General features: G+C 50.2%; 1 protein-coding gene and 5 pseudogenes across 1 annotated transcript; 3 read left to right on the top strand and 3 right to left on the bottom strand.

The window, feature by feature from the left end:
- Nucleotides 1-4349: 4349 nt before the first annotated feature.
- Nucleotides 4350-5016, top strand: LOC126993798 (uncharacterized; annotated as a pseudogene).
- A 27911-nt stretch (nt 5017-32927) lies between these two features.
- On the bottom strand, nt 32928-34868 carry LOC126993801 (proline-rich protein 36-like). Its single transcript, XM_050852957.1, has one exon. It carries the CDS (start codon nt 34866-34868, stop codon nt 32928-32930), a length of 1941 nt encoding a protein of 646 aa, XP_050708914.1.
- A 4963-nt stretch (nt 34869-39831) lies between these two features.
- LOC126993808 (large subunit ribosomal RNA) lies at nt 39832-44196 on the bottom strand (annotated as a pseudogene).
- A 563-nt stretch (nt 44197-44759) lies between these two features.
- Nucleotides 44760-44918, bottom strand: LOC126993809 (5.8S ribosomal RNA; annotated as a pseudogene).
- Nucleotides 44919-50805: 5887 nt separating this feature from the next.
- Nucleotides 50806-50964, top strand: LOC126993806 (5.8S ribosomal RNA; annotated as a pseudogene).
- A 563-nt stretch (nt 50965-51527) lies between these two features.
- LOC126993807 (large subunit ribosomal RNA) lies at nt 51528-55894 on the top strand (annotated as a pseudogene).
- Nucleotides 55895-72089: the final 16195 nt, after the last annotated feature.

Raw genomic sequence — 72089 nt, 5'->3', positions numbered from 1 at the left:
GTTGCATGAAAAATCAGTACTCAACACAATAGGAGTCGGCGAATCTACATCGCGTGTTATCAATAACTCTTGGAAACTTCTTTTTCCTTCCATATTAACTTGTCTTTTATCGTCATTTTCAATATGGTATCTTTGCACAGAGACAATATTCACGGGTTTCGCTTCACATTCATTTACTGCGAGCTCTAATTCTTTAATAAATTCATCCGTTAAAAACTCACACACGCTCCTGTTTCTAGGAGTGCTGCCACTTTTGCATATGTATTATCATGAGTAGTGCGATCTCGCCTACCAAAGTTACTTTTGAGTTATGTTGATTATAGCCTTCTTTTCCTTATTTTTAAGGTCACTCCCTTGTTCGTAAATAGCCTTCTTTTCCTTATATTTAAGTGAGGCGGTTACTCCCTTGTTCGTTATAGCCTTCATTTATTATATTAAAGGTTACTCCCTTGTTCGTTATAGCCTTCATTTATTATATTAAAGGTTACTCCCTTGTTCGTTATAGCCTTCATCTTATTATATTAAAGGTTTCTCCCTTGCTCGTTATAGCCTTCATCTTATTATATTAAAGGTTACTCCCTGTTTTGTTCTTCGCTTATTTTCCGTTTTTTCCACCGCGAGTGTGCATATTTATTTATTTATTATTCATTTACTTATTTACTGTTATTTATAGTAGTTAACTGAGGGGGGCACTACCCTGGCCTCCTCTTCCTCTGATGCTCTTACTTCACACATTCATCTTAATACTTCACACTTGTCCATATGCTTCTTTTTTTTTTCTTGACTTTTTATCCATACCTCACACTTTTCTTAGTATTTCACCTTTTTTTTAGATCATACTCTACACTTCCTACCTGGGGGACGCGGGTTAGGCCTTTATAAAGTCACTCTGTGGCTGCATGCCCGCCGCGGCACACCACCACCCTGTGAGGCGTAGAGCCCCGTGTTCCCCTCCATCCCGGGGTAACAATCCTAAAACAAACAAACCTGAGAGGCGGGACGCTGCCGCTGCCTGTCACCTGACACCCTCTCACTGATGAGTGGATCGCGGCGCGGGTGGAGAGAGACTGCCCATCCCTCTCCACTCCGCCCGGGGAAGGAACTCATGAATTCTACACTTCAGAACACCAATTGCTGGCCAGAGTTTCAACCACCATATCGTCAAAGTTCATGTCCTCCGGAAGAACCAATAATTATATAATTAAATCGTCACTATTATTTCTGCCACTTAAAACGAGCAAAGCTTAATGAAAATAAGAGGCGCTTTCTCGTCAGAGTAAATTAAACAAAAGCACTGTAAGCACAAGTCCCTGTTTATCCTATACCGCTGCCGCCAGTTTTGGATCCTTCACCTCTTGTATTTTGATTTTTAATTTTTTATTTCATTTGCATTAGCTTGTATTAAAACAACTCTTTTATCATTCATTAATTACTCCATAAATGATCTCACCGTCTCGTATCCCTGGTAGCGTGATCCGGCTTAAGTTGTTATTGGAGACTGGTGTTCGGGGATAAACAAGGGAAAAAGAAAATATACATTTAATTAAAATTAAATGAAAGTAATTGCCTTACGCAATATTCTATGCTCAGACGATCATAACGCTGGCATATTCAGCAATGGATACAACATATGACAAACGACATGTTTTTAAACATAATACTACAATTTGTGCTCACTTGTTGGCAATAATAATAACACTCGTCATTCCACAAGCAGTGGTTTGTTTCTCTCTACTTACATCACAATATTTAAATACTCTCCTCACATCGTGATAACACATTCCTATAGTATAATCTACTACAATTTCACGGAAGCACCAAATTATACCACACCCAGTGGTTTCTACCTTTGCTTTACATTGCAAACAAATAATCACAATCCTGTCCCACTCACAATCCTACAACACATCTCCTACATTATAATCTCCAGGACAATACAGTCGGTTTCCCTTAGATTCTCGAATTTCTACTCACGATTAAGATCACAACAGCCATTCTCAGCTGAGTGAGTTGCAAGTCTGCTTGAAGCGAGTGCAAGGCTCGGTCTGCCCATATCACTGTTGTCTAGGTCACATTTTTCCTTGCTTGAGGCGGAACTACATCTTTGACACGCCTTCATTTTCTATATAACCAGTAGCCAATACTTCCTGTCAACAACCATTGGCTCGCTCATTATGTTATATTGCTTACTTCTCCTACTATTTGTGATTTCACTCTTAAGACACTCCCACAATGACTTCTCTTTTCAGTTATTCGCTTATAGCATTCCGTCACACCGCACGTGACATTGTGGGAGACGAAGGTAGGGAAGTGTGGGCCGATGTGTCGGAAAGTTCTATTGTTAGTCAGGTGGAGCAGTTGGCGGCCTTTTACACTGCTCGTTCTGTAACCTAGAAACGGGTGATTAGCATTGAGGTCCGCGATCTTGTACACTGGGATGTGTCTTCTGAAGAGGGAGACAAAGTCAGGGACGGGTATGTAGTCCCGCGCTGGTGGCTGGTAGAGGGTAGCTATTAATTTTTTTCCCGTTGAGGTTTCTATTTCCGTCGCCAGTATGTCAGCGAAAAAATCATCAATGATTATGTATTTCAGTTCTTGTTTGATTGCAATTGATGTGCCATCTGTATGTGAGTTGGAAGAGTTCTTCTTGTGTGTGATATAACCATGTATTTTGAAAGGCTCAGAGTTCTTCAATCCGTGACTATTTATTAGTATGATATCAGGGTCTAGGTGTTTGTAGGTATTGGTCAGGTCAAATTTTCGCGTTCTTCAATGTAGGACGTTATGTTGTAGAATCTTGATCGTCTCTGCCATCGTGCATTAGTTTTTGTATTTCTTCGTGTCCTTCTTCTTCTTTTGTCCGGATGGGGGAGAGGGCGAACGCCGTGTGGTGTCGCGAGATGGTGGAGGGAGAGTTGAGGTGGGGTGCTTGGGTTTGGCGCTTGTCTCGTGGGCGGACGAGCGGGTGATTGGGTGAGATGCTTCTGGGTGGGGTTCGTTGCTGGTAGCCTTTGTGTTGGTGTTGCGGGAGAGGGGGCCTTCTGGTGTCTGTTCTGGGTCAGTGTCACTATCGGTCTGGCCTTCTGCCTCGTCTTCCGAAGAGGATGGGTCGTCATTGCTGGGGGGAGTTTGCTGGCTTTCCATTTCTGGGTGGGCTGGAGTGGCAATAGGGGCTACAGTTTTTTGGAGTATTTTGCTTGAGTCAGGCGGGTTTGGGATGACGATTGGCGGGAGTCCATTTGCCGTGAAGAGGTCATGTAGTTCTTTTTCGTATGTTCCTGGAGCACCGAGATCTGCCACTAATGATTGCAGGATACATGCCATGATTTTAGTTGTTTTGTCAGAATCAAAATTAAGTGCAGGTTGGGCTTGGTTGATGAGGTTTGTAGATGCGGCAGAGACATATGTTTGCGACTTCTTGGCATCCAATGTCTACTTAATTTTCTGTGAGGCCGCCTTTCGGATAGGGCATTTGTGGGCGAGGTTTTTGTGTTCGCCCCCGCAGTTGAGGCATTTTTTGGTGTTTGACTGACACGTTTGCCAGACATGGCCCTCCGTGCCACACTCCGAACATGCTTTGAAGTCTGTGTCCTTTGGGCAGTCGGAGGTGTTGTGTTCTTCTACCTAGTTGCAACGCATACAGGTTTGGATGGGGATGTATTCCTCCTGCTTTATACTGTGGCTTGGTATCCGGAGATTAAACATTTTGAGTCCAATATCCAGGCACTTTCTGGTGGGTGGTGTCTCCAGGAACGTGATCTGACTGGAGCATTGTTTGGGAATTTGAAGATGCAGTCGATGTTCTTTTCTGTGTACTCATTGAGGCGTTCAATTTCTTCTTGTCTTTCGGCTGGAGAGTGCTGCAGAATGTGCGAGTCTACGCCGAAAAGAATGACTGTCCGCTTGGCTTTGATGTCAGGAGGGAGGATGGGGATGAATAGTTCGTCAGCCAGGTCCTTGGTTGTGGTTTGCTTGAATAAGTTGTCGGTGTCGTTGGCCTCGCTTAGTATGGTGAGGAAGCCGTCGCAGATCGAGATGGCACGATTGCAGTACACATCGTGTCTTGCTAGGAGACGGAGCAGGGCTGCCTTCGTCTCTGTTGCGTGCGGATTGGGATGTTTGATTTTGACTCTCGTCATTTTGCTGGCATATTCAACTTGGATAGAGATAGATGTGCGGGCCCCTACCTATTCGCCAATGTTTCACTGATGGACGGACTCCTAAAAGCCCTCGTATCCATCCACTGGCAAAGCCTAACCCTACAGCTTTGTGCCCTATCTCCAGGTACGGTAAGGCAGCCAATTAGGCCCCCTTGAGCAAGCCGCGGGGTTCAACTGAGGCACCTGGAGATGTCTGGGGCGTGGTTGGCCGGAAAAGGAATAATGTTGAGTGTGAGGGAAATGTGCTTTCGCCCTGAGCGGAAGCTCAACCAAGTGGGAGCTCCCCGGTATACAGGGCAATGCTGTTGGCTGGATGATGATGTTGTTGCTGGTAATATAATGCTAGGGACTATAAGCCTTGAGTGTCATGCGCGAGTTGGTGGCGATGGCTGGTGGCGCGCGGGAAGTCAGGCTGGAGCGGAGATGTTGACTGGGCGGGAGCTAGCGAGCGAGTGAGTGGTGAGTGTTTGGGTGCTCGCAGGTCGGCCCCGGCCACCGGAAGAGTCAAGAAGCCTCACCGCTACAGGCCCGGGACCGTGGCCCTCCGTGAGATCCGCCGCTACCAGAAGAGCACCGAGCTCCTCATCAGGAAGCTGCCCTTCTAGCGTCTGGTGCGCGAGATCGCCCAGGATTTCAAGACTGATCTCCGCTTCCAGTCCTCTTCCGTCATGGCTCTGCAGGAAGCCTCCGAGGCCTACCTCGTCGGTCTCTTCGAGGACACCAACTTCTGCGCCATCCACGCCAAGCGTGTCACCATCATGCCAAAGGACATCCAGCTGGCCCGTCGCATTCACGGCGAGCGTGCCTGAGCGGGCGTTGCCCGTCTGAGTACTACAATCTGCTCACACTATATCTAGGCCCTTTTCAGGGCCAAAGTCACTTTCCGGGAAAGAATTTGGAGAGACACTGGGGTGGGCAGGGGGAGGGGGAGGATCACTGGCTTGTTGCTTTCTCTCATATCCTTTTGTTTCATAATCTCATATCAATTAATTTGGGGGGCGGTGGTTGGCTTGCTTTGATTTCTCTCCTAACTTATTTCAACTGGCGGGTGCACGAGTAGGGAATCTGTGGGGACTACCTGCAGGCAGGAGGACAGGAATTAGCAGAAAAAGTAAATAAATGAATAAAATTATAAACGGAGGGCGGAATCACTAACTACTGATGACGGCTGTTATGTAGGCATATATCGCTCATCATGATCCCCTGCAGCTGGCAACAAACGACCGAGAGCAGCACTGGCGATTTCAAGCCTTGGTCGCTGTTTGGCGAGCACTGGCGGGACTCGGTCCGCTTATTGATGCCATGCATCCCTTGGTGGGTCAGCTCAATGAGTGAGTGAGCGAGCGAGAGAGCGAGAGAGAGAGAGAGAGAGAGAGAGAGAGAGAGAGAGAGAGAGAGAGAGAGAGCGCAGGAGGGACTAACCGTCTTCGTTCTCTTTCGGGAAATAGTTTGTGGCTCCGATGGAGCGGGTTCTTTTCCAGTGCAAGCAAGTTGGTCCGTTGCTTACTTGAAGGAGGTGTACTTGGTGACGGCCTTGGTGCTTTCGGACACGGCGTGCTTGGCCAGCTCACCGAGCAAGAGGAGACGGACGGCCGTCTGGATCTCCCGACTGGTGATGGTGGAGCGCTTGTTGTAATGGGCCAGGCGAGAGGCCTCGGCGGCAAAGCGCTCGAAGATGTCGTTCACGAAGGAGTTCATGATGGACATGGCCTTGGAGGAGACGCCGGTGTCGGGGTGGACCTGCTTGAGTACCTTGTAGATGTAGATGGAGTAGCTCTCCTTCCTCCTGCGCTTCTTCTTCTTGTCACCCTTGGCGATGGCCTTCTGGGCCTTGCCAGCCTTCTTGGCAGCCTTTCCTGATGCTTTGGGGGGCATGTGTGCTTTTTCGTTCCCAGACGGCGAGCGAATGTTTTGCGCCCATCGTCAACATCATCAACAAGATTTACCCCCTAATGGGGGAACGGGCCCTTGTCTTGTGAGGCGGCCTGTCGCAGTGTTGGCTGTGGCTATACATGTGCGTACACGGCACGCCGCGCGCACGTGAGCATGTACCTAAATACATACACACGCACACACATACGCCGATGTACGCACATGCATATATAGGAAACGCCCCTTCCCACTAGGTGGGTTGGGGGACAGGCGCACCAGGCGTTCTGTAGCTGTACGTTAACAGAAAAAACACATTCACGCACATACTCACACACAAACACATACACATACATACACACACTAACACGCCCACATATACAGAACACAAAGCCTACCTGGGCGGCTCATAAGCCCGCACTAGGGCAGGAAGCGCCCCCACCAAGGCTGGCGCCGATAGCCCCTCCCGGTTCTGAAGCAGCCGGCGCGTCGCACAGCACTCGAGGAGGTAGTGGAGGAGCGGTTGGAGGACCTCCTCCTCGCAGTGAGGGCACACGACAGCGGCAGGATCGTCAGGGTTGAGGACTGATGCACACTTGTAACCGAGATGGACGCGGCGGATGTTCGATGCCACGCGTCTCGGCAGGTGCGGCGGGGTCTGGCGGGCGCCGGTGTTGGTGGCCGCCGCGTACCAAAAAGCGGACGGCGAGCCCGCAGCCAGGGCCTCCTCCAGCTCCCTCACTACACCAGCAGCTGTCTGTGCGGCCATGCTCCTTTTGACTTGTGACACGCTTGCCATAACGGGCCGCGTGACAGAGGGCAGGAGCGTTGCCTCGCGCGCAGCGCCATCCGCCGCCTCGTTGCCCGCCACACCCGAGTGGCTGGGCAGCCAGTTGTCGTGGACTGGACGCACCGACTCCCCCATCTCCGCCAGCCTCACGAGGATGGAGGTGAGGAGTGACACGTTGTCGCTAGAGGGGTCCTGCAGCAGAGAGCGGATGGCAGGGACTGCATCGCAGTGGATCACAACAGGACCCCGACCCCCTTCCACTGCATGATCCAGAGCCCTGCCAATGGCTGCCAGCTCAGCCTGGGTGGATGAGCACCCGTTTGGCAGACGGAGCACTGCGGTAAGCCCATCGCAGACAAAAGCTGCGCCGACAGCCCCCGTCTGGTGGTTGATGGAGCCGTCCGTGTAGTACACGGAGGTCCCAGGGTGCGCTGCTTCCCGCTCCCTGCTGGCGGTCTCCCTGGCCAGCCTCTGAGGGCTGAGGAGGGCCTTCCTCGTGGCGAGCGGCCGTATGGTGACTGATAGTAAAGGTGGCTCCCACGGGGGGCGGGCAACGTAGGTGGGGTGGGGGGCGTCCACAGCCGTCACAAGGGCGTGGGGCTGTCCGCCAGACCGAAACGCGGCCGCCGCAACAGTCGCCCACGTCCTCTTGCGGAACAGAAGGGGGGCCTGCAGGAGGGCCTGCCCGACGGAGTCGCGGAGCTGCTCCGCCCCCTTGCGTCTCAGCAGCGCCACCAGGTGCCCCACCGAGAGTTGGGTGACTCTCGCGGCAACGCTGCATACGCGTGCCTCTGCCCGCAGGCATGTCAGGACCCAGAAAACGAGGAAACAGAGGAGTGAGATATACAACTGTGTAAACACCTGACAGGACAAACACTAACAAAAAGGGTGACATATATATAAGTGTAAACATCTCAAGTACAAAAGAGGGGAAACAACGAGGGTAAAGGAAAACAGATACCCAGAGAGGAAAGTGAGATATACAACTGTGTAAACATCTGACAGGACAAACACTAACAAAAAGGGTGACATATATATAAGTGTAAACATCTCAAGTACAAAAGAGGGAAACAACGAGGGTAAGGAAAACAGATACCCAGAGAGGAAAGGCAGGTATACAACTGTGTAGACATCTGACAGGACAAACACTAACAAAAAAAGTGACATATATAACAGTGTAAGCATCTCAAGTACCAAAGAGAGGAAACAACGAGGGTAAAGGAAAACAGATACCCAGACTCAAATACAGAAAACAGATGCCCAGTGGGCGTGGTCAGAAAGTGTGAACAACCATTGAAAAAGACTCTGACCTGTGACGTCAGTTGTGGCGACATGTTATGAGCCAATAATTTAACAGAAAAATCACTGTGGGAGTGTCTTAAGACTGACTCACGAATAGCAGGAGAAGTAAAACAATACAACATAATGAGCGAGCAGATGAGTGTGACAGGAAGTATTGGCCATTGGTTATGTAGAAAATTAAGGGCGTGTCAAGGATGTAAGTCCGCCTAAAGCAAAGAAAAATGTGGCCTAGAAATCAGTGATATAGGTAGACCGAGCTTGGTTCTCGCCTCAAGCAGACCTGCTACTCACTCAGCCGAGAATGGCTGTTGTGATCTTAATCGTGAGTAGAAATTCGAGAATCTAAGGGAAACCGACTGTATTGTCCTGGAGATTATATTGTGAGGAAATGTGTAGTAGGAATGTGAGTGGTACAGGATAGTGATTATTTGTTTGCGATGTTAAGCAGAAATGGAAACCACAGCGTGTGGTATAATTGGGTGTTTCCATGAATTGTAGTAGATTATACTATAGGAATATGTTATTAGAATTTTGTGAAGAGAGTACATAATGATTGTGACGTAAGCAGAGAGATACAAACCACTGCTTGTGGAACGACGAGTGTTATTATTATTGGCAACAACTGAACACATATTGTAGTATTATGTTTAAGACATGTCGTTTGTCATATGTTGTATCCATTGCTGAATATGCCAGAGTGTTATGATCGTCTGAGCATAGAATATTGCGTAAGGCAATTATTTTCATTTAATCTTAAATAAATGTAAATTATATTTTCCCTTGTCTATCCCCGAACACTAGTCTCCAATAACAACTTAAGCCGGATCACGCTACCAAGGATACGAGACGGTGAGATCATTTATTGAGTAATTAATGAGTGATAAAAAGAATTGATTTAACACAAGAAAAGAAGGGTCTAAAACTGGCGGCAGCGGTATAGGGATAGACAGGAGGGTGTGTTTATCAGTGTCTTTCCTTAAATTAACTACGTTTGATGAGAAAAGGGCTCCTACTTTCACCAAGTTTATTCCGTTTTAGAAGCGGTAGTGATAGCGATGATATAAGTATTTGTTCTTCCGGAGAGTTAGACTCAGAATCAGACAACATGCCGGACGAAATTCAGGTCGGAAACGGTGTACCGGATCCTGAGCAGAGCACTAGTGAAGTCAGTGGCCAAGACAAGTCTACTACAGTAGATAAAACAGATCTAGCCTCTATCATTTCCCTTAATTCGAGGAACAACTATGGCAAAGTCAAAGGATTAAAATATTATATGGGAGGTCGGAGCAAGGACCCAGACAACCCTACATTTTCCTGTACTACTAGTGTAAGGCAGTGGATTAAAAATATAGATTCACGGACTGCTGATAACTGGACAGATCAAGGAAGGATACAGTTAGCAAAGCATCACTCATTAGGCCCTGTCTTTCAAATGATTTCCACTACAGTTGAGACGGACGGTTATGACTGGAACAAGGTTAAGCAGCAACTGTTAGAAGTATTTCCTGATGATAAAACTTATTATGAGAGGAAAGAAGACCTGAATTTTGGGTAAGGCTACATGAGGCAACCTGTTCACTTCAAAAAATGAGGCCAGAAAATAAAATGTCATTACAGGAAGACAAAATAACTGCTTTTTTGACGGCCCTTCCAAAACCCTTTAGATCATATTTAACTGATGATGACATGAAAGATCCTTCAGCAGTGTACAAAAAGGCCCTTATAAACTTCGTGAAAAATCATCCACAGCTGAAACTAACATGCAGTGATCTCATGAAAGAGACTCGTCAGCCCGTAGCGATGGTGACTGGCCACAAATCTCAGCACTCTAGGCAAGCTAGGAAGGAGGAGCAAAGACGCCCCCAAAATAATTCTGTTGTATGCTTTCGTTGTGAAAAGGTAGGACATGTAGCTAAGTCTTGCTGGGTAGAAATTTGCAGAAAATGTGGCATGACTGGGCATTCTACTGCCCATTGCTGGCATTTTTCGAGAGGAAGAGTTTTAACGGGCAAGTACCCACCTCGGGGTAACTCCTACAAACAAAAAAAAAACGCCAACTTTCGGTAGAAATAACAGAAAATGAACGGAGAACGAACAAGGGAGTAACCACATCACTAACAAGCAATGAAAAGAAGGCTATAATCAACATAACTCAGAGTAATCTTGATAGCCAGATCGCACTAAACTTGCAGGTACAAAAACATGATAAAACATATGCAAAGGTGGCCGCTCTCCTAGATACGGGAGCGTGTGTGAGTCTTATAACTGATGAATTTATTCAAGAGTTAGGGCTCGCAGTAAATGAAAGTGAAGCGAAACCCGAAAATATTGTCTCGGTGCAAGGACACCATATTGAAAATGAAGGTAGGAGACAGGTTAACCTTAAATTTGGAAGGAGAAATAGCGCACAAGATCTAATAATAACACGCAATGTAGATTTACCGACTCCTATTTTGTTGGGTACTGATTTCATGTTGCAACACGAAATTACTCTAAAAACGTGGCAACCACATGAAGAACAAGGGAAACGAGGTTGGAAACTGATGATAGAAGGGGAAACTATACCTATACAACCCATTGAGCCCGGAGAAATATCTCTGATATCTAGAGGTGAGGGACCTCATTTGAATGAAGATGAAAATGAAGAAAGCTTCACTGAAAGTAAGGCCGAGCGTTGCCAAGCAGCTGAACCTTTGCAACTGCATGCATCTGTTGCAGGTTACATAACGCTAGTGACGCAACTACAGGCAACTGAAGCTTTATTTGAGCCTTGTGTTAGTACTCCTCAGGCTAGAGTCTTGTGCTCAGGGATAGTTAAGTTGACCCCTTCACCTGACAATCAAAGATCTTATGTCACTGTGCCATATTTAAATGTTGAAAGTGAGAGCATAGAGATAGATGATAGTACAACGTTAGGATTTGTGAAGCCTGTCACTCATGAGCAATACGCTGATCTGCCACAAGTATCTAGTGTACAGACCGCTGACACAATTAAGACAGACTTGAAGCCCGCAGAGCTTGAAGCAAGGAAGAAAAGCCTCTATCAAATTGTTGACGCTAAATTCCCAGACGAAGAGAGAGCAAATCAGGTCTTAAAGTCCTTAATAAATAAATATATAACAGTGTTTGCCACAGAACAAGAACCATTAACAGTAACGCCCTATTTTCTAAGCACCATCAAGCAAAACACTGATGAAGTAGTGTACAGGCGTCCCTATAACATTCCCATCAGTTATCATGACAGAGTAAATGAACAACTTATATCGCTCCAGCAACAGGGTGTGATTCGCCCTTCGCGATCACCCTATAATGCCCCACTTATCCCAGTGCCAAAAAAAGATGGAGGACTACGACTTTGTCTGGACTTCCGGGCACTCAATAAAACACTACGGGACGACCGGTACCCACTCCCTAATATAACCACCATACTCAATCAATTGGGAGATAGTAAGCTTTTTTCATGCCTAGACTTGAAACAGGGTTACCATCAAATTCCCCTAGATGAATTCAGCAGAGAAAAGACGGCATTTTCTTCTCCAGCAGGACATTGGGAATTTACTTTCCTACTCTTTGGCCTTAAAACAGCCCTATCGTGCCTCCAGAAAATAATAAACACTTTCCTTACTGGACTATTAGGTAACGAGGCTCAGGTGTACCTTGATGACATAATTATCCTGGGCGATACATTTTCTAATCATGTAGATAACTTAGAACAAATTCTGGATCACTTAAAGGAAGCCAAACTGACTCTTAAGATGGAGAAGTGTAACTTTTTTAAGGACAAAGTAGATTACCTGGGCCATGTCATCAGCTCAGAGGGAATAAGACCTCAATCTAGCAAGCTGGAGGCCATACAAAACATCCCGGCCCCCCAAACTGTTCATGATTTACAGTCATTTCTTGGATTGACTAATTATTATCGCAAATTTATTGCAAATTATTCACAAATCATTGCTCCTCTTCTAAAGATTAACAAAGGAAAGAAAGGTACACTCAAGAAAAAAGATAAAACTCCACTCATATGGACAGATGAAGCAAAAATTGCGTTCTCAACCCTTAAGGATAGAATGCTTGACACAGTCACTCTAAAATTCCCTGACTTTAACAAACCTTTCGTGCTCACTACTGACGCGTCCAGCTACAGTATTGGTGGAGTATTGCAACAACAGGATAATGATAATAAACTAAGACCTATATCCTTTTTTAGTAGGAAATTGAACACAGCAGAACAGCGGTACAGTACAGTTGAAAGAGAGGCTTTAGCAGTAATATATGGGTTGCAAGTGAACCGCCCATTAATACTGGGCTACCCTATTGAGATCCACACGGATCACAGACCTTTAGTATGGTTGTTACAGGTAGCTAGTCCCAACGGCAGGATAGCTAGATGGCAGACTCTCATGATTGAGTATGATTTCACAATCAATCATTTGCCTGGCAAGGAAAATATAGTAGCAGATTTTTTTTATCAAGGATGAAGGCTCAACAGGACACTGAGATTGAATTAGAAGATCCGCGCGATAATATTTGTGGATGGGGAACAACCAAAACCGTGGAACACGTGGATAAAGAGGGGCAAGGTATTGCACTAGTGCAGAAAAAGAAAAAGGCGCCAAATGATATGGAATCAAAATGTATGAAATGTATGGACATGAATTGTGAGTGTATTGGCCACACACTTGACTGGAGTATTGAAGAGATTATTGAGCTGCAAGATGAGCAGCCAGCATATAGAATGATAAAAAAATATGATAAAAGAAGGGTGCCCCGTGAATGAGATTGAGCAGAGACTCAGAGATAAAAGGTATAATGTGAAGATGCCCCTGTCAGAATTGCAGGTGGAACACGATGTGTTATATCGTGTTATAGTGAATCCATACGGAGAAGCCACTAAGGTGGTGGTTTTACCCCCGAAGTATTTCCAGAAAGCGATAGCTCTGGCTCATTCGTTGCCAACTGCAGGGCACGGAGGAACCAAAGTTACGTTATCTCGGTGTAGAAAGTTCGCTTTCTGGCCTGGAATGAAACGGGATGTAGAAGAGTATGTAAGGAAGTGCGTCACGTGTAGTCGTTTCAAGCGAGTTGGGAACTTCCACCCTGCTCCTTTGCGGCATTATCCGGACGTCACCGCTCCTTTTGAGAGAATACACATGGACCTTGTGGGTCCCATGGGTGTATCGGACAATGGGTTTCGATACGTAATGACCATAATTGATGTTTTTACAAGGTATTTGATTACATTATCCTTATGGAGTAAGGAAGCCCGCAGACACTTGTTACAGATCAAGGTTCAGAGTTTGTTAATTCCGTGATGCAGGAGATAACTTCTGAACTCCTCATGCGACACGCGAAAATAACGGCTTACCATCCAAGTGCAAATGGAATAGTAGAGCGCGCAAATTATACCATTGTTAACATTTTGAGGACAATGGTTCTAGGAAATGTGTCCATTTGGGATATAATGTTACCTGTAGCCACCCTGGCATATAATACTGCGTATCATAGCACCATAAAGGAGTCCCCTTTTTATCTCATGTACTTACGGGATCCTCGTATGCCCTACACTATGTTAGAAAAAACTCAGCAGCCCTGGTATGATATTGACTCCTATAAGGAAGAAATGGCTGCAGTTGCAAAGAAAGTTTATGATAGATGCCAGGTTTACATCGAAGAAGGTAGAGAAGAAATGGAAAAGTACTACAAACCTACGAAACTCAAAACTATCAGCGTTGGCGACAGAGTGTTCCTCAAACATATACCAAAAAGAAAAGAAAATAAGAAGTTGCAACCTATTTTTGATGGACCCTACAGGGTAATAGACAAGATCAGTGATGTAGTGGTAAAAATTAGGAACCTCAGGACTAGTAAGGTTTCAACAGTCCACACAGATAGAGTGAAAGTCCTTCATGAAGACTGCATCGATGTGCAGCAATGTCCAACGGTTAGGCGAGCATACCCTTTAAATCCAGAGACAGACACTGATCTATTCTTTGCATTGCTCAACCCTGAAATTCCTGAAAAAAATTCTACCAAAGAATTGATAACTCGTAAAGGAGAATTAACTACTACTTTTGAAACTGAAACTGATGTTCGTTCTCCAGCAGCCCAAACAGCTGAGGCACAGGCTACAATGCCCAATACGACCACCTCCCAGGTTACTCCCAAATTTTCAGAGCCACCCCAGCATAGGTATAACCTTCGCTCTTCCTCAACGGTACAGGACTTGCCTAATGTTATGTCAAAGCCAATAGAATATGGGAAAGAATAGTGGCTCACGAAAAAAGATACGCTATTTAACCGCTAATATAACGTAATTATCCGCAGATTTGTTTGGCTTCATCGGTGCACTGCTCAATCCCAACACAAGAATCACCGATACGTGCTGGCTTGAGTTTCACACCGACATACCGTCTAGTCCTCACAGGCAGAGACTATGTAGTACCTTTTATCCTCAAAGAAGAAGATGTTTTAGCTCCATTATATAAGGCACGGAATTTGACTGCTTCTTTAGCTTGGAATGTTGTTCAAATATCACCTGATTATCCAATTATAAAATCATTAAAGCACACACTTTTTAATTTTGAAAATGAATTCAGTTCATTGTTATTTAATCTTAAAAGATTCCTCCGCTATGTAATGACTACTGATCCGAACAAACTACATGTTTCAATGAATTATAGACCGAAGCGGGGAATGATTAATTTTCTAGGATCCTTGTCTAATATCTTTTTTGGTACCGCGACCCAGGCTCAAGTTGATGCTATTCATGGAAAAATTGGAGAACTAGAGTCAATGACTGAACAAGAACGTATCATGTTGAACGTTCATTCGACTGCATTAAATGTAACATTACGAAATATGCATACCATGCAGTCTGCTCTGAATAGACTATCTTCTGCTGTAAACATATCGAACCAGGTTGTCCGTCACATGTCTATGCAGACCTTGGCATTAGAGAGTGAGGAAAAACTCCTCCGAGCATTGCTAGATTTAGAGTTAGCATTAGGACACCTAAGTACGGGTATTTTAGATTTAAAGTTGGGTCTGCAGGCTCTCCTGCAAACATATATAACTCCAACCATTATGTCAGACGAACAACTGTTAAGTACATTAAAGGAAGCCTCAGTTCGGCCTCCAGGTCTTTTGTTCCCTGCAGTTCCTGATTTTTTAGCTTTATATAGGGATATGATAACTGTGTTCTCCAGGACAACGGCTTTGCACGATTCTCGTAATTTCTATTTCACCATACCTTTACGTGGAGATCCGCCTGACACCTTTGATGTCTTTCGAATCGACTCCCTTCCATTTTCTGTACAGAATAACACTTACTTTCTTATGTATAGTGTTAAATCAAGATATATTGCCTTCAGTGAGAATAGGAAAATATATTTTCTACTTTCTAGTATAGAACACTGTAACAAAAATCACCATATGTTAGTTTGTCCTCCCAAAGGCCCCGTGTATGAGGCAAGTCACGCAGCCTCTTGTGAATCGGCTGCCTTCTTGAATCATAAGTCAGTGATCAACCTCTGCCACAAAATAGTCTTACAAACATTTCCCCCGATGTTTATAAAAGGTCCTGGATACTGGACCTATTCACTTGCCTCCCCCATCACTCTGACACTCACATGCCCTACCAATCCTGTAAACAAACATACTGTCAGCCTCAAAGGTAGTGGGATATTGACGCTTCGGCAAGGTTGCAGCGCCCACAGCCCATCCCTGACACTTCCTGGACAAGAAGCAGTTGTGGAGGAACCCCCCATCAAGGTCTCTCTCGCCCCTCTCCCTCTCCACCTCCCTCCTCTCCCAAAAGTTCTTACAGGCCATCTTAACTGGTCCGTTTTGCCTGACCTTCCATCTCTTCGCAGTGCTGAGTCCATCCCCCTACAGGAGCTAACAGCTGACTTGCAGCCCCTACATCCTGTGGTCAAGCCGAATCAGCCCTTTCAACACGAAATCCATTGGTGGATTGTCTTCGCCATTGTCGTGATCCTGGTTCTTCTGGTGGTAACGTCTGCCGTGGGGTATTCCTATGTCCTACGCTACGCACGACGCCGCCTAATTCCAGACTCGAACCTGCAGACATTGCAAGGCGTATCTTCTCCACCAACACCTGTGAGATCTCAGGGGCGAGATCTTCCGGAAGGGGAAGTATGTCAGGACCCAGAAAACGAGGAAACAGAGGAGTGAGATATACAACTGTGTAAACACCTGACAGGACAAACACTAACAAAAAGGGTGACATATATATAAGTGTAAACATCTCAAGTACAAAAGAGGGGAAACAACGAGGGTAAAGGAAAACAGATACCCAGAGAGGAAAGTGAGATATACAACTGTGTAAACATCTGACAGGACAAACACTAACAAAAAGGGTGACATATATATAAGTGTAAACATCTCAAGTACAAAAGAGGGGAAACAACGAGGGTAAAGGAAAACAGATACCCAGAGAGGAAAGGCAGGTATACAACTGTGTAGACATCTGACAGGATAAACACTAACAAAAATAGTGACATATATAACAGTGTAAGCATCTCAAGTACCAAAGAGAGGAAACAACGAGGGTAAAGGAAAACAGATACCCAGACTCAAATACAGAAAACAGATGCCCAGTGGGCGTGGTCAGAAAGTGTGAACAACCATTGAAAAAGACTCTGACCTGTGACGTCAGTTGTGGCGACATGTTATGAGCCAATAATTTAACAGAAAAATCACTGTGGGAGTGTCTTAAGACTGACTCACGAATAGCAGGAGAAGTAAAACAATACAACATAATGAGCGAGCAGATGAGTGTGACAGGAAGTATTGGCCATTGGTTATGTAGAAAATTAAGGGCGTGTCAAGGATGTAAGTCCGCCTAAAGCAAAGAAAAATGTGGCCTAGAAATCAGTGATATAGGTAGACCGAGCTTGGTTCTCGCCTCAAGCAGACCTGCTACTCACTCAGCCGAGAATGGCTGTTGTGATCTTAATCGTGAGTAGAAATTCGAGAATCTAAGGGAAACCGACTGTATTGTCCTGGAGATTATATTGTGAGGAAATGTGTAGTAGGAATGTGAGTGGTACAGGATAGTGATTATTTGTTTGCGATGTTAAGCAGAAATGGAAACCACAGCGTGTGGTATAATTGGGTGTTTCCATGAATTGTAGTAGATTATACTATAGGAATATGTTATTAGAATTTTGTGAAGAGAGTACATAATGATTGTGACGTAAGCAGAGAGATACAAACCACTGCTTGTGGAACGAGGAGTGTTATTATTAGTGGCAACAACTGAGCACATATTGTAGTATTATGTTTAAGACATGTCGTTTGTCATATGTTGTATCCATTGCTGAATATGCCAGAGTGTTATGATCGTCTGAGCATAGAATATTGCGTAAGGCAATTATTTTCACTTAATCTTAAATAAATGTAAATTATATTTTCCCTTGTCTATCCCCGAACACTAGTCTCCAATAACAACTTAAGCCGGATCACGCTACCAAGGATACGAGACGGTGAGATCATTTATTGAGTAATTAATGAGTGATAAAAAGAATTGATTTAATACAAGAAAAGAAGGGTCTAAAAGGCACACGCATTTAGTCCACATGGGGGCGCCGACGATGACGCGGAGAGCGGCGTTTTGAGCAGTTTCCAGCGGCGTAAACGCCGCCGGACCCACCGTCAGCAGGCACGGAGTCCCGTAGTCTATACAGGATCTCACGCCCTGGACGTAGAACGTCCGCAGACAGAAAAATTGTCAAGCATGCCACAGAGCAGATTCACACGCGTCCTCTCTTACGCGGACAACGTGGCCATAGTGGTTTCCGGGCCGAACCACGTGGCCAGCGTTCGTCTCCTCCGCCGCCTCTCACAGACCTGCGCGTCGCTAGGCCTTGTGATCAACAAGCTAAAAACGAAGGCCATGGCCATCAATCACCGTCTCCTCCCTGAGGCCTTCGAGCTTGACGGCACACCGATTCCATGGGTGCACGCCTACAAATATCTCGGCGTCACCCTGGATTCCCGGCTCACCTTCGCCGCACCGTTGTGACCCGCACTAACATCATGCGGGCCCTGGCGAGGACTGCCGGAGGTGCCAGTGACCGAGTCCTGCGCCTGTTCTATCCCCAGGCGGTGAGGGCCTGCGTTGATCACGGCACCCCATGCCTCATGACGGTGGCCCCTGCTGCTCTCCGGCCTCTGGAGACTGCCCAAAATGCGGCAATCCGCACCATCATCGGGGCCCCACGGTGGACGAAATGCATTTGCATGAGGGCGGAGGTACGGCTTAGCCCCGTCACCGTGAGGGTAACGCAGCTCGCCGTCGGCCACCTGGCGACACTGCTGCGCCGCAGGGGATCGGAGCCGCTGAGGGCCTCGGTGGAGCAGGCCCTCCATCAGGCCCCTCTCCTTTTCAATAGGAAAACGTGGGCGGCGGCGAACCTCAGGTCAATCCGCCTCTCCCGATGCTTTCTGCTGGACCCAGACCTGCCCCACCCTGGCTACAACACACCTCCCCCGTGGGCACCGGCCACCTTCACGGCCACCATCAGAACGCTGCCGACGAGGAAGGCCCTGCTCACACCGCAGAGGCTAGCGCGGGAGGCCAGGAGCAGAGAGACGGGGGCGGCCCGGCCCGGTGCAGTCGTCTACTACACGGACGGCTCCGTCGATCACCACACTGGGGCTGTTGGGGCTGCTTTCTGCACGGCGGGCCACACAGACGTGTTCCGGCTGACCGACGGCTCCTCCTCCACCCAGGCAGAGCTGGTAGCTCTCAGCAGGACACTGGGACATGCGATTGAGGGTGGCAGGGTCCCGATCCTGGTACACTGCGACTCGGTGCCGGCCATTCGATCGCTGTGCCAGGACCTGTTAGACGACAACGTCTCCCTCCTCACGGGCATCCACGCACAGCTGCAGGAGCTGGGGAGGGCCGGCCGTCATGTCCTTTTTAACTGGTTGCCCAGCCATGCAGGCGTGGTGGGCAATGACGCTGCTGATCGTGCTGCCGGCGAGGGTACACTGCTTCCCACTGTAACATGCCTCGTACCGCAGAGCATGTCTCAGCTCAAGCGCGGCATGGAGGCCCATGCCTCAGCAAGTGTCGTAAGGGACCTTGAAAGGGCTCTGGCGGGCGGCTCACCGTCTGCCCATTGGTATGCCTCGGCGACGGGCTCCGGCAGCCGCCCTGTCCCATTAGGCACCCCCAGGCGAGTGGCTTCCAACCTCCACCGCCTGCGCCTCGGGTACAGGTGTGCCTCACTCCTGGACCTAGAGGACCCGGCCCCGGTGGAGTGCCCTCACCGCGAGGAGGAGGTCATCCAGCCGCTCCTCCACTACCTCCTCGAGTGTGGGGGCACACGACATCTCCTCCACAACCCGGACGGCCTACCGGCACCAGAGCTCATCATGGCCCTGAGCGATGAAGCTCTGGTGCATCTTATCAACACGTGTGAACCGCCGAGATGAACCTCCTGAAAAAAACCTTCGCCAGTTCAGCTCACGGGCCGTCCATAGTGACAAGGGCCCGTTTCCCCGAAAGGGAAGAAAATAAAGAAGAAGAAGAAGAAGAAGGGCGCGGGCAGTGGAACGCCAGCACTCCTCGGGCGAGCGGCCGGGTGGCCCTTCTACGGAGGCGAGGTTGACCCGTGGGGTCATCCTCGCTTAGGGCCACCCCTAAGTGGTCAAGTCGACCAGTCGGCTGCTCGCACGTGTCAGATACGGGTGTCTGCTGGGCGCCTGCCCAGAGAGCCCGTGCCTCCGTCGCTGCTCGCCGGCTCTTACTCGTGGCTGTGGCGGTGGCGGAGGCTTCCCCACACCCGCCGCACGCCAGCGGCGGGTTCCCCTCTGCGACGGGCCGTCATACCGACAAATGCCCGTTCCCCCTTCTTAGGTGGTAAATCCCAAAGAAAGAAAGAAGAAGTGGCGTGTATTCGCTCTCCGAGCCCACAGCAGAAGCGTGCTATGTGCGTGGGTCTCCTTAAACTTTTTATTTTTTATTATTATTATTATTATTATTACACACACAAAACAAAAAACAAACAAAAACAAAAAAACAAAAACAAAAAAAAATAATAATAATAAAAAAATAAAAAGTTTAAGGAGACCCACGCACATAGCTCCGCCGTAGGTTCCCCTAGCGGACGGGGGACCCCACTAGTTGCTCTTCTGCTGCAACTAAAAGCCATTGATAAGGATTGATTTTTTTTTCTTGAGAAATATCTTTAGCATATTCTTTGGCCAGTATATGAGTAGAGTTTATTACATTGTATGATTCTCTCTTGATTATATCTTTGATGTCTTTTACTACCCTAAACCATACAGGATCAGTATATTCACACATAGGTGTTACGGGAGTTATGAATATATATCTTATATGATTTTTCTGCTTCGGTAATCATTACGCTTTTAACTCTGAACTTTTTCGATTTTTTTTAGGTAAATTCTTAGAATAAAAGCTTTAGCAAGCAATTAATTCCCTCTATACCTCTAACATACAATAATAAAAATATTTGTTTTGTTTGTAGGTATTATAATAGTTCAGTAACTAAGAAAGAGTTGATAAAAGGCTATTCGATTTCATTTTTCCTCCCATATGCACAGGATGTAAAAACAAACTTGTTCAAGGATAATTATTTATTTGTACCATTTGCTTGAGTAACAGATAATCCTATTACCAATCGTTTTGTAGATACAGCTACTATTACCTATGGTCTTGCACAACAAAAATAAAAAATAAAGCTAGCTAGCTACCTTGTTTGTTTGTTTGTTTACTAGCTAGCTAGTTTGTTTGTTTGCTTGCTAGCTTGCTAGTTTGTTTGTTAGCTAGCTAGTGAGTGTGTTTGTTTGCTAGCTAGCTTGTCTGCTTGCTACTGGGTTTATTTGTGTGCTAGCTAGCTAGCTAGCTAGTAAGTTTGTTTGTTTGTTACCTAGCTAGTTATTTTGTCTGCTAGCTAGCTAGCTTGTTTGTTTGTTTGTTTGCTGGCTAGCTAGTTTGTTTGTTTGTTTGCTTGCTAGCTAGCTAGTTAGTTTGTTTGCTAGCTAGCTAGCTAGTGAGTTTGTTTGTTTGCTAGCTAGCTAGTTAGTTTGTTTGCTAGCTAGCTAGTTTGTTTGTTTGTTTGCTTGCTAGCTAGCTAGTTGGTTTGTTTGCTAGCTAGCCTAGCAGGATGCTGGCTCCTCTGTAGTCGTCGCCGCGTCACTCGTCTCGGGTGTCTGGTCCCTAGTCCTCTTTTTCATTGGCGCTTGTAACTCCGGGGACACTACTGGGGGTGTCACCTCGGCGGTCACCGCTGCCGTCTCCTTCCTCGTCAGCCGTGGTGGGTCCACCTCCATCTCCCTAGCGGGACACTTTGGTGCCGGGACGCTCAGCTCCGATGGTCCCGTCCTCCTCGTCCGTCATGGTGAGTCAGGTGAGGAGAGGAGGAGAGGAGCTCCTTCCTCGACCGCTGCTGAGCTTCCAATGGTGTGGGTTGCCCTTCCTTTCCTTTAAATTTCGAGGGTTGTTAGCCCTCGCGGGCTATATGCCATTGGCTGGCCCGCCTCTCTCTTGATCTCTCTAAGCCACGGACGCGTCACGCCCAAAAACGCCAGACCCGCACCCAGCACGGCCCCAAAGGCCAGCGCGCAGCGTACCATGAGCGACCGAAAAAAAACCACTCCAGGTCCCAAGGATTGAAAGGTGTGAATATTTGAAATTAAGGAAGTCAGAGGGCGACAGTGGTTTGTACGTATATTTGGCAGAGTGGATGGTTTGAGAAGTACTTCGTATAGCGGAGGGACCTTTAGATGGGGTCCAGCCCTGATAGTCGGAGGGAGGCGAGCGGAACGGAGGGGATTCTATGAGGGTAAAAGGTGGCACAGTAAGATAACAGGAGGAAGAGACCTTTGTACAGCAAAGGGATCATTTATTTAAAGTGGGTCATTCGAACCACGCAAGTAAAGTGGGAGGCAGTAGAAACAGACCTTTTTGGTGGGGTCCAGCCACAGGAGGTGAGCGGAACGGAGGGGATTGCATGAGACCGAAAGATTGAACAGTAAGTGACAGTTGGTAGAGTCCTTTGTATAGCAAAGGGATCATTTGTTTAAAGTGGGTCATTCGAACCACGCAAGTATAGTCGAAGGTGTTTGGGAGAAGAAAAAAAAAATTAAATAAATAAATAAATAAATAAATAAATAAATAATTAAATCAATAAATAAATAAATAATAAATATCTAAATAGATAAAAAAATACAATAAAATAAATAAAAAAATAAAAAAATGAATAAAAATTAAAATAATAGTAATATTAATAATAGTAATGATGTTAATAATAATAATAAAAAATAAATAAATAAATAAATAAATAAATAAAATAAATAAATAAATAAAATAGATAAATAACAAAAAAAATAAAAAAAATAAAATAAATAAATAAATAAATAAATAAATAAATAAAATAAAATAAATAAAAATCAATCAATAAATAAATAAATAAGTAAATAAAACTAAAATAAATAGATAGGTAAAAAAAAAAAAAAAAAAAAGTCATGCTGTCTCGTCGTTTACCGTGGAGGCTCTCTCTGTCTGAGGAACCTCGTGAGTGTCCCGAGGTCGTCCGTCAGGTACCGTACCATCCTTGCTGCAGCTGTTCTTCTCTCTCCGCAAGGGGTGTAACCCCTCCTGGCCGCCATCGTCCTTAGCGGGCCTGTCTGCGCACAGTCCAGGAGATAGTGGACGAGGGGGTCGTCCGTATCCTCCAGGCAGTGCAGGCACAACTCGCCCTCGTAGTCCGCTATGAGGGAGCGAACGGTCGGGTAGCCGAGGCGCAGTCTGTGGATCATTACCCTATCCCTCCTCGCTAAGGAGGAGGGGAGGGGAACGGTCTCGTAGCCGGTGGCGTTGGCGTACCAATGAAGGGACGCTGAGGTTGCCTCAGCGTCCTTCACTAGCGCGAGCGCGCGCCTTCCTGTAGTCCTCTTCGCTGTGCGTTTTAGCTGTTGTAAGCTAACAGGGACCTCGATCGCGATCCGGTCCTGGTCCAGCGCCTGCTTGGCTGCTGCATCCGCCCCCTCGTTGCCCGGGACACCCACGTGACTGGGTATCCAGGCGAACGTCACGGCTCGCTCGTCGCGTCCCAGGCGTGCCAGAGTGTCTAGTGTCATGGTCACCAGTCTGATGTTGTCACGTACCCTGTCTCGTCTGAGCGTCTGAAGTGCTGTCATCGAGTCAGTGTAAACGTTGATGTCCTTGTTGTCGGTGCGTAGGGCGTGCTGGAGCGCTGTCAGGAGAGCCACTAGCTCTGCCTGAAGGGTAGAGCAGTGGTCGCCGGTCCGCCAACCGTGTGTCTCCTCGCCGCTCACGAAGGCCGCCGCTGTTCTGCCTCTCTCTCGGTCAACAGATCCGTCCGTGTAGTATACAATTGCCCCATCCGAAGATGTGCGGGCAAGGGTTCCTCTTGCGTGGGCGAGTAAGGTCTCGCAAAACGCGATCTCGCCAGGGAGCTACGAGTCGTCGCTGAACTCGATTCTGACGGCAAACAACCTCCCACCCATCATCATCCCGGAGATTCCAGACTCCCAAAAACTTTTCACCCCTGCCACTCAACCAGCACCTGCCCAAGCTCCTACCACTGCTGAGCCACCTCCTGACCATGACCTGCAGGAGATCGCGGTGCTGATACCCCCTGCAGATGATTCTCCACCCACTAGCCAGGCGGCCTCCCGCTCCTCTGCACCAGCCTCCCCAGGAAGCACCACAACATCCCTACCACAATCCCCCTGCACCTCCTCCCCCTCCACCTCCCCCCCCGCCTCCCCCCTCCTCACCCCTGCCCCTCACCACCCCAACTTTGCGCCCGGCAAACGGCATGCCTCTTTCAAATCCACCTCCTCGACCGTCACTGAGCATGTAATTCATCGCTCCCCCCACACGCCCATCTGGCCTAGACAACAGCTTGTACAAAGATAAACTCAGAAACAATAAGGTCACGAGCTGAAAATCGTACAGCACAACGTCCTGAGCTGGACAATGCACAAATTCGGCTTAACCAATATATACAGGGATCTGGACCCCCACATCATACTCATCAAAGGCCACGGCGTCTCTGACGGCGCCAGTTTCAAACTTCATGGATACTCTGTCCACAGAAAAAAACACGCAAACGCTCGTAATGATGGCACCGCGATTGCCATCAAACACGGCCTTCACTTCAAACTCATTGACGATTTCACTTCCGACGCACTTGAAGTAGAACTGACCACACACACGGGCAAAATTCTCGTCTCCACCCTCTATCAGCTCCCTTCAAGGAACTTCCTTCCCATACCCGATTTCACCAGAATCTTCCGGAGACAGATCCCTGTATATATGATTGCCGACCTGAACGCCAACCACCCAACCCTCGGCTACACGCACACGAACACTAAAGGCCGACAGATTCAACACCTCATCACACACAGAACAATTCAACACATTGGACCCCACTTCCCCACATACATAGCCCACAACACAGCTACCACTCCAGACATCATCTCATCAACAATCACACCTATCATAACATCGCCATCACTCAAGGCCCCATGACCATGAGTGACCACATCCCCGTCATCCTCACCCTCTCCACCAACCCAATACAGATCCCTACACGGCCCAGACCCCTCTTCTCTCGAGCAGACTTTACGAACAACACAAACAGCTTCAACTTACACTCCACCAGCACTTGCTGAGCGACAGCCGCGCCCACTGGGGCGAGGTTATAGCAGAGACAGCGTCCCTTTACCACGATCCAGCCACCTTCTGGCGTAAGACCAAACAACTGATGGGGACGGACTCGACCAACGCCCTCTACCTCTTCACCCCCACCCGCGACAAGGTTTATGACACCGCTGACAAGGAGGCTCTTCACAGGGCCCACTGGACAGACGTTTTCACTGACGAGGACAAAGAATGGGACAATGACGCGACTTTTTAGCCACTAACCACCACAGACTAACCCCTCACGATACTGCCGACCCTAACCGACTTAACGCTGACAATAATTTTCTAACGCTGAACATCACGACTGACCACGTCACTACCATCATTAGACGCATGAAAAAGACCTGCCCTGGCCACAGTAGCATCAACAAAACTATAATGCGCCACCTCCCTCCTGAGGCCATCAACTACCTGACACAGATATTTAATGCTTCCCTCTCAGCGGGGTACTTTCCTGATAAGTTTAAAAATGCCACTCTCAAACTCATTCCCAAGGGGAGTAAAAACCCCCACTACCCCTCCAACTACCGCCCGATATCTCTCCTCGAGGTGCCGGGGAAGATATTCGAGCGTGTGCTCAACCACCGACTCAGGATCTTTTTTGAAGACTCTGACATTCACAACGATTTACAGTTTAGTTTTAGACAAGGACGAGGAACCACGCATGCCCTCGCTCTGGTGAGCGAGACTGTCGCTCAGCAAAAAGCGGACGGGGGGCAGTGTCATATCGTCCAGCGGGACATCACCAAGGCCTTCGATCAAGTATGTCACCTAAGGATGAAGTACAAAATCTTACACCTCGGACTTCCTGTTATTCTAGAGAAGCTAGTATGCGACTTTCTAGATGACCGGTCGGCTAGGATAAGAATTGGAAACTTCTTAGGCGACAGCTTTGCCCTAGGCTGCGGTGTCCCCCAGGGCAGTGTGCTGTCCCCCACGCTCTTCACACTGTACACAAGAGACTCCCCTCCCACACGTCGCGGCATAAACATCTCATACGCCGACGACGTCAATCAAATAATCGGATACCCCGGAAGGTCCATCCGGATGGCTCAGGCGCCTACAGTTAGGGAAATCGACTCCCTCAACGCCTACGAGTCCAAATGGCGTATCCGAACAAACACACAAAAATTCTCAGTTATGAGACTTGGATCCCGAAACAACGAACAACTCTTAATCGCAACAGATATACATGACACACAACAACGGGGATCGATCCTCGGACTACACATATCTACAAATGGCTATCACAAGCATGTCCAGCACAGTCAAACAGTCAACTCACGAGGCTGTACCGGTTCAAACTGATGCCTCCGAAAATCAAACTCCACCTTGTGAAAACCCTTATCCTTCCTATCCTTGATTACCCCCCCATCCCCATACACACACTAAGCAACACCCAGCTTGGGAAGCTGCGACGCATCCAATATAAAGCACTCCGGTTCGCCACGAACCAAAACTACCCGCTCACGATGAACACAGAGGAAATACACACTGCCACAAAAACCCTCCCCCTTAACGTAAGACTTCACGACCGAGCTGTCAAAACATGGCTCCGCCTCGAGTCACTCCGCTTACCCTACCTCACCACTCTCACTGACAATGCACATAACGTTCGCCGCTACCACCAATCATTCCCCAGCAGCCTGGCTGCACTCAACACCATCCCCACCTCGCTCTTTCACTGACCCCTCATCTCTCCCTGACGACACCTAGCTAGCTAGATACCAAACAACAAAACACCCACACCACGCCACACACACAAAATGTATACCTACACCTCCTACATAACACCAACACCTACAACTATCAAATTCATTTTTGTGTAATTATAAATATATATCTATATATATATATATATATATATATATATATATATATATATATATATATATATATATATATATATATATATATATATATATATATATATATATATATATATATATATATATATATATATATATATATATATATATATATATATATATATATATATATATATATATATATATATATATATATATATATATATATATATATATATATATGTCAATTCAACATGTAAAATTATATAACTATAAATAAATATGTCCTTGTCAGGTGGACGCCCACCATCTTTCTACCTCCGTCTGTACTTCTCTCTTCTCCCCCCTTTCCCTTCTTCACCCCCCTCTCTTCTTTCCTTCACCCCCTCTCTCTCTCTAAATAAAAATAAAATAAAAATAAAAATAAATAAATAAAAAATAAAAAAAACCGGCATTGGGTTCCCGGACCTGGCAGCGTGTACAACTCTTCCCCACCTTCTAGCAACAGCTCTCGCGGGCGAGCGATTGAGCTGCTCTGCTACTGCCAGGCTGTGAGTCACCGTGTCAGTGCTCCCTGACTACGTGTTACTCACTCCCCGGAGTTGCCAGCGTTACCACGCGCCTTCCACCTTGTGCACGCCGACTTCCTGCCCCGCGCTGCACACTTCACCCTGCTCCGCGATCTGCCGTGCCAGTGTACACTGTCTGCGTGTCACTGGTTACGCGTCGCTCGTTACACGCGACTGCAGCCTTCCTGCTGCTCTGTGTTTGTGCTTTTTTTTGTCTTTTGTTTGTGTGTTTGAGCCTTAGACCCTGGTTTAGTACGACGCCGAACCCCGAGGGCAGTGCCACGAGGGGGCCCCTTAGGATAATAGGGTGGTTAGAGGAAAAAACAGGATTCTTGTTAGGTCCCCCAAGACCCGCAAGGGGCGACAGCGGCGCCTGCCGAGCCCTTTAGAGGGTGGGCGGGCTTTAGCCCTCCGCTGCCGTAGGTCAGCCGGCTCTTCGTAGGATAGTTTTTGTTACCCTTTTTTTTTATTTTGTATTAAATGTCTAGCTGTGTTCCAGCCGTTGTGCTGTCTTGTCGTTAGGATGTCTACGGACAAGCGTGTCCGCCCCGCTAGCGACTCGGAGAGCTCCGACTCCGAGTCGCCTGCGGATAAGCAGCTACGCCTTGAGTCGGGGAGTGAGAGTGATGAGGCGGCCCTTATCCCGCTCCTCGACTCTTCTGATGAGGATTGGGTGGTAGTAGGAAAGGTGCGTGACCGTAACCACCGCTCCCACCCACCTCCGCCACCTTCGCCTTCCCGCTCCCGTTCGCTACTTGGCACCTCTGCTACCCCCACCCTGCCCAGCGGCTCACGCCCGACGCCGTTCCCCCGTACTACTGCTACTGCCCTCACTGCTGCCATTTCAACTGCCTCCACCGCTGCTCCTTCACCTGCCTCCGCCGCTGCCCATGCCACCCCGCTCGGTGCAGTCTCGCACCCCGAGCAAGCTGCTGCCCGCCAAGCTGCTACGGCCCCTGTCAGACCCAAGGTTATTGTCCCTCCTACACCGGGCTTCGAGACTGCCCTCGATATGGCGGAGGCCCTGGAGGAGGAACTCGGGCACCGCTTCCAGATGCGCTTCCTGGAGAACGGAGGCGTGCTGGTCATCCCGCCTTCCGAGGAAGCCCTCCGTGCTCTCATGGACACCACGTCGGTGCATGGGAAGGCGGTGCAGTTGCGGCTGATGGGCGACGCAACCACCAAGGGGGTGGTGACCACTTACCCGGTTGCCATGCCTCTCAAGGCTCTCCTCCGACACTCGAGCGTCGTCACGGCGGAGCGGTGTATGACGCGCCACAACCTTGCCACGAGGCAGGTCCTCATCTCGGTGAGGGGCCCCTTGCCAGGCATGCTCGACCTGTGGAGTTGGGGCGTATTCTACACGCGCCCCTTCAACGCCGAGCCCCTCCGTTGCTATCGCTGCCAGCAATACGGCCACCATCGTCCCCATCCCCAAGAGTGGAGACGGGCTCCAACATCGCCCGATCTCCCTCCTAAGCTGCCTCGGCAAGTGTATGGAGAGAGTCCTACTTCCGCGCCTTCAGTGGGCGATGGGCCCCCTCCATCACCTTCACCACCTCTTTGCCTTCCGCCGGGGCAGGGGCACCAGGGACTGCATCTCCACCCTCCTCTCTGGTGTCCTGGGGAGACGGGCGGTGGTGGTATTTATTGACCTCGAGAAAGCTTTTGAGCTCGCCTCAGCCCCAGCCATGCTCTCCATTCTAGCTGAAAGGGGCGTCCGTGGCCGCCTGCTGGCGTGGGTGGGCCATTACCTGGAGGGACGGAGAGCGGCCGTCCGATTTCAGGGCCATACGTCCGCGATAGAGACTTTTGAGAACGGTACGCCTCAGGGTGGCATCCTGAGCCCCGTGCTGTTCAATCTGCTCGTCGAGAAGTTGACATCCCTTCCGACGAGCGGAAACGCCAGAGTCCTATCGTATGCGGACGATGTGGTGTGGGGCTCCAACCACGTGGCCTGCGCCCGCCAGCTCCTCCGCCGGCTGACACAGACGTGCGCCGCCCTAGGGCTGGTCGTCAACAGGACAAAGACAAGGGCCATGGCCTTTCGCCACGGCCACCTTCCTGAGCCCTTCGACCTCGAGGGTACGCCCGTGCCGTGGCTGCAAACTTATAAGTACCTCGGGGTCACTCTTGACTCCAGTCTGTCCTTCGGCCGCACATCGCCCGCGTGCGGGACGAGGTACGGCGGCGCACTAATGTGATGAGGGCCCTTGGCAGAACAGCGGGTGGGGCTGGGAACAGGGTCCTGCGGACTTTCTGCGTCCAGGGCGTTCGGTCCTGTATTGATTACGGGACGCCGTGCCTGCTGACGGTGGGTCCGGCGGCGCTTCGGCCGCTGGAGACAGCTCAAAACGCCGCCCTCCGCGTCATCGTTGGCGCCCCCATGTGGACGAAATGCGTGTGCCTCCGGGCGGAGGCACGCGTGTGCAGCGTCGCCGCGAGAGTCACCCAACTCTCAGTGGGGCATCTGGCGGCGCTGCTGAGACGCATGGGGGCGGAGCAGCTCCGCGCCTCCGTCGGGCGGGCCCTCCTGCAGGACCCCCTCCTGCTCCGCAAGAGAACGTGGGCGACTGTGGCGGCGGCCACGATTCGCAGTAGCGGACTCCCCCACGCCCTTGTGACGGCTGTGGATGCCCCCCACCCCACCTACGTTGCCCGCCCCCCGTGGGAGCCGCCTGCCTTAACAGCCACCATACGGCCGCACGCCAAAAGGAAGGCCCTCCTCACCCCTCTGGAGCTGGCCAGGGAGGCAGACAGCAGAGAGCGGGAAGCAGCGCACCCTGGAGCCTCCGTGTACTTCACGGACGGCTCCGTCAACCACCAGACGGGGGCTGTCGGCGCAGCTTTTGTGTGCGATGGGGTCACCGCGATATTTCGCCTGCCAGACGGATGTTCATCCACTCAGGCTGAGCTGGCAGCCATTGGCGGGGCTCTGGATCATGCAGTGGAGGGGGGTCGGGGCCCTGTCTTGATCCACTGCGATTCAGTCCCTGCCATCTGCTGTCTGCTACAAGACCCCCTGCGCGAACACGTGTCCCTCCTCACCTCCATCCTTGCGAGGCTGGCAGATTTGAGGGGAGGAGGGCGCCCAGTACACGTTAACTGGTTGCCCAGCCACTCGGGCGTGGCGGGCAACGAGTCAGCGGATGGCGCTGCTGCTGGGGCAACGCTCCTGCCTGCTGTCACGCGGCCTGTTGTTGTGAGCCTGTCACAATTGAAGAGGGGCATGGCCGCACGGTCTACTGCTGGGATTGTCAGGGAGCTAGAGGAGGCCCTGGCTGCGGGCTCGCCGTCCGCGTATTGGTACTCGCCGGCCACTAACACCGGCGCCCGCCAGCCCCCGCCAAACCTGCCGAGACGGGAGGCATCCAACATCCGCCGTCTCCGTCTCGGTTACAAATGTGCGTCAGTCCTTCACCATGATGACCCTGCCCCTGTCGTGTGCCCTTACTGCGAGGAGGAGGTCCTCCAGCCGCTCCTCCACTACCTCCTCGAGTGCTGTGCGACGCGCAACCTGCTTCCCAACCGGAAGGGGCTATCAGCGCCAGCCTTGGTGGGGGCCCTGGACGACAGGGCGCTTACTGCCCTAGTGCGGGCATATGAGCCGCCCAGGTAGGCTCTCTGTTCTGTATATGTGGGCGTGTTAGAGTGCGTGTATGTATGTGTGGGTGTTTGTGTGTGAGTATGTGCGTGATTGTATTTTTTAAGTCAGCTACAGGACGCCTGGTGCGCCTGTGCCCCAGCCCACTTAGTGGTAAGGGGTGTTTACTATCTATATGTGTACGTACATCGGCGTGTGTGTGCGCGTGTGTATGTATATATGTACATGCACACGTGGGCGCGGCGTGCCGTGTATGCACATATATAGCCCCAGCCATAACTGCGACGGGCCGTCGTAGTAGACAAAGGCCCGTTCCCCTTCTTAGGGGTTAATCTTATTAAGGAAGGCGGCCCGGCCTCGGGCGAGCAGCCGGGTGGCCCTTCTACGGAGGCGAGGTGGACCCGTGGGGTCATCCTCGCTTGACAGTGGATCCTGCCCACGGGGAACTGCGGGCCGGCACGGCTGGAGCAGGACTTTGACTTCCCCTTCATCTTTCCTCCCTTGCCGCGTCCAGATATGTCGACAGTGAGTGGTGGGGGCGTGGACTTGCGCTTCTGCTGTGGGCTCGGAGAGCGAATACCCGCCACTTTTTTTTTTTTTTAATCCCCTGGGGAGGATACGGGCCTTTGTCAAGTTTGACGGCCCGTGAGCTGAATGCCGAAGTCTGATCGGGGTGTTTACCTCGGGGGTTCACAGGTCGTGACTACAAGCACCAGGGCCTCGTCACTGAGGGCCATAATTAGCTCCGGTGCCGGCAGCCCGTCTGGGTTGCGGAGCAGATTGCGTGTGCCCCTACACTCGAGGAGGTAGTGGAGGAGCGGCTGGAGGACCTCCTCTTCGCAGTAAGGGCACTCCACCGGGACCGGGTCGTCGATGTCCAGGAGCGAGGCACAACGGTACCCGAGGCGCAGGCGGTGGAGGTTGGAGGCCACTCGCCTGGGGGCGCCTAATGGGTGGCGACGGCTGCCGGCGCCCGTCGCCGAGGCATACCAGTGCGCAGACGGTGAGCCGGCCACCAAGGCCTCTGCAAGGGTCCGAACGACACCCACCGAGGTATGGGCCGCCATGTCACGCTTTAGCAGAGACACGCTCGGGGAAACGGGGCATATTACGTTGGGCAGCAGGGCATTCTCGCCGGCAGCGCGGTCAGCAGCGTCGTTGCCCAACACGCCTACATGGCTGGGCAATCAGTTTAAATGGACTTGACGGCCTGCTCTCCCCAGTTCCTGCAACCGGGAGTGGATGCCCGTGAGGAGGGAGACGTTGTCATTCAGTACAGCGATCATATGGCCGGCACCGAGTCGCAGTGTACCAGGACCGGGCCCCTGCCCCACTCAACTGCATGTCCCAGCGCCCTGTTCAGCGCTTCAAGATCCGCCTGGGTTGAGGAGGAGCCGTCAGGCAGTCGGACCATCTCGGCGTGGCCCGCCGTGATGAATGCCACCCCGACAGCCCCAGTGCCTGCTATGGGCCGGGCTGCCTCCGTTTTTCTGTTCCTGGCCTCCCGCGCTAGGCGGTGCGGTGTCAGTAGGGCCTTTTTCACAGGAAGTGGTTTGATGGTGGCCGTCAAGGTGGCTGGTGCCCACGGGGGAGGTGTGGTGTAGCTAGGGTGGGGCAGAACTTGGGCCATCAGGAAACACCGGGAGAGGCTGGTGGACCTGAGTTTGGTCGCTGATACACTCGCCCACGTTTTCCTGCGAAAGAGGAGAGGGGCCTGATGGAGGGCCTGTTCCCGCAGCGGTCCCGATCCCCTGCAGCGCAGCAGCGTTGCCAGGTGGCCGACGGCGAGCTGATTGACCCTCGCGGCAACAGTGCTAATCCACACTCCGCCCTCAAGCATATGCATTTGGTCCACCGAGGGGCCCCTAGGATGGTGCGGATCGCCGCATTCTGGGCCGTTTCCAGAGGCTGGAGTGCAGCAGGGTCCACCGTAATGAGGCATGGCGTCCCGTAGTCAACACAGGCCCTCACCGACTGGCCCTCACCCAGGAGTGTCTCCTGCAGGAGGACGGCATCGAAGCCGCCGGTGCCGAGCGCAGCTCGCAGGAGGTGGACCATGCTCCGCACGCCACAGACGTTCCACTGTAGTACGCTCAGCGGCCGCCCCTCACGGACGCCGCCGGGGTGGACACGGGGGCCGTCGTGAGGGTGGGCGCAGGGCCGCGGCGCCTCTGCTCCACCTTCCGCTTGGGCTGTGTGATGCGGGAGCGCGGCGGGACTGTTTGCACCGGGACGTGCGACCGTGGTGGGGAGCGGCCGATGGCGAAGGTGACTGATGTCTGACCCGGTGGTGAGCTCTGGGTGGCGGGAGCCTCGGGCGCGTCGGTGTCCATCACAGCCTCCTGGTGAGGGAGGGGGGTAACGGTCGACATGGGCTCGGCGGGAAGAGAGGCGGGGCTCCGTATTTCTTGAGGCGCTGCCGGTGTTGGAGCTGTGTTTGCAGTTGTCGGAAAGTGCTCCGCCACGGTCGCATTTGCAATTACCTCTATCGCTGCCTTGTCCGGCGTCAGCTGTAGTAGAGTGGTGAGGGCCAAGGCAAAGCTTGGTAGCATGCCCTCCAGCGCGTCCTTGGTGACGAGCACTGACCTTGGGGGTGGAACTTGCGGACGTTGCGGGTACTGACAGTTGCGCCGTCGGTGTTTGCGCTGTGTCATGGGCGGGGGGGGGGGGGGGGAGCACGGAGTTGCCGCTGCGAGGGGCCCGAGGTGGAGGCAGGAGGAGTTTGTAAGGCAGGCGTTGAGGTGGAGGGTTTGATGGCGTCCGCACGAGGTTGCGGGGCAGGTGGTGCCGCTGTGGTTGGGGTTGTGGCTCTGGTGGCGCGTGGCGGAAGGAGGCTGGGGAAGTGGTCCTCGGATGCTAGCGTTGCTGGAGCAGGAGGGGCTTGCATGTGGCGGGGGCGGGAGCAGGAGAGGGACTGTCGGGTCCAAGGAGGGCGAGACGGGTTGTGGGCGGCCTGCCATTCCACCTGCCTCTGGATGCCTCGCTCGACTATAGTCCTCTGTGTGGGGCAGCGGTGGCTCCAGGCGTGGTGGTGCAGCTTGCAATTCGGACAACTTGCCTGCACCTCCTCCCCGGCCTTGTATTTTTTCCAAGCACCCCTCTGTCATGTGCGGCCCGGAGCACATGCCGCACACAGCGGGGCGGTTGCATCGGGAGCGGTGGTGCCCGAATTGTTGGCAGCAGTAGCATCTCAGAGGCTCCTTGTTGAAGGGGCGGGTGTAGAATACCCCCCAGCTCCCCAGGTCTAGGGAGCCCGGGAGTGGCCCCTTCAGGGTGATCATCACCTGTCTGGTGGCGAGCCCGTCTCGCGTCAGGCACCTGTCTGCAGAGAGGACGTCTGGGTGGCGAAGGAGGGCATTCAGGGGCATTGCCACGGGATAGGCGGTCACCACGCCCTTGGTGGTGGCCTCGCCAACCTGTCGCAGGGTGACAGGCTTGCCCTGAATCGAGGTAACGGCCAGGAGGTAGTGGAGCACAGCTTCCGATGGCGGGGTCGCAAGCACGCTCCCCGACTCTAAAAAACGGAGCTGCAAGCGGGTGCCAAACTGCTCCTCCAGGGCCTCGGCAAGGTCGAGAGCCGTATCGAACCCCGCCGTCGGAGGAACCAGGACTTTGGGGGTCGAAGGGCCGGAACCATCAGACTCGGGGTGTGATGGAGGAGCAGTGCCGGGCGTGGCAGGGAGGGAAGCAGCAGGAGCGGCGTTGGAGGTAGAAGCGGTGCCGGGTGAGGCAGAGGCAGCAGAGGTAGGGGCGTGGTTGGGGGGCGCCTGGCGCCCACCGTGGAACAAGGTGGCAGCCGAGGAGTCAGAGGAGGCGGGCGTGGCAGCAGCGGTGGCAGTGGGCGTCAGCCGAGAGCGGCGTCTACGTCTACCCTCCACCAGCACCCACTCATCATCAGATGAGGGGGGGACCGGGGCAAGGGTCGCCTTATCGCACTCGCTCTCAGACTGAAGGCGGAGCTGTTTGTCCAAGGGCGATCCGGAGTCGGAGACTTCCGGGTCGCTGACAGGGCGGTCACGTTTGTCAGAGGGCATCCTATCAACGAGACAGCCCGAAGGCTGAACCACAGCTGGACATAGAAAACAAAATAAAATAAAAAGTACAAAAAACAGAACTAGCCTAACAAAAAAGCCGCTAGCCTACAACAGCAGGGGGCTACAGCAAACCCACCCTCTAATGGGCTCGGGAAGCACTGTTGTTGCCCCTAATGGGTCTTGGGGGACCTAACAAGAACCCCCTTATCCTAGGGGGCCCCCTCGTGGCAATGCCCTCGGGGTTCGGCTTCGTACCACACCAGGGTCTAATGGCTCAAGCACACAAAAAAAACAAAAGAAAAGAAAAGCAACAGTCACACAGTCGCGTGTAACAAACGACACGTGAACAGGTGCACGACAGTGCAACCTGACACGGCATCACGAAGCAGGAGTGCAGCGCGGGACAGTGAGTGAGGTGGCGGGCTGGGAAGCAGGGCTGCCAGGCGCAGAAGTGCAGGTGACAGCGTCAAATCAAATTCAAATTCAAATATTTATTAGATCAGGTTGGGGAAAATTACAGAGGGGTGGGGGGGGTGGGGGGGGTTGTACATACAAGGATATATAAAGATATAACGATACGTGGAGGGCCTCTCCACCATCGATGCTGGAGTCACTGCCTCATTGCTTGCAACAAATTCCTGAAGGGCTTCGAATTTCTTTTCAAGATTGTTATGTTTGACTTTCCATTCAGTCACAGCCTTCTGAAGTTGTAATCTTTGAACGAAGAGGCGGCACGTTTTACTCAGCTGGAAGTACTGAGCTGCAAATCGTCCGGGACAGACGCCACACTTAATGTTCGAAGGCATTGTTAGAAATTTGAGCGAGTTAACAGTTTGGGCAAATATTAAAAGCGCTTTCGAAATAACTTAAGCGTGACCATAAATTGAATTGGATAAAAATTGTGCATGGGAATTAGATACTGCTGTGTTAGATGCCTCCAACACTGGGAGTTCGTAGTGAGGATGCTGCTCTGCCGCCAACAACACCGTGACCGATACGTACGTCGTTTGCGAACGATTCGGTACGGCACATCAGCATCTGGGTGTTCTCTACTACGGGGGAGAGAGCCTGAACCTGTTTGTTGAGGCACTCCCGAGTTCCTTCTGCACGGGTCCATCTTCTAGTTTCGCCAGCGAACGAACGGGGAGCGAATCTCTCGAAAATTCAATGGTGACCATCCCGATGTAGGCCGTACGCGGTATCGTTGGTCATCCAGCCGGGATGCTGTCTTAGAGGCTTTCAGGTATAATCCCACGGATGTAGCCTCGCTCCACTGGCCGATCGACCAAGAGCGGAATCATATGTCAGGACCTGCCGTTCCTTTCGTACCGAGCAGGACTGATGTATCAACGACACAACTGCCAACAATAGGGTTAAACTAACCTGTCTCGCGACCAACTGTCCAATATCAGAAACCCTTAAGTAACTCGGACGGACTGCCCAGAAGGAAAATCGCCATACCGCTTAAGTAACATTTTCGGCCTGAATTGGCGAGTCCGCAAACTAACTCGCCAACTGTATTATTACCTGAACGATTCAGACATTACTTAAGAGCCTTCACCCGACGGTTCACCCGTTCACCCGACGCAACTAGACCGTCCCATTCTGAGTTGATATTCGACTAGCCCGCCTTGCTGGAGCGGGTCTTTCTTGAAAGAGGGCCGTGACGGAGCTGAAACCATGACTGGTCACTTAACACTGCCGGCGCAGCGCTCGACTCCATTAGATGGCTTAACATCACAAATGTTCGGGAAAGAAGCGCAACGGTTGGCCTTGGCCGCCAAAGTGTCCCCAAGAGGCCCAGACACTCGGAAAGACAGACAAACACGGACGGAGAGGTACCGAATACCACAGAGAGACGGACAGAGAGTCATTGACAGACAGAGATGGACAGACCCAGCTTGTCCATCACCCAACGACTCTCTTTCCTGCCGAAAGTTTTTTTTTCCCGAACTCGGCCCTTAATAAGGCAATCGTGTTCACACCTAGTCTTAGAGGTGCCTCGCTGCCTCGAGGGGCGCTTGAGATGCCTTTCTGCCTAAAGGGCGTGCGCTTGAGCCAACGCAGTCACGAGATGTCCTCCTGAAGGGCTTTAATAAGGGGGTTGAAACTGGATAAACTCAGACTCAACAGGGACATAGGCAAAAATTGGTTTACTAACAGAGTGGTGGATGAGTGGAATGGGCTTAGCAGTCATGTGGTGAGTGTCAATACAATTCTCACATTCAAAAATAGATCAGATAATTTCATGGACAGCGATAATAGGTGGGGTTAGATACACGGGAGCTTAGGTTCAAAGGAGCTGCCTTGTACAGGCCTAAGGCCTCTTACAGACTCCTACGTTCTTATGTTCTTATGTTTTCAATATTAGATAGAGCTACGCTACACAGACCTGTATTTTATGTGTTTTGAGTGTCAAGTTTAACGGTGTTAATTATTTTTTGACAAGGCTGGAGGTTTCGTCACGCAACGTGATGGCGAAATCCTCCGGACACGAGCCTTGAATTTGCTTGCTTATTTACCCCCAGTGTGTGTAAGGGTGTGTGCCTCAAGACTACTCTTCTGGGGGGATTGTTTCCAACATTCCTTACCCTCAAAAGTTTCTTACCCCCATATGTGTAAGGCTATGTGTAGGCCCTATCAGTTAAATAAAAGCTAGGACTGAGCCACTTCATGTTACTTAGGACGATGTCGGCTAGAGCAAGTTTAGGACTGAGACGTTTCATGTTACTTAAGCGACAAAAACGAGATAAATCCCTTACTATCCTATGTAGGTAGGACATTCGACTATGGCTTTATTGTAAATAAACTATAGTACCCGTCGATAGTGCTAATTATTTGCCAAGGCTGAAGGTTTCGTCACGCAACCTGATGGCGAAATCCTCGGGACACGAGCCTTGAATTTGCTTGCTTATTTACCCCCAGTGTGTGTAAGGGTGTGCCTCAAGACCACTCTTCTGGGGGGATTCTTTCCCATGTTCCTTATCTTCAAAGTTTTTTACCCCCATGTGTGTAAGGCTATGTGTAGGCCCTATTAGTTTAATACAAGTTAGGACTGAGCCACTTCATGTTACTTAGGACGATGTCGGCTAGAGCAAATTTAGGACTGAGACGTTTCATGTTACCTAAACGACAAAAAACGAGATAAATCCCTTTCTATCCTATGTAGGTAGGTCATTCGACTCTGGCTTTATTGTAAATAAACTATAGTACCCGTCATTAGTGCTAGCTATTTGACAAGGCTGGAGGTTTCGTCACGCAACGTGATGGCGAAATCCTCCGGACACGAGCCTTGAAGTTGCTTGCTTATTTACCCCCAGTGTGTGTAAGGGTGTGTGCCTCAAGACTACTACTCTTCTGGGGGGATTGTTTCCCACTTTCCTTATCTTCAAAGTTTTTTACCCCCATGTGTGTAAGGCTTTGTGCAGGTCCTATCAGTTGAATACAAGTTAGGACTGAGCCACTTCATGTTACTTAGGACGATGTCGGCTAGAGCAAGTTTAGGACTGAGACGTTTCATGTTACTTAAGCGATAAAAACGAGATAAATCCCTACTATCCTATGTAGGTAGGTCATTCGACTCTGGCTTTATTGTAAATAAACTATAGTACCCGTCGATAGTCTAAACAGCTTCAAAAACCTCATATGTGTGTAAGGGTGTGTGCAGGGGCCTTATCAGTTTAATAAAAACTAGGACTAAGCCACTTCATGTTACTTAGGACGATGAAAAGGACCCGTCGGTTAGAGCCAGCTTAGGACTGAGACATTTCATGTTACTTAAGCGACGAGAACGAGATAAATCCCTTACTATCCTATGAAGGAAGGTTATTCGACTCTGGCTTTATTGTAAATAATTTATAGTACCCATGGATAGTCTAAGCAGCTTCAAAACCCCCAGTATTTAAGAAAATGGCGATTATTGTGGAGATATTGCTCGAAAATTGATCAAAGTAGGCGTAGATGGTTTAAAATAGCAAAAGTGCACTATACCACTGAAGATCTAAGTTTCAGGGAAGCATGGGGCACTTAGTGAGTGTTGATACCATTCGGTTTCTTAGCATATTTGAGGTGTTCAGAAACCCACTTCAATTTGCGAATCAGCCAAGTTTGAGGTCATATTCTTGCTCGCCAGCTTCCAACGCCCCGGAAACACTGTTTACTGACTCTGTACATCCTATTTACAAGGGTGTTATGATATGAGCGGGACGGTCCAGGACAGTGTCCGAAAATTGTGTAAACTGTCCCGGTCCTTCTATAAAATCGACGGGTGAAAAGCGGGATTCGTCAATTCAGTGTACTTAAGCCGTTGATATCGCGTTGATGTGCGAAAAGTTGCATCGCTAGGGCTTCATTCAGTTCAGATTTGAGTTCGGCATGCAAAACTACCTTATACCTGTGAGTCTGCGTTTCCAGTGTTGAGTTCTTCTCGGTCGACCCCAAATATTACTTAAGAAAAATGACGGCCGAAACCGAAAAATCCAGTTAAAGTCCCTTCAAACACATTGTATTTTGATGAGCTCCCATGATTTGATTCGTTAGTGCACCGCCCGCATCATATCCGAAAATGAGTTCAAAAGACTGCATACTAATGGTTTTATCGCTGGTTTCCTTTTTTTCGTTCAAGTGGCCTAACATGTCAGGTGGAATCAATGTTACTTAAGAGCGTCTTTTGTGGTAGGTGTAGTTTTTTCGTGATTTTGACGAGACCGCGTTCATTCGACGCGCAATGGGTTGATACGTTAGTCACTCGAGTTTCGTGGGTCTCGGTGGCCTAGTTTTTACACAATGGTGAACATTTTTTTTAGGACCGTCTCACCCACCACGGTCCTATCCTATTTTGTTACTTAAGCGACCCCTTCAAGTGGTCACCCCACCTAACCCATTGTCGCTGTAGTCCCAGGACATGGCGCAATCGTATTCTCGGGGTCTGCCTCAGTTCCCGAGATATAGCCGGTTGTCGAAAACGGTCCGATACGAAAATTGGACTTTCGCAAATAGGACAGTCCCATGACGGTCTAAACCCAGCTCACGCTCCCTTTTTATGGGTGAACACTCCAACGCTTGGTGAATTCTGCTTCACAATGATAGGAAGAGCCGACATCGAAGGATCAAAAAGCGACGTAGCTATGAACGCTTGGCTGCCACAAGCAAGTTATCCCTGTGGTAAGTTTTCTGACACCTCTAGCTTAAAACGCATAAAGTCAAGAGGATCGATAGGCCCTGCTTTCACAGTCCGTATTCGTACTGAAAATCAGGATCAAGCCAGCATCTGCCCTTTTGCTCTACGCGAGGTTTATGTCCACGCTGAGCTGGCCTTAGGACACCTGCGTTATCGTTTGACAGATGTATCGCCCCAGTCAAACTCATCACTTGATAATGTCCTCGGAGCAGATCGCGGCGCTCCCTTGCTTCCGCCGCTTTAGTCTAGAAACAGGAGACAATCCCACGTGGGGAAGCTCCGATTCCGTCTCACCGAGTAAGTAAAGAAACGATCAGAGTAGTGGTATTTCATTGTCTCCGCACGGAGCAAGCCCCTGATGTGACGACCTCCCACTTATGCTACACCTCTGATGTCTCTCTACAAAATCAGACTAGAGTCAAGCTCAACAGGGTCTTCTTTCCCCGCTGTTAGGCGCAGGCCCGTTCCCCTGCCTGTGGGTTCGCTAGATAGTAGATATGGAAGTTGGAATCTCGTTAATCCATTCATGCGCTTCACTAATTAGATGACGAGGCATTTGGCTCAACGGTCTCCTCCTCCCCTATTAGCCGCGCAGCTTATCCTCCACTCACTGTCTAATCCACAAAAGGATCTTAGCGAGCGGGGACAAGGGCGCGGAGCCCCGCCGAACACAGGGAATCGTTCATCTTCATTTGGAAAGTATTCTGCCCATAGTTACTCCCGCCGTTTACCCGCGCTTGGTTGAATCTCTTCACTTTGACATTCAGAGCACTGGGCAGAAATCAAATTGCGTCAACATCTGTCTTTGACCATCGCAATGCTTTGTTTTAATTATACAGTCGGATTCCCCTGGTTCGTGTCAGTTCTGAGTTGATCGCTGGGCGCCAGCCGAAGTGGGTTTGGAGCGAGGGACGACTGCTGCTGCTACCTAACCTGCCGAAAGCCGGCAATAGAGAGAGCCGGAGCCCCCGCGCCCACGCAGCCTAGCACGTTCCACGGGAGGGCCAGAGACACGCCGGTCCGAGCTCTCGGCACGAGTGGCGAGAGGGCTAGAGCCGCCACCGCGAAATGCGAGCTACCGCACGCCGGGCTGTTGGCCCCACCTCGCATGAGCGTGTCCCGCCTGCGACCGGCGCTGCGCGAACCCTGCGGTGGTTCCCCAACACGCGCTGCCCCGCCGCGCCGGCCTTAGCGCGGACGGCGGAGTGGGACCGGGAGCGACCGTAGGGCCCCAACGACGCGGTGATCGCCTGCCGGCCGCTTTTGCGAACCCGGACCACACAAGCACCGCCGCACCGGCGAGCTGGTAACAAGGACAGCGCGACGCGAGGCCGCATTTGGAATGGGTCGCCGCCACCGGGGAAGGCGAGACAGTAAGGATGATCGGACACCGGCGACGTTGGTGCCGCAGGGTAGACGGCATCACCCATCACCGCGCGCAGCTCAGAGCCTCTGAGCCCAGGGCCAGGCCCGCTTCCCGCACAGGCCCGACTGGCCCGATCCTCAGAGCCAATCCTTATCCCGAATTTACGGATCTAATTTGCCGACTTCCCTTACCTACATTAGTCTATCGACCAGAGGCTTCTTACCTTGGAGACCGACTGCGGATATGGGTACGCACAGGCCCGAAACTGGGGTGCATCGCGGAGGCCGCGTGCGCACGTGCGCCGAGCCGTGACGCCGCAGAACGCAGCAGCAGACCCCCCCGCTTCGCCCCATGCAGTTACCTGCCTCGCATGTTTCACGGACCGGCAGTGGTACGCGGGACGCCGCAAGAATCGAGATGCTCTACGGCAGACCGTGTTACCAACACCCTTTCGCTCTGCGAGTGGCTTATAGGGTCACGGCGCCTTAAACATAAAAGAAAACTCTTCCCCGGACCACCGCCGATGGACGCAAGTTGGTTCCCGTTACCAGGTTCCTGCACCAAGGGCCGGCCCAAGAAGGAACCTAGCCCCGGTTGGCATCCAGGCCTGGTTACGAAATAAGTACCGTATTCCCTTTCACCACGAATTCCCATCGGCAACTGAGAATAATCTCTCACGGATGAGCCGCCACGGATGACGACAACTCGCTCGGCCGTTGCCTCTTAGCGTGGTATAAGGCTTTAGCCTTGGGCTTAGGAGCGACTTACCCATGTCCAACTGATGTTCACATGGAACCCCTCTCCAAATCGGCCTTCAAGGGAAGTCTTTCTGGACTATTTGCTACTACCACCAAAATCTGCACCAGGGGCGGCTCCAGGCCGGCTCGCGCCGGATCCCTTCAGCGCTCACCCCTGCGACCCTCCTACTCGCTGGGGCTTAGCCTGGGCCCCCGGTGAGGAGGGAGCTTGGCTTTAGTGCCACCGGCGGTCGAGTATCGGGAGAATGCTTGAGCACCATACCATTTTATGGGCTAGTTGCTTCTGCAGGTGAGTTGTTACACACCTTAGCGGATTGCAACTTCAATGGCCACCGTCCTGCTACCACCGTCTTTCGATGGGGTCTAGATGAGCATTCGTTTAGGCCCCTTAACTCGACGTTTGGTTCATCCCACAGCGCCAGTTCTGCTTACCAAAATTGGCCCACTAGATACTCGGATTAGTCGCCGAAGCTTCAGCGCTCAAGCAAGCTCGGCATCTCAGCCATTTAAAGTTTGAGAATAGGTTGAGGACGTTTCGTCCCCAAGACCTCTAATCATTCGCTTTACCGGATGAAACTCCTCCGTTTCCGCGAGTACCAGCTATCCTGATGGAATCTTCGGAGGGAACCAGCTACTAGATGGTTCGATTAGTCTTTCGCCCCTATACCCAGCTGTGACAATCGATTTGCACGGACCTCCACCAGAATGTCCTCTGACTTCATCCTGGCCAGGCATAGTTCACCATCTTTCGGGTCCAACATGTTTGCTCATGGTACTTGCCGACAGCACGCGTGCTAGGCCACTCTAGACAGAGCAGGATCGGAAAGGCAAATGAGAGCCGAAACACCCACCCGAAGCCCGCCTGACGCGCGGCGCGCCAACCGAGAGCCCAAGCAACGCTTGCGAGGCCAACAACAGATTTGCACGACGGCGTCGAATGGCAAGTCCCGGGCCTGCGCCCCCCTGCGTACAAGCGCCTCCCGCGAAGGAGACGGACCACCGTGCGCACCGAGCACCCGCGAGGCAGGAGGTAAGCGACTGGGTAAGGGGACTCACCCCGCGCACCCCCCTCGACCACGCTTTGGGATGGGAAACTCGGCGGCAGCGGCCGGTCGGGGATCGGCCCCGGAGGACGCCGACCGAGGCCCGAAGACCCCGGGACGCTCCCCTTTCACTTTCATAACGTCTCTGGGTTTAGTGCGCCCAATGACTCGCACACATGTTAGACTCCTTGGTCCGTGTTTCAAGACGGGTCGGGTGGGTCACCGACCTTTTGCACGCCGCGAGAGGGTTTGCCCCTCTACTGCACGACCGTCGCAGGGCAGCCAGGACACCAGAGCTTTCCCTCTTCGACCGCGTAAACGCAGACGTCGGGGTACCAATCCGCCTGGGCCTTCGACGTCCCCAGCAACGGGTCGCGGCGACCTACATCACGAGGGGAAATACGCCCGCCGGCGCCGGCTCGGACGTGGGCACGCCTAAGGGTTCCTGGGTCGCATAAGCGAATCCCGCCCCCCAGCAAGCTTTGGCCGACGAGCCGAATCCCCTCGCTTCGACCTTCGAGGTCCCACCCGTTTGGCCCTTAACGGTTTCACGTACTCTTGAACTCCCTCTTCAAAATTCTTTTCAACTTTCCCTCACGGTACTTGTTCGCTATCGGTCTCGTGGTCATATTTAGCCTTATATTGAGTCTACCACCTGCTTAGTTAGGGCTGCATTCTCAAGCAACCCGACTCTACGGAGGGGCCCTTTCCGACAATATCTCGCGTACCCTCGCGGGCTCCGCCACACCGGCCTGTCACCCTCCATGGGTAGTGGCCGCTTTCAAGCATAACTTTGGCGGTGAGAGACTGCGTGCCGGACCCTCCGAAACGCAACACCCCTGGCGCCGGGTCACGACGCCAGGTTATGCGCTGGGCTCTTCCCGGTTCAGTCGCCCTTACTAAGGGGATCCCTGTTGGTTTCTTTTCCTCCGCTTATTAATATGCATAAATTTGGCGGGTACTCTACCCTAACACGAGGTCGACATTGGAGTAGCAGCAATAAGAGATCCTTGTTGCTGGCGGGAGGGGAGGAGTTGATTCGCTCTTCAGCTCGTCGGTCCCTTCCTTTGAATAATGGCGGCCAGTCGGCGGTGGTGCACACAGACACGCGGGACGTGATCCCGCGGTTATTTCCGTCTGCTCGCAGCAAGGAGAGGTAGGGTGATCCGGGTTAGTCGAGTAAATAACCGGCCCGGTCGCCTTCTCCTGCCTATCACGCAAAGCAGAGCCACCTTAGTCCGTCCGACTCATAGCGCCACAGGTTGGGGTTCCGAAACGAGACAGGACACGGATAGCGACAACAGCAGACGAGGAGGAAGAAGAAGAAGAGGCAGTCCCGAGACCAAGTCCCGAGGAGACCACCTCCTCCTTCTCCTCCCCGCTGTGTCCATAAGCTCCGTGTCACCGACGTACGCGCCCGTCAGAGACGTGACGCGGCCGGTAACCATTCATGGCCTTAAGGGAACGCCCGCTAGTCGCAACAGGTGAAACTCCCCAATGCGGTCGATGTCATAGCTGACAAAGCCGATGCATGGAATGTATATCCGACCCTCGTGTAGGAGTGTCGGCAGCACATAGAGTGCCGCCCCCGTAATGTGCGTTCGACTTGTCGATGTATCTGGTATTCTTGCGATTCACATACCGACACGCAGCTTACTGCGGTCTTCATCCACCCACGAGCCGAGTGATCCACCGTTAAGTGATGTATTTTTGTTTTACGTCGGACGCTGCCGACTCTCATCAGACTTCCGCCGTCTCTGCCTCGGGAGACGATGTGGGAAGACATAGTGTCTAGGGTTTGACTGTGTGTTTATTCCACCCGGGGAAGGGTTGGTTTAAGAAGAGTAGTCGCCGGCTGGGGCGTCGGAAGCTCTGCCCGCTGCGGATGCTCTGCCCGCCTCACGCCAGCGACGCTTGGTTGGTCCTCGCCTTCGCCTCGCACGAGCCGAAGGGAGGGAAGGATGGCTTCAGACCGGGACAGTCTGAGTCCCGGCCACCCAGCGTGCTTGGTTTTAGTTTTTTGCCAGCGTCGGGCAAACACGTTAATGATCCTTCCGCAGGTTCACCTACGGAAACCTTGTTACGACTTTTACTTCCTCTAAATGATCAAGTTTGAACATCTTTCCGTCAGTTCGAGGCGCCGAAAGCCCAGTGGGCCCGGCATCCAAGAGCGCCAGTCCGAAGGCCTCACTAAATCATTAAATCGGTAGTAGCGACGGGCGGTGTGTACAAAGGGCAGAGACGTAATCAACGCAAGCTCATTACTTGCGCTTACTGGGAATTCCTCGTTCATGGGAGACAATTGCAAACCCCAATCACTATCATGAAAGGATTTCAACGGGTTACCCGCTCCTCTCGGAGGGGGAGGACACGTTTATCTCTTCAGTGTAGCGCGCGTGCGGCCCAGAACATCTAAGTATCTTGTAGACTCCTGCGTTCTTATGTTCTTATTTTCTTATGCCTTCGGGATGGGGACAATGACAGCGGACTTCCAGGCAGCGGGGACAGTGCGAGAGGCGTAGGAGGCGTTGAAGAGGTGGAGTATCTCCGCTTCCATGGCAGGACCAACATTGCGCAGCATGGAATAGCTGATCTTGTCCTCCCCTGGCGATGTGTTGCGGCCCGGAATAACACGCCGGAGCTCATGGACGAGAATGGCAGCATCCGCTGGATGTTACAGGAGGCAAGCCCGCTGGTACGCCAGCCACCTTCCAGGGTTTACCCGGCGTTGCCTCAGTTGGACCGCAGGGCGGAGACGAGCGGAGGCAGAACGGGAGGCGAAGAGCTCGGCGAGGCGTTCAGCCTCCTCCCGAGGCCGGGGGTGAAGCGCCGGTCTGGTAACGGCCCCTCGGCTAATGGAGCGAATCTTTCGCCAGAGGAGGAAGACAGGCGTGGCGGAGTCGAGGGAGGCGCACCAGGCGAGCCAACGCTCCTCCTTCACCCGGTCGGTCGTTACCCTGGCTATACGGCCCGCGGCCAGCAGGAGGCGTCGAGTCTCCTCGGTGTTATGGCAGCGGTTGAGCTTTCTCGCCATGTTGACGCGGTGGTTTACCTCCCGGATCTCCTCGTCATAGTACCACCTATCCCTGGGAGACGGGTATGGCGGAGTCCGCCGCGGAGTGGAAGGCGGCGAACAGGCGGGCCTCGGCAGCGTCAACCTCGGCAGGGCGGGGAGTTTCGGCCAGGTGGGTGGTTAGACAGTGGCGGAATTAATCCCAGTCCGCCCTGCCGAGATTCCAGCACGGTGGACGGGGAGGGATAACGGGCGGCAGTACCGGAGGGTGACCACGGAGGCGATGTGGTCGCTCACGAAGTGGTGGTGGAGCTACCATGCCGCGTCTACCCTTAAGGGCCTCGACACAAAGGAGAGGTCTAAGACCTCCCCCGCTAGGTGTGTCGGCTTACCAGTGTTAAGGAGGGACACTCGAGTGGTCTCTTCGAGGTTAGCAGATAAGAGGCGCCCTATCCGGTTGCGCCTGGCATCGCCCCATCGTTCGTGGTGAGCGTTAAAATCTCCCCCGATGAAGGTGGCCTCCTCGCTGGCAAGCGTGAACAGCTCACCGAAGTAAGGCTCCTCCGCCGCCGGCCCACAATAGATGCAATAGAAAGTCAGGCGCGTCCGGGCAAGCGCGATGGTGACAGCCAATACCCACGCCGTCGCCGCAAGCCACGGGTGCCGCACTCGAGAACAAGGAAGTGAATCCTTGACCAAGATACCACACCCGCGTGTCTGACCGGCCACGGCAGGGAGGTAAAAAGACTGGTATCCCCGGAAGAAGGGCACGCGCTCCTCTGGAAGGAGCGTCTCCTGCAGGAGAACCACATCCAGAAACTCTCGCGCCATTGCGGCACGCAAGAGGTTGGACCTACAACGGATGCCACAGATGTTCCATTGTAGGACCGTGAGGCGGTGGGCATCTACATGGACAGCTTTCTGGAGCGTGGGTCCCGGTCCACCACCGGCCGGGTCGGCAGCCCGCCCGCGTTCAGAGAGGTGGGAGCAGGGGGCGGTGCCACGGAGAATGCTGGCTGGTTGCAACGGGCAGGGGGGTCGGTCGGGGCGCGGAGCTGTTCGCGCGCACGAGGGAGGAGGGGGGGTCTTCAGAGCACGAGGGGGCGGCGTGGATGGGTTTGATGGCGGATCGCTGGGGGATGGAGCCTGAAGAGTTTCCGGGAAGAGGTTTCCCACTACCTGCTTGGCCGCGTCCGAGAACACTCTCGGTTCGACGTCCGACTTGAGTACCGTCGCTATTATTAAGTGGCCTTGCCGAGCACAACTATCACATTTTACTGCGTGTACAGCGATGTAATTGCTGTACCGGACTTCACAGAGCTCCTCTCCCTCGCTAACGATGAGCCCACCTTCATGGGGGGCGACTTCAACGCCCACCATAAGAGGTGGGGGAGCAGGAGGAGAAACCGCGCTGGGCGGCACCTCGCCTCAGCGTTGGAGGAGGTGCCTCAGGTCGCCCTCCTGAACACGGGGGAGCCAACGCACGTCAGGGGAGGGGTGCTAGATATTTCCATGGTCACGCGGCCGCTCGACGTCGGGGCGACGTGGGCCATCCACCACAGTATTGCGAGGGACCACCTTGCAACCCTCGTCAACCTTCCGGTTCCGCCACCACTGCTACCTCCCACACCGGTGCGCTGGAACCTAGGCCGAGCGGACTGGGCGAGATTTAGGTAGACGTCGACGACACAGAGGGGCGGAGATGCGCCTGATTGACGCCTTCCGGCGGGCGGCAGACGGGGCGATACCCCGCTCGCAACCTTTGGTGCCGGGCCGTAAGGACCGATGGTACTACTGCCCCGAGTTACGCGAGGCCAACCACCGCGTAAATCAGGCCCTGAAACTCAACCGCCAGGTCAACACTGAGGCGACGAGAGATCTGTTAAGGGCTGCCATCCGACTGGCTAGGGCGACTGCGGCCAGAATGCAGGAGGAGCACTGGCTGAAGTGGTGGCTCACTCGACGCCAGTGTGTCCACTGCCGTACTCTGGCGCAAGCTAAGAGCAGTGGCCGAGGGGCGGTCGCCTGGCCGGCGCTTTTTTTCTATTTTTTCTTTTTTCCACTCCAACACCTTCGACTATACTTGCGTGGTTCGAATGACCCACTTTAAACAAATGATCCCTTTGCTATACAAAGGACCCTTCCACCTGTCACTTACTGTTCAACCTTTCGGTCTCCTGCAATCCCTCCGTTCCGCTCACCTCTTGCTGGACCCCACCAAAAGGTATGTTTCTAATGCCTCCCACTTTACTTGCGTGGTTCGAATGACCCACTTTAAATAAATGATCCCTTTGCTATGCAAAGGTCTCTTCCTCCTGTTATCTAACTGTGCCGCCTTTACCCTCATGGAATCCCCTCCGTTCCGCTCGCCTCCCTCCGACTATCAAGGCTGGACCCTATCAAAAGGTCCCTCCGCTATACGGAGTACTTCTCACACCATCCACTCCGCAAAATATACGTACAAACCACTATCGGCCTCTGACTTCCTTATTTTCAAATATTCACACCTTTCAGTCCTTGGGACCTGGAGTGGGGTTGGGTCGGTCTCTCATTGTACGCTGCGCACTGGCCGTTGGAGCCGCGCTGGGTGCGGCTCTGGCGTTTTTGGGCGGGGCGCGTCCATGGCTTAGAGAGATTAAAGAGAGAGACGGGCCAGCCTATGGCATACAGCCCGCGAGGGCTAACAACCCTCGAAACGAAAAGGAAGGAAGGAAGGCCCACTACTCCAACCGCGCTCCCTATTGGTCCGCGCTGCACCCGGAGCAGGCCAGGCCTCGCGACGGGAGACTGCCGCTCTTCCCACACTCCCTTCTGGTGCTACTTTTGATGCTGCCTCCCTGACTCTGTTGCTGCTGCTGCTGGCGCTGTAGCTCGCTACGACGCGACTGCAACCAGGAAACGTCGAGGATTCATCTACTGCATCATCGCGGCTGGAACACCATCGGTGTTCCAGCGTGAAGGTGAACCCCGCGGCTATATGCACAAGGGGGGCTCTTCTAGCTGCCTTAGGCACAGGATCAGCAGGGCACCAGTTCTGGACTGACGGTTCACCGCCCGGTGCATACTGTCACGCTCCGAACAGCCTCAACAGCCCGCTGGCTCGCACGGGGTGCTCTTCATCGAGTGTCCCGCGTGGCCGGCAGAGTTTATTTTGAAAAAAAAATAAGAGTGCTCAGAGCAGGCTACACTAACGGCCTGAATGCCTATGCATGGAATAATGGAATAGGACCTCTGTTCTATTTTGTCGGTTTTCTGAACCCGAGGTAATGACTAATAGGAACAGGCGGGGGCATTCATATTGCGACGCTAGAGGTGAAATTCTTGGACCGTCGCAAGACGAACTACTGAGAAAGCATTTCCCAAGGATGTTTTCATTAATCAAGAACGAAAGTTAGAGGTTCGAAGGCGATCAGATACCGCCCTAGTTCTAACCATAAACGATGCTGACCAGCGATCCGCCGGCGTTTTTCCCATGACCCGGTGGGCAGCTTCCGGGAAACCAAAGTCTTTGGGTTCCGGGGGAAGTATGGTTGCAAATCTGAAACTTAAGGAATTGACGGAAGGGCACCACCAGGAGTGGAGCCTGCGGCTTAATTTGACTCAACACGGGGAACCTCACCAGGCCTAGACACCGGAAGGATTGACAGATTGAGAGCTCTTTCTCGATTCGGTGGGTGGTGGTGCATGGCCGTTCTTAGTTGGTGGAGCGATTTGTCTGGTTAATTCCGATAACGAACGAGACTCTGGCCTACTAACTAGTCGACGGATCTCCAGCAATTGGTGTCCAGTTCGCAGCTTCTTCTTAGAGGGATAAGCGGCAACTTTAGTCGCACGAGATTGAGCAATAACAGGTCTGTGATGCCCTTAGATGTTCTGGGCCGCACGCGCGCTACACTGAAGAGATAAACGTGTCCTCCCCCTCCGAGAGGAGCGGGTAACCCGTTGAAATCCTTTCATGATAGTGATTGGGGTTTGCAATTGTCTCCCATGAACGAGGAATTCCCAGTAAGCGCAAGTAATGAGCTTGCGTTGATTACGTCTCTGCCCTTTGTACACACCGCCCGTCGCTACTACCGATTTAATGATTTAGTGAGGCCTTCGGACTGGCGCTCTTGGATGCCGGGCCCACTGGGCTTTCGGCGCCTCGAACTGACGGAAAGATGTTCAAACTTGATCATTTAGAGGAAGTAAAAGTCGTAACAAGGTTTCCGTAGGTGAACCTGCGGAAGGATCATTAACGTGTTTGCCCGACGCTGGCAAAAAACTAAAACCAAGCACGCTGGGTGGCCGGGACTCAGACTGTCCCGGTCTGGAAGCCCATCCTTCCCTCCCTTCGGCTCGTGCGAGGCGAAGGCGAGGACCAACCAAGCGTCGCTGGCGTGAGGCGGGCAGAGCATCCGCAGCGGGCAGAGCTTCCGACGCCCCAGCCGGCGACTACTCTTCTTAAACCAACCCTTCCCCGGGTGGAATAAACACACAGTCAAACCCTAGACACTATGTCTTCCCACATCGTCTCCCGAGGCAGAGACGGCGGAAGTCTGATGAGAGTCGGCAGCGTCCGACGTAAAACAAAAATACATCACTTAACGGTGGATCACTCGGCTCGTGGGTGGATGAAGACCGCAGTAAGCTGCGTGTCGGTATGTGAATCGCAAGAATACCAGATACATCGACAAGTCGAACGCACATTACGGGGGCGGCACTCTATGTGCTGCCGACACTCCTACACGAGGGTCGGATATACATTCCATGCATCGGCTTTGTCAGCTATGACATCGACCGCATTGGGGAGTTTCACCTGTTGCGACTAGCGGGCGTTCCCTTAAGGCCATGAATGGTTACCGGCCGCGTCACGTCTCTGACGGGCGCGTACGTCGGTGACACGGAGCTTATGGACACAGCGGGGAGGAGAAGGAGGAGGTGGTCTCCTCGGGACTTGGTCTCGGGACTGCCTCTTCTTCTTCTTCCTCCTCGTCTGCTGTTGTCGCTATCCGTGTCCTGTCTCGTTTCGGAACCCCAACCTGTGGCGCTATGAGTCGGACGGACTAAGGTGGCTCTGCTTTGCGTGATAGGCAGGAGAAGGCGACCGGGCCGGTTATTTACTCGACTAACCCGGATCACCCTACCTCTCCTTGCTGCGAGCAGACGGAAATAACCGCGGGATCACGTCCCGCGTGTCTGTGTGCACCACCGCCGACTGGCCGCCATTATTCAAAGGAAGGGACCGACGAGCTGAAGAGCGAATCAACTCCTCCCCTCCCGCCAGCAACAAGGATCTCTTATTGCTGCTACTCCAATGTCGACCTCGTGTTAGGGTAGAGTACCCGCCAAATTTATGCATATTAATAAGCGGAGGAAAAGAAACCAACAGGGATCCCCTTAGTAAGGGCGACTGAACCGGGAAGAGCCCAGCGCATAACCTGGCGTCGTGACCCGGCGCCAGGGGTGTTGCGTTTCGGAGGGTCCGGCACGCAGTCTCTCACCGCCAAAGTTATGCTTGAAAGCGGCCACTACCCATGGAGGGTGACAGGCCGGTGTGGCGGAGCCCGCGAGGGTACGCGAGATATTGTCGGAAAGGGCCCCTCCGTAGAGTCGGGTTGCTTGAGAATGCAGCCCTAACTAAGCAGGTGGTAGACTCAATATAAGGCTAAATATGACCACGAGACCGATAGCGAACAAGTACCGTGAGGGAAAGTTGAAAAGAATTTTGAAGAGGGAGTTCAAGAGTACGTGAAACCGTTAAGGGCCAAACGGGTGGGACCTCGAAGGTCGAAGCGAGGGGATTCGGCTCGTCGGCCAAAGCTTGCTGGGGGGCGGGATTCGCTTATGCGACCCAGGAACCCTTAGGCGTGCCCACGTCCGAGCCGGCGCCGGCGGGCGTATTTCCCCTCGTGATGTAGGTCGCCGCGACCCGTTGCTGGGGACGTCGAAGGCCCAGGCGGATTGGTACCCCGACGTCTGCGTTTACGCGGTCGAAGAGGGAAAGCTCTGGTGTCCTGGCTGCCCTGCGACGGTCGTGCAGTAGAGGGGCAAACCCTCTCGCGGCGTGCAAAAGGTCGGTGACCCACCCGACCCGTCTTGAAACACGGACCAAGGAGTCTAACATGTGTGCAAGTCATTGGGCGCACTAAACCCAGAGACGTTATGAAAGTGAAAGGGGAGCGTCCCGGGGTCTTCGGGCCTCGGTCGGCGTCCTCCGGGGCCGATCCCCGACCGGCCGCTGCCGCCGAGTTTCCCATCCCAAAGCGTGGTCGAGGGGGGTGCGCGGGGTGAGTCCCCTTACCCCGTCGCTTACCTCCGGCCTCGCGGGTGCTCGGTGCGCACGGTGGTCCGTCTCCTTCGCGGGAGGCGCTTGTACGCAGGGGGGCGCAGGCCCGGGACTTGCCATTCGACGCCGTCGTGCAAATCTGTTGTTGGCCTCGCAAGCGTTGCTTGGGCTCTCGGTTGGCGCGCCGCGCGTCAGGCGGGCTTCGGGTGGGTGTTTCGGCTCTCATTTGCCTTTCCGATCCTGCTCTGTCTAGAGTGGCCTAGCACGCGTGCTGTCGGCAAGTACCATGAGCAAACATGTTGGACCCGAAAGATGGTGAACTATGCCTGGCCAGGATGAAGTCAGAGGACATTCTGGTGGAGGTCCGTGCAAATCGATTGTCACAGCTGGGTATAGGGGCGAAAGACTAATCGAACCATCTAGTAGCTGGTTCCCTCCGAAGATTCCATCAGGATAGCTGGTACTCGCGGAAACGGAGGAGTTTCATCCGGTAAAGCGAATGATTAGAGGTCTTGGGGACGAAACGTCCTCAACCTATTCTCAAACTTTAAATGGCTGAGATGCCGAGCTTGCTTGAGCGCTGAAGCTTCGGCGACTAATCCGAGTATCTAGTGGGCCAATTTTGGTAAGCAGAACTGGCGCTGTGGGATGAACCAAACGTCGAGTTAAGGGGCCTAAACGAATGCTCATCTAGACCCCATCGAAAGACGGTGGTAGCAGGACGGTGGCCATTGAAGTTGCAATCCGCTAAGGAGTGTGTAACAACTCACCTGCAGAAGCAACTAGCCCATAAAATGGTATGGTGCTCAAGCATTCTCCCGATACTCGACCGCCGGTGGCACTAAAGGCCAAGCTCCCCTCCTCACCGGGGGGAGCCCAGGCCCCCAAGCCCCAGCGAGTAGGAGGGTCGCAGGGGTGAGCGCTGAAGGGATCCGGCGCGAGCCGGCCTGGAGCCGCCCCTGGTGCAGATTTTGGTGGTAGTAGCAAATAGTCCAGAAAGACTTCCCTTGAAGGCCGATTTGGAGAGGGGTTCCATGTGAACATCAGTTGGACATGGGTAAGTCGCTCCTAAGCCCAAGGCTAAAGCCTTATACCACGCTAAGAGGCAACGGCCGAGCGAGTTGTCGTCATCCGTGGCGGCTCATCCGTGAGAGATTATTCTCAGTTGCCGATGGGAATTCGTGGTGAAAGGGAATACGGTACTTATTTCGTAACCAGGCCTGGATGCCAACCGGGGCTAGGTTCCTTCTTGGGCCGGCCCTTGGTGCAGGAACCTGGTAACGGGAACCAACTTGCGTCCATCGGCGGTGGTCCGGGGAAGAGTTTTCTTTTATGTTTAAGGCGCCGTGACCCTATAAGCCACTCACAGAGCGAAAGGGTGTTGGTAACACGGTCTGCCGTAGAGCATCTCGATTCTTGCGGCGTCCCGCGTACCACTGCCGGTCCGTGAAACATGCGAGGCAGGTAACTGCATGGGGCGAAGCGGGGGGGTCTGCTGCTGCGTTCTGCGGCGTCACGGCTCGGCGCACGTGCGCACGCGGCCTCCGCGATGCACCCCAGTTTCGGGCCTGTGCGTACCCATATCCGCAGTCGGTCTCCAAGGTAAGAAGCCTCTGGTCGATAGACTAATGTAGGTAAGGGAAGTCGGCAAATTAGATCCGTAAATTCGGGATAAGGATTGGCTCTGAGGATCGGGCCAGTCGGGCCTGTGCGGGAAGCGGGCCTGGCCCTGGGCTCAGAGGCTCTGAGCTGCGCGCGGTGATGGGTGATGCCGTCTACCCTGCGGCACCAACGTCGCCGGTGTCCGATCATCCTTACTGTCTCGCCTTCCCCGGTGGCGGCGACCCATTCCAAATGCGGCCTCGCGTCGCGCTGTCCTTGTTACCAGCTCGCCGGTGCGGCGGTGCTTGTGTGGTCCGGGTTCGCAAAAGCGGCCGGCAGGCGATCACCGCGTCGTTGGGGCCCTACGGTCGCTCCCGGTCCCACTCCGCCGTCCGCGCTAAGGCCGGCGCGGCGGGGCAGCGCGTGTTGGGGAACCACCGCAGGGTTCGCGCAGCGCCGGTCGCAGGCGGGACACGCTCATGCGAGGTGGGGCCAACAGCCCGGCGTGCGGTAGCTCGCATTTCGCGGTGGCGGCTCAGCCCTCTCGCCACTCGTGCCGAGAGCTCGGACCGGCGTGTCTCTGGCCCTCCCGTGGAACGTGCTAGGCTGCGTGGGCGCGGGGCTCCGGCTCTCTATTGCCGGCTTTCGGCAGGTTAGGTAGCAGCAGCAGTCGTCCTCGCTCCAAACCCACTTCGGCTGGCGCCCAGCGATCAACTCAGAACTGACACGAACCAGGGGAATCCGACTGTATAATTAAAACAAAGCATTGCGATGGTCAAAGACAGATGTTGACGCAATTTGATTTCTGCCCAGTGCTCTGAATGTCAAAGTGAAGAGATTCAACCAAGCGCGGGTAAACGGCGGGAGTAACTATGGGCAGAATACTTTCCAAATGAAGATGAACGATTCCCTGTGTTCGGCGGGGCTCCGCGCCCTTGTCCCCGCTCGCTAAGATCCTTTTGTGGATTAGACAGTGAGTGGAGGATAAGCTGCGCGGCTAATAGGGGAGGAGGAGACCGTTGAGCCAAATGCCTCGTCATCTAATTAGTGAAGCGCATGAATGGATTAACGAGATTCCCACTTCCCTATCTACTATCTAGCGAACCCACAGGCAGGGGAACGGGCCTGCGCCTAACAGCGGGGAAAGAAGACCCTGTTGAGCTTGACTCTAGTCTGATTTTGTAGAGAGACATCAGAGGTGTAGCATAAGTGGGAGGTCGTCACATCAGGGGCTTGCTCCGTGCGGAGACAATGAAATACCACTACTCTGATCGTTTCTTTACTTACTCGGTGAGACGGAATCGGAGCTTCCCCACGTGGGATTGTCTCCTGTTTCTAGACTAAAGCGGCGGAAGCAAGGGAGCGCCGCGATCTGCTCCGAGGACATTATCAAGTGATGAGTTTGACTGGGGCGATACATCTGTCAAACGATAACGCAGGTGTCCTAAGGCCAGCTCAGCGTGGACATAAACCTCGCGTAGAGCAAAAGGGCAAATGCTGGCTTGATCCTGATTTTCAGTACGAATACGGACTGTGAAAGCAGGGCCTATCGATCCTCTTGACTTTATGCGTTTTAAGCTAGAGGTGTCAGAAAACTTACCACAGGGATAACTTGCTTGTGGCAGCCAAGCGTTCATAGCTACGTCGCTTTTGATCCTTCGATGTCGGCTCTTCCTATCATTGTGAAGCAGAATTCACCAAGCGTTGGAGTGTTCACCCATAAAAGGAGCGTGAGCTGGGTTTAGACCGTCATGGGACTGTCCTATTTGCGAAAGTCCAATTTTCGTATCGGACCGTTTTCGACAACCGGCTATATCTCGGGAACTGAGGCAGACCCCGGAATACGATTGCGCCATGTCCTGGGACTACAGCGACAATGGGTTAGGTGGGTGACCACTTGAAGGGGTCGCTTAAGTAACAAAATAGGATAGGACCGTGGTGGGTGAGACGGTCCTAAAAAAAATGTTCACCATTGTGTAAAAACTAGGCCACCGAGACCCACGAAACTCGAGTGACTAACGTATCAACCCATTGCGCGTCGAATGAACGCGGTCTCGTCAAAATCACGAAAAAACTACACCTACCACAAAAGACGCTCTTAAGTAACATTGATTCCACCTGACATGTTAGGCCACTTGAACGAAAAAAAGGAAACCAGGGATAAAACCATTAGTATGCAGTCTTTTGAACTCATTTTCGGATATGATGCGGGCGGTGCACTAACGAATCAAATCATGGGAGCTCATCAAAATACAATGTGTTTGAAGGGACTTTAACTGGATTTTTCGGTTTCGGCCGTCATTTTTCTTAAGTAATATTTGGGGTCGACCGAGAAGAACTCAACACTGGAAACGCAGACTCACAGGTATAAGGTAGTTTTGCATGCCGAACTCAAATCTGAACTGAATGAAGCCCTAGCGATGCAACTTTTCGCACATCAACGCGATATCAACGGCTTAAGTACACTGAATTGACGAATCCCGCTTTTCACCCGTCGATTTTATAGAAGGACCGGGACAGTTTACACAATTTTCGGACACTGTCCTGGACCGTCCCGCTCATATCATAACACCCTTGTAAATAGGATGTACAGAGTCAGTAAACAGTGTTTCCGGGGCGTTGGAAGCTGGCGAGCAAGAATATGACCTCAAACTTGGCTGATTCGCAAATTGAAGTGGGTTTCTGAACACCTCAAATATGCTAAGAAACCGAATGGTATCAACACTCACTAAGTGCCCCATGCTTCCCTGAAACTTAGATCTTCAGTGGTATAGTGCACTTTTGCTATTTTAAACCATCTACGCCTACTTTGATCAATTTTCGAGCAATATCTCCACAATAATCGCCATTTTCTTAAATACTGGGGGTTTTGAAGCTGCTTAGACTATCCATGGGTACTATAAATTATTTACAATAAAGCCAGAGTCGAATAACCTTCCTACATAGGATAGTAAGGGATTTATCTCGTTCTCGTCGCTTAAGTAACATGAAATGTCTCAGTCCTAAGCTGGCTCTAACCGACGGGTCCTTTTCATCGTCCTAAGTAACATGAAGTGGCTTAGTCCTAGTTTTTATTAAACTGATAAGGCCCCTGCACACACCTTACACACATATGAGGTTTTTGAAGCTGCTTAAGACTATCGACGGGTACTATAGTTTATTTACAATAAAGCCAGAGTAGAATAACCTACCTACATAGGATAGTAAGGGATTTATCTTGTTTTTGTCGTTTAAGTAACATGAAACGTCTCGGTCATAATCTTGCTCTAACCGACGGGTCCTTTTCATCGTCCTAAGTAACATGAAGTGGCTCAGTCCTAACTTGTATTCAACTGATAGGACCTGCACAAAGCCTTACACACATGGGGGTAAAAAACTTTGAAGATAAGGAAAGTGGGAAACAATCCCCCCAGAAGAGTAGTAGTCTTGAGGCACACACCCTTACACACACTGGGGGTAAATAAGCAAGCAAACTCAAGGTTGTGTCCGGAGGATTTCGCCATCACGTTGCGTGACGAAACCTCCAGCCTTGTCAAATAGCTAGCACTAATGACGGGTACTATAGTTTATTTACAATAAAGCCAGAGTCGAATGACCTACCTACATAGGATAGAAAGGGATTTATCTCGTTTTTTGTCGTTTAGGTAACATGAAACGTCTCAGTCCTAAATTTGCTCTAGCCGACATCGTCCTAAGTAACATGAAGTGGCTCAGTCCTAACTTGTATTAAACTAATAGGGCCTACACATAGCCTTACACACATGGGGGTAAAAAACTTTGAAGATAAGGAACATGGGAAAGAATCCCCCCAGAAGAGTGGTCTTGAGGCACACACCCTTACACACACTGGGGGTAAATAAGCAAGCAAATTCAAGGCTCGTGTCCCGAGGATTTCGCCATCAGGTTGCGTGACGAAACCTTCAGCCTTGGCAAATAATTAGCACTATCGACGGGTACTATAGTTTATTTACAATAAAGCCATAGTCGAATGTCCTACCTACATAGGATAGTAAGGGATTTATCTCGTTTTTGTCGCTTAAGTAACATGAAACGTCTCAGTCCTAAACTTGCTCTAGCCGACATCGTCCTAAGTAACATGAAGTGGCTCAGTCCTAGCTTTTATTTAACTGATAGGGCCTACACATAGCCTTACACATATGGGGGTAAGAAACTTTTGAGGGTAAGGAATGTTGGAAACAATCCCCCCAGAAGAGTAGTCTTGAGGCACACACCCTTACACACACTGGGGGTAAATAAGCAAGCAAATTCAAGGCTCGTGTCCGGAGGATTTCGCCATCACGTTGCGTGACGAAACCTCCAGCCTTGTCAAAAAATAATTAACACCGTTAAACTTGACACTCAAAACACATAAAATACAGGTCTGTGTAGCGTAGCTCTATCTAATATTGAAAACATAAGAACATAAGAACGTAGGAGTCTGTAAGAGGCCTTAGGCCTGTACAAGGCAGCTCCTTTGAACCTAAGCTCCCGTGTATCTAACCCCACCTATTATCGCTGTCCATGAAATTATCTGATCTATTTTTGAATGTGAGAATTGTATTGACACTCACCACATGACTGCTAAGCCCATTCCACTCATCCACCACTCTGTTAGTAAACCAATTTTTGCCTATGTCCCTGTTGAGTCTGAGTTTATCCAGTTTCAACCCCCTTATTAAAGCCCTTCAGGAGGACATCTCGTGACTGCGTTGGCTCAAGCGCACGCCCTTTAGGCAGAAAGGCATCTCAAGCACCCTCGAGGCAGCGAGGCACCTCTAAGACTAGGTGTGAACACGATTGCCTTATTAAGGGCCGAGTTCGGGAAAAAAAAACTTTCGGCAGGAAAGAGAGTCGTTGGGTGATGGACAAGCTGGGTCTGTCCATCTCTGTCTGTCAATGACTCTCTGTCCGTCTCTCTGTGGTATTCGGTACCTCTCCGTCCGTGTTTGTCTGTCTTTCCGAGTGTCTGGGCCTCTTGGGGACACTTTGGCGGCCAAGGCCAACCGTTGCGCTTCTTTCCCGAACATTTGTGATGTTAAGCCATCTAATGGAGTCGAGCGCTGCGCCGGCAGTGTTAAGTGACCAGTCATGGTTTCAGCTCCGTCACGGCCCTCTTTCAAGAAAGACCCGCTCCAGCAAGGCGGGCTAGTCGAATATCAACTCAGAATGGGACGGTCTAGTTGCGTCGGGTGAACGGGTGAACCGTCGGGTGAAGGCTCTTAAGTAATGTCTGAATCGTTCAGGTAATAATACAGTTGGCGAGTTAGTTTGCGGACTCGCCAATTCAGGCCGAAAATGTTACTTAAGCGGTATGGCGATTTTCCTTCTGGGCAGTCCGTCCGAGTTACTTAAGGGTTTCTGATATTGGACAGTTGGTCGCGAGACAGGTTAGTTTAACCCTATTGTTGGCAGTTGTGTCGTTGATACATCAGTCCTGCTCGGTACGAAAGGAACGGCAGGTCCTGACATATGATTCCGCTCTTGGTCGATCGGCCAGTGGAGCGAGGCTACATCCGTGGGATTATACCTGAAAGCCTCTAAGACAGCATCCCGGCTGGATGACCAACGATACCGCGTACGGCCTACATCGGGATGGTCACCATTGAATTTTCGAGAGATTCGCTCCCGTTCGTTCGCTGGCGAAACTAGAAGATGGACCCGTGCAGAAGGAACTCGGAGTGCCTCAACAAACAGGTTCAGGCTCTCCCCGTAGTAGAGAACACCCAGATGCTGATGTGCCGTACCGAATCGTTCGCAAACGACGTACGTATCGGTCACGGTGTTGTTGGCAGAGCAGCATCCTCACTACGAACTCCCAGTGTTGGAGGCATCTAACACAGCAGTATCTAATTCCCATGCACAATTTTTATCCAATTCAATTTATGGTCACGCTTAAGTTATTTCGAAAGCGCTTTTAATATTTGCCCAAACTGTTAACTCGCTCAAATTTCTAACAATGCCTTCGAACATTAAGTGTGGCGTCTGTCCCGGACGATTTGCAGCTCAGTACTCCCAGCTGAGTAAAACGTGCCGCCTCTTCGTTCAAAGATTACAACTTCAGAAGGCTGTGACTGAATGGAAAGTCAAACATAACAATCTTGAAAAGAAATTCGAAGCCCTTCAGGAATTTGTTGCAAGCAATGAGGCAGTGACTCCAGCATCGATGGTGGAGAGGCCCTCCACCGAGACTGTGCCCTCTCCAGACGAATCTACTGCTTCACGGGAGGACGTGTTACTTGCCTCACAGGTTGACTCCCAGCCTGCCTCACAGGCTAATCCCCAGCCAGCCCCACAGGCTAATCCCCAGCCAGACACACAGCCTAACCCCCAGCCTGCCTCACAGGACAACCACCAGCCTGCCTCACAGGCTGACCCCCAGCCTGCCTCATAGGCTAACCCCCAGCCTACTTCACAGGCTAACTCCCAGCCTGCCTCACAGAACAACTTCCAGCCTGCCCCACTTAACGCTTCTCCTCCTGCTTCACAGGATGTCGGGTTCCAACCTGTAAGGAATGGAGCCAGACCAAAGCAGGCAACCAAGGATTTACTGACCCCCACTACCTTCAACAGGTTCTAGGTCCTGGCAGACACCATGGAGGATGAGTTTGAGACTCGCCTGGTTGGGGACTCCATGGTGCGTGGCCAGCTGGTTGAGTTATGTGGTCGTTCATCAAACGGCCGCAGAAAACGTTACTACTATCCAGGCGCCAGACTGGATGACATTACCGCAGCGTGCGATGATGTCACAAGAAATGCCGACCGAACACCCTCTTTGTCATTCACGCGGGGACAAATGACATAGAGACAACCCGTTCTGAGGAACTGCTTGAGAAATACCACCGCATGATCAAGCAGTATAAACGTAAAACGGATGCCAGCAACATCACAATCTCAAGAATCCTCCCGAGGGTAGGTGCCGAACCTAGTTTTTACAGTAAGGCCTTCAGCACAAACAACAAACTTCATTCCCTTTGCTCACAAAAAAAACGTCCAGTTCGCTAACTTGTGGAACAGTTTTTACTATGATTGAGACTTGTTCCTTGGTGATGGCATCAACTTAAACCCTGTTGGAGCAACCCGTTTCGGGAGGCTGCTCTGTGACCAAATGGCTCTTCGAAAGCCAAAAAACGCGGAGGCGAGAACACCAGCAGCTCCACCGTAAGGGAGCACTCCACCCGCGAAACCCCCGACTCGAATAACATTAAAGCTTGCTATGTAAACGCTCGTAGCCTACGTAACAAATTTGAAGCTTCAACTTGAAAGTCCTCGCAGCAACAAATCATTATCACATCATCGGATTCACAGAATCTTGGATACACACTTCATATAGATATTTCATTGCGGAATATAGATTACCGGGTTATACCATCTTTAGTCATGAAAGAGAGAACAGACAGGGTGGAGGCGTTATCTCTTATATCCAAAACTCTCTCCACCCAGTATCCGTGAAAACAGATATTATAAACAATGTAGACACGGTCTTTATTGAAAAAAAAAAATCTTGTAAAATAGTAATTGGACTTATCTACAGACCGCCAAGGCAGACTATTGATATCGACCACGCATTAAGTGAATTATTATTAAAAACAAGTAGCAATTGCGAGGCAGTAATTGTTGGGGACTTTAACTTGCCAGTGAATGGGTTGAACCGTTGAACTGTCATACAGGGCTCCAACTGTACACAAATTTACTAGAAAATGATGTACATCAACACGTTCAAGAACCGACTCGGGAAAATAATATACTTGATCTTATCTTTCAACGACAGCTGATCTAATTAACGAGGTAAATGTTGGTCTAATTTTTAGTTCTAGCGATCACCGAACAATCGCATTCAGCATCAATATGAAAGAAAGTAAAGTAACTCCTAGTAAAGAAAAGGTGCCTGATTATCAGAGAGTGAATTTCGTAAGACTCCGATCAATTCTAAATAATTCTAACTGGACTGAAATCTCGGCGGAAACAGATATTGATAAATCTTGGGGGGCCTTCACCACAATATTGAACAATGCCATAAGCATATGCGTACCCTATCGTACAAGACGTTCAGCTTTTAAGAAGAAACCCAAATGGTGGAATAACGAAATTCAAAATAGCTTATTTCTTAAAAAAACGCGTATACAGTAAATATATATCAACTCAGAGTGAGGCTGACAAACTAGAGCTGGACAGAATTCGCCGTGTAACCAAGAAATTAATAAAACGAAGCAAGAAAAAATCTTGAAGAATATATAGCGGAAACGATTAAATCTAATCCTAAAGATTTTTTAGCTATGTAAATAATAAAAAAAAGTCACTTACTTGTGGTATGGGACCGCTTGCTAATGATAATGGTAACCACACGAACGATGAAAATGAAATGGCTACAATCCTAAATAACTTTTTCGCATCCGTATTTACCGACGAAGATTGTTTATCATATCAACCGCCGAAGGTTAGAAGGACCGAAAAGATGTTACGTGGCGTGCTCATCGTAGAAAGTGACATTTTACGCACAGTTGAAAATATTAAAGTAAGCAAAACTCCTGGTCCAGAAAAAATTACCCATAGGGTCTTAAAATAAATCAAACATCAAATTTGTAAACCGCTTTCCATCATATTCAATACTTAGGCGGAACAGCTGGAATGGAAAAATGGGGTCAAGAATACTTTTTTTTTTTTTTACATATTTTCATAGGAAAACTATCTAAAAAAACATATATGACTATGAAAACAATGGGAGCGGCTGGGAAAACGTTTTAAAGGGACGCGGTGCGCAGACATTTACACGCCCGGGTGGACTTTAAATCTTATGTACAAGGAGTTTCTGCTGTATTTTCTTCACTTAGGCTTGGTGGGATACGCCGATATGGTACCCACGTGGTAGTGTGGAGGGGAGGGAGGGAGGCAGCAGTGACTCACTCAGCCAAACTGAGCCAGTGACCATTGTGTCGTCGTAGAGAGAGGAGGCTTCTTTGTCTCTACACTCGTTCCTGTTGTGCCTTACTGTTTAGAAGCGCTGAGAACTCTTTCTCTACCAGACTTTCAACCATGGGACTGACAAAGAAAGAGAAAGAGCGCATGAAGAAGATGACAGAGGAGAGAAGCAGGAAGAGGAGAGAGAGAGGAGAGAACAACACGAGGCGGGAGAGGCGGGGCCTGCAGCGAGGCTCGGGGCGGCGCTACGTCAACAACCAGCTGATCCGGCCAGCGCCACACCCCCTCTTCCACCTCTCCCAACCACATCACCCCAACAGACATCAAATCCTGCCTCACGATCAAGTTTTAAACTTGACAATGTGCCTGAAGTGGAGATAAAAGAAACAAGTCACAGAAGATACAGAATTGTAGACATAGACAATGTGATTGAGTGGGCCACACGTTTTGCCAGGTGTGAGTGTGGAAGAAAAATGAATGTCAAGGAAGTTCTGGGACTTGGAAATGTGTCACACCTTGTGTCTACTTGCAGTGACTGTGACAAAGAGTTTAAAATGTGTACATCAACTGGTGGTGTTACGAAGTCAAGTGAAGAAAAAGAGGTGTGTCCCTACGATGTACACAACCAGCTTGTGAAAGCAACACTGCAAGCCTCCTCTGGCTATGTCGGGATACAGGAACTAGGGGCATGTCTAAACACTAAAATGTTGTCTCACAAAACTTTTGATAAACTGGGAAAGAGAATATTTCATAGCACTGTGGAAGATCTTGAGAAAGTTATGGAAAAGACTCGGGCTGCACTACACTCTATGTTGGAAGAAAAAGGTGACAACAATGAAGTGAAGAACATTCGTGTGAGCTGTGATGGTTCATGGTCCAAGAGAGGATTTACTGCAATGTACGGATTTATTGCAGTAGTTGAGATGAGTACAGGCTGGGTGATCGATTTTGTGATTCTCAGTAAGTGGTGCAAGGTGTGTGCCATGACAAACAGGGAGGTGGTCCCGCCACATGAGTGCACCAAGAACTTTAAAGGGAGCTCACCAGCTATGGAGGTGGAGGGGTGGAAGCAGTTGTGGTCCAGATCCATAGAGAAGTGCAAATTTAAATACCATGAAGTAGTGTCGGATGGTGATTCCAAGGGGATTCTAGCTGTGAGAAACCTGAATATATATCCTGTGGTAAAATTTGAGTGCACAAACCACGTTGCTAAACGCATTGGCACAGCTCTTCGGAAAGCTAAAACATCTAAAAAGCTTGGTGGGAAAAAAGAAGGTTCTCTCACTGATGATAAGATAACAAGACTTTCACACTACTTTGGAAAAGCCATCAAGACTGAAACAACAGTGGAGGACATGAAAAACAGCATCTACGCTACCCTTAGACACTGTATGAGTACTGATCTCAAACCACAGCATAGTTCATGTCCTGAGGGGAAAATGTCTTGGTGTTTTTACAAAAGAGCCATTGCAAGGAATGAGAGGATTCCTAAACACACGCAGAAAATGAAGACATACCTAAGACCAAATGTTGTCTCCCAAATTCTCCCACTCTATCAAAGAATTGTGACACCAGAGCTCTTAGAAAAGTGCAAAGGCGACACTCAGAACTCTAATGAGAGTCTGCACAGTGTCATATGGAGTGACCTACCAAAAACAAAATTCTTCACCTTGAAAAGAATGGAGTATTCAATTTACCGAAGCGTGGTAAAATTCAATCACGGGATCCTCGCACTCGCTAAGGCAACTGGAGATACTTCATGGACACCCAGCATTGAGAAGGACAAGAAGAGAAGACGGGAATCAGTGAAGACAGAGGAGAAGAAGAAAGAAGAAAAGGAAAGAAAAATAAGAAAAATACAAGAAGAAGAAGAAAAGAGAGCAGAGGAAGGGGAAACACATGGCGCTGGCATAGCGCCTGTGTAGAGATACAGTTATGTATCTTTGAGTTGAGGGAAGGCGCTCATTGCTGGTAAAACAAAACCCCTCAACAATGATTTGACACTGTGAAGACACCCCAGCAGTGAGGACCCTAATACGGTCCGCTAAAAGCGCGAAGAATCATCAACTCATGGGACCCACTGTCAGTCACTGGAAATACGCGGTTGTGAAAAGAATGCATTTCCTTATTGTAAATACATTATATTGATAACTTTTGACTGTTACATATTATATTAGTGTGTAGTATATGTTTGTAGTGCATATATGTAAAAATGAATGTAATCGTGCAATAAATAAATGCAATAACTAACAAATTATGTAATGTGAAAACTTTAAACGCGTTTTTCTCAAAACCACAAAAAATAACTTCAAAAATCAGTTCTGCAAAGAATACTCCATGGAGCTTGATGAAAATCACTACACTTATACATTTTCGGTGTATCTACATTTACAAGTAGCGGTTTTTTGAAATATTGAAAAGAAAATGGTTTTTGAGTTTTTTTGGTAAAAAATTGTGACGTTACGATTTACATGAAATTGCGACAGCGATTACTCGCGAACTATACAAAATTTTGCAAAACCGCTACTTGTAAATATTTCTACAACATTCAACTACTACCATGCAAAATTTCGTAACTCTAAAACAAAAACTGTATTTTACGCTGATTTTTAAAGTCTTGACCTCATGAGGTCATGACCTAACCAATTAGCAGGTTCTACCTTTGGGATAGTATCTGAAATATGATTTTAAACATAATAGAGAAGTTTGAGGCAAAAATATTCAAAACTTTTTTTTTTATGAATATTTTTTACCTACCCGTTCGGATTGGAAACTAGCAAATGTCACATCAATTTTCAAAAAGGGGTACAAGTCTCATCCAGGAAACTATCGACCAATTAGCCTGACATCGATTGTTTGTAAGTTAATGGAGACTATCATTCGCAACAATATGGTGAAATTCTTCGAAGAAATTAATATAATAAATAATTCGCAACATGGCTTCCGTAGTAAACGTTCGTGTTTAACTAACCTACTTGATTTTTTCATTATATTTTTGAGGTGTTGGATGAAAGCAGATCAGTAGATATCATATATCTGGATTTTCACAAGGCATTTGATAAGGTCCCCCACCAACGATTGCTCAGCAAACTATTGGCGCACGGTATCTCGGGTAACATTCACAATTGGCTTGTGGACTGGCTCTCTGAGCGGAAGCAGAGAGTAGTTCTAAACGGTGTTACATCTAACTGGCTCGATGTCAGAAGCGGCGTAACTCAAGGATCAGTGCTTGCCCCATGCTCTTCTTAATTTATGTTAATGATATCGATGATGGGCTCACTTGCAAAGTATCAAAATTTGCTGATGACACAAAATTTGCTAGTAAAGTAACTGCGACACTCGACGAAGAAGCTTTACAAACAGATCTAGATCGACTTGCACGTTTGGCCAGTCAATGGCAAATTAAATTTAACGTTGACAAATGTAAAGTGTTGCACATCGGAAAAAATAACAATCGCATTCAGTACGTAATGAATGGCCAACAACTTTCTGCAGTAAGTACAGAAAAGGATCTTGGAATCACTATATCAAGCGATTTAAAGCCCGGTCAGCATTGTTCAGAGGTAGTTAAAACTGCAAACAATTTCGTTGTCTTCATCGGATGAGTCTTTAATAATAAATCGGAAAAAGTAATATTAAAACTGTATAATTCGTTGGTTCGACCCCGTCTAGAGTACTGTGTACAGTTTTGGTCTCCCTATTACAGAAAAGACAGAAAAGTTGGAACGGGTTCAACGAAGAGTAACAAAGATGATTCCTAGGTTGATAAATTTGTCATATGAAGAAAGGCTTAAAGTAAATTTATTCAGCCTATCAAAACGAAGAATGCGAGGCGATCTAATAGAAGTGTTTAAAATGTTTAAGGGATTCAGTGATATTAATGCGGAAGATTACTTTACAATTGATCAATCAAATAGAACAGGACGAAATCACAATTTCAAGATAAGTGGTAAAAGATTATCGTCGCACGAAGCTAAGCACTTCTTCGATCGAGTTGTTAATGTTTGGAAGTCTCTACCCTGTGATGTCTTTGATAGTACAACAGTTACGGCCTTCAAGAATAGATTAGACAAGTATTTTGAATCCAACCAGCAACTAAGATATTACTCATTGTCGTAATAACGTTAATACTGGTGTCCTTGTCCATTTTATCGCCCGGTTAGTGGTAGCAGTAATGGTAGTTCTTTCCTCATTCCTACATAATTTACATGCAGTTTTTCCATGCTTTGGCTGGAGGAAAGGTGGGGAGGAGCCTTCGCCTTTGGTGTCCTTCATCTTCCACCTTTGATTAGATAGTTAGTGTAGCTTGTCACAAGCAGCCTCGTAAGGATCCGTTAAGACTTCTCCCTAACAAGGCTGGAGGTTTCGTCACGCAGCCTGATGGCGAAATCCTCCGGACACGAGCCTTGAATTTGCTTGCTTCTCCGCGGAGATCGATCCTCCGACTAACGAGGAGGCGCCTGCCTCATCCTAGTATGGTGGTGGGTGATCCAGCGTCATTTATTAAGTCGTGTGCTAGCTCCTACGACAAGCTGGATATGTTCCCTACAAGTGATGTGAAAATTTTCACAAGAATTTGGGAATTATGGCATAAGTCAAGGGGACACTGGCCATTCGTACAACATACAATTTGCTGTGTGGCGGGTAAACTTTGATTCTCGAGCGCCGGACGGGGCCCTCAGTCACGAACCGTGTGGCGGATAAACGGCTCGCTTTGTCTCTTGAGCGCTGGCCAAGGCAGCAGTCACTGACTGCTCGAGTGACGGATGAACGGCGGGAATAACGGACTCACACCTAATGCCTCTTGAGCGCTGGTCGAGACAGAGTCAGTGATCGAGTGGCGGGAATAACGGACTCGCACCTATAAGGCCTCGTGAGCGCTGACCGAGGAAAGCGGGTAATCGGCGGCGGTAGCTCGCTCGCTCGCCCGCCTGACCGCCCGCTGGCTTGTTGGTATGTGTGCCGGGTAAACGGTGAGGGTAGGTCGCTCGCCCTTAATGGCTCGCTTTGCCTCTTTAGCGCTGGTCGAGGCAGTCACTGACTCCTCGAGTAACGGGTTAACGGCGGGAGTAACGGACAAGTCAAGGAGACACTGGAAACGACATACAATTTGCTGTGTTGTGGGTAAACTTTGCCTCTTGAGCGCTGGACGAGACACTCATTCATGAATCGTGTGGCGGGTAAACGGCGGGGGTTACGCGCCAGCACCTGATGGCTTGCTTTGCCTCTTGAGCGCGGGTAATCGGCGGCGGTAGCTCGCTCGCCCCTACTGGCTGGGTTTGCCCCGTGAGCGCTGGACGAGGCCAGCGGGTAATCGGCGGGGATAGCTCTCGCCCGCCCTCTTGTCGGTGCGTGTGCGACTGTGTGCGCCTGTTTTTAAAGGCACAATACTTTAGTCTTATCAGCAGCTTCCCATAGCTTCTCTCTGAACCCAGTGGAGGAGATAGCTAGGTAGATGAACGTAATAATCGTCTGTCAAGTACCCCAAAATTCGGACTGAGCCCTTTCCTGTTTCTTAAGACTACGAAAACGAGGTGATTCCCTTTGTATCCTATGAACGTAAGTTCTTCGCGTCTCACTTTCAATTTGTTAGCGTCTCTCTGAATCAGCACTAAGTAACTCACTCCAGGTAGGAAGGCTTCGCTAATGCTCCTCGTCATCGGCCCTGAAGGAAGGAAGGAAGGAAGAATCAGCAGTAAGTATAGTCCTGCGTGCAGACGGGTTTGGTGTTTGGTGCAGTGTGTTTGGCAAAGAAAAGCAGAAATGAAGGAACATTCAAAACATGACTAAGGAAATAAATCGGAGAAAGAAAACTACTACTGCTACTACTACAACAACCACTACTAAAGTATCAGAGCGAGTGAACTGACTGACTGCCCCGGGTTCCCCGTCCGCCAGGAGAACCCACGACGGAGCTCTGCAATGTTCGTCTTAAACTTTTTTATATATATATATATATATATATATATATATATATATATATATATATATATATATATATATATATATATATATATATTACTACTACTATTACCACTGAAGTATCCAAACGAGTTAACATGACTGTCTCGGGTTACCCGCCCGCTAGGGGAAACCCGGAAAGCTCTGCAATGTTCGTCTTAAACTTTTTAAATATATATATATATATATATATATATATATATATATATATATATATATATATATATATATATATATATATATATATATATATATATATATATATATATATATATATATATATATATATATATATATATATATATATATATATATATATATATATATATATATACTAAAACAACAACCACTACTAAAGTATCTTGAGCAAGTAAACTGACTGACTGTCCCAGGTTCCATGCCCGCTAGGGAAACCACGGCGGAGCTCTCTGCAGTCTTCGTCCTAAACTTTATAATATATATATATATATATATATATATATATATATATATATATATATATATATATATATATATATATATATATATATATATATATATATATACTACTACTACTATTACCACTGAAGTATCCGACCGAGTGAACTGACTGATTATCCTGGGTTCCCCTGCCTGGGGAACCCAAGGAAGCTCTCTGCAATGTTCGGCTTATACTTTTTTTATATATATATATATATATATATATATATATATATATATATATATATATATATATATATATATATATATATATATATATATATATATATATATATATATATATATATATATATATATATATATATATATATATATATATATATATATATATATATATATCTATATATATATATAATACTAATACTAGTGTTCCCGTTAAAGTATCCGAGCGAGTTAACATGACTGTCCTGGGATCCCTGCCAGCTAGGAGGGCCCCGGCGAAGCTCTCTGCAGGGTTCGTCTTAAACTAATTTTTTTTTAACTCCTGCAGCGCTGGCGGCGTACGCCGCAGTGTTTTACCCTTTAACAGCACTGGCGGCGTACGTTGTACGCCGCAATATTTCGCCATCTCCAACAAATTTCCAGGACTTTTCTGCCCTTTCATTTGGAGTTGGTATCACTCCCACATATCAGAGGAATAATTGCCTGGCTCGGGAATCGCTCATCTGTGTACCTAGCTGCCCTGGTGTCACATGCTCGAAGTGTCACGCAAAAAAAGTTGGAAACTATGCACATTTTTGCAATTACATATTTTTACCGATACTTGGTAGGGTGGAACTGAAAGCCGAGAGCTCCAGCTATTCCTCGATGCAGTTTTGATACAAAGAAATGACATATCAACGTCATATATGAGAATATTCGGGGATTAGGCTATTTAGTAAAAGCTACCACCTCACTGCCCCGAAACTAGTGTGAGATTACTAGATGAGATATTAGATTACGCTCCCGATATACAAATGTGGCATATATAAGTGATATATGGGAATTTTGTTACAATTAAGGTACGTCCACACGATTGAGCACTGCCCGTCGGGCAAACACTGTTTGTTACCAGATCACGATAGGAAGCGGAAAATGATCGCTGATGTCGTCACTTGTACCTATCAAAAATTTCCCATATATGACATGGATATTGCAGATCTTTATATTAGGAGCATAGTCTGATATCTCATCTAATTAGAGAATGCCAGGTGGAGGTGGAGAGGTAGGTATATCTGTATAATTAGCCAATTGCAGTGAGGTGGTAGCTCCCAGGTAGCCTATTCGCTAAATTTTATCATATATCATGCTGATATGCCAACCTTGTGTATCATAAGAACATCAAAAGAATAGCTGGAGATCTTGTCTTCCATTTAGACATTTCCAAGTGAGCATAAGATGTATATGCGTAAATGTGACTCATTTGCAACTTTTTCATGTGCCCAACTATGAGTATGTGACATTGGACCCAGACGCGCCATTTGGTCCCTGACTCTTGAACTGGGAGGATGGCTTCGTCGCGGCGCCGCTGCCTCAAAGACGAAGAAATTTATAAAGCCCTGAATGTTACTGTGTCATCCTTGGGATCTAAAATGAAACTACGAGGAGAGTAAATAGTGATGCAACAGTGATCTGGATGACAGTGATCACGATTATGACTATCTTCCCTCAAGAATTGAGGATAGTGATGAATCAAGCGATGATGGTTACGATGTTATAAATAAACTTGTATTATTGAAAGGGAAATAACAATCCCTGAGGGTGATGGTGATGGTGATGAGAGTGGTGGTGATGAGGGATAAGGTGAATCCATGAATTGGCTATACTCGGAATCCATGTTAAGGAAAAAACGAAAGCATGAGGAAAGTGAGTGGGAAGACCAAGGTAAATATAGTCTACTGACACGTAAAATCGTCCCCTCCAAACGCTGGCTCTAAATTTGCGCTTCTGAGTGCGGGTGTGTGTGACGTCAGAGAGTGGGTAGGATGAGAAGTTGCAGAGCTGACAGCGGCTGAGTCTCAGACTTGACCCCGTGACGTGCAGTGACTTGCAGGACATGCATGGGGAAATTCTCTACACGCATACATCACATACAGCATGTGACAAGAGGCAAACAAAAATATATACCAATTATGTAGACAATGAAAAGAATAAATAACCTGCTCGACACAAAAAAATAAATCAAGACAAATGGGAGCTCCGTTGAATGAAGAGGCTCACCCACACCCAAGACCCACACTTATACCACTATGACGTCACGGGAAATGGGCGGAGTTTACCTATACCACTCTTTGACGTCACGGGTATGGGCAAAGTTTGGTACCTTGCCTGCGCGAGGGAGGGGGGATGATTTTACCTGTCGGTAGACTATATTTACCTTGGGGAAGACCATGCCTCCCGCGGTCACAGTTCGCGACCCTTGCCCCCTCTCTCCCTGTCTCAAGTCCCCCAGCCTTCTTCGAGCTGCGCTATAGAGAGGGTGGAGGAAGAGGCGGTGGATGATACACATGTGGAAGAGGGTGGAGAGGCCACATAAACCACCCCCATCAGGCCTTCTGCCCCCTTCTCAAGTACACCAAGTAGACCACAAGATCAACACCACATCCATGACCGCCACACAGTACCCCCATTCATCTCCCTAGTCTGCCCCCCCAAC

This window comes from Eriocheir sinensis, unplaced genomic scaffold (assembly GCF_024679095.1).
Source record: "Eriocheir sinensis breed Jianghai 21 unplaced genomic scaffold, ASM2467909v1 Scaffold678, whole genome shotgun sequence".
NCBI classification, from domain to species: domain Eukaryota; kingdom Metazoa; phylum Arthropoda; class Malacostraca; order Decapoda; family Varunidae; genus Eriocheir; species Eriocheir sinensis.
This window is presented reverse-complemented; position numbering and strand designations above follow the sequence as displayed.

Coding starts and splice junctions, on each gene's coding strand:
- LOC126993801 (XM_050852957.1), bottom strand. CDS start 34,868: ATGCCCTCTGACAAACGTGACCGCCCTGTCAGCGACCCGGAAGTCTCC.